The sequence below is a fragment of the Protopterus annectens genome, chromosome 5.part0, assembly GCF_019279795.1.
Source record: "Protopterus annectens isolate FY-2018-M chromosome 5.part0, PAN1.0, whole genome shotgun sequence".
Taxonomy (NCBI): Eukaryota; Metazoa; Chordata; order Ceratodontiformes; family Protopteridae; genus Protopterus; species Protopterus annectens.
Window position 1 is genome coordinate 1847456911 of NC_056735.1, and position 72089 is coordinate 1847528999.

Genomic DNA, 72089 nt, shown 5'->3' on the forward strand with positions numbered 1-72089 from the left:
TAATTTCCTGATTATTTTGCACTATCAGAAAAGTACTTTTATTGACTACATTTTACTTAGGAACAATACTGATAACTGGTATGAAATAGAAATTCATAATCATGCTAATCAGTAAATGCAGAAGCAGTCATATCAATGGGTACTTAACCCACAACTAACAACAAGTATAGTAAGGAAGACTTGATAGATGACATTACTAGGGATTCATATCAACACTTTCACCTTTATGTTATGCTTCCAGTTTCTGATCATTTGCAAAGATAATGCTAGACAAGACGTTGAGAGATCTGGGATTTGTGCAGCTGTAAATGCCACTAACAAAGCCACACTATTCTGCATTTGCCCTTAACCAAATAGCATGCACTCAGCATGCTTCATAAAAAAAGAGAAAAAAGTTTGGCTAAAATGCCACCCATACAGAATATGTTTTAAGCATGTACACTGGTTAACCTCCCAGCGGAAAGAATGGCAAGTGCAGAAGACAGATGTGTAAATGCAGAATATCCAAGCTACTAGAAGGTTGTCACTTTGTAGTTCTTGCTTCACCTGCTCTGGGGTGCTGTGGATAATGAGTTCATGGTTCTAAGTGTGGCTGTATGAAATGAACAGCCTCATCATACCTATTCTAAGATATTATTTGCTTGCTGTATTATGTTAGCTATATTATGATTTTTATCCATGGAATTCTATAGTGGCAACCCCTTTTAATCCTGCAATATATGCCTAAAAATTAGATAGCATAACTGTGCAGCTATGTCTAAAGACAGTTCCAGGACTGTTAAACTAAACTGTTGTCCAAGACGAGAGTGAAAACAAGTGAATGAAAATAGCTGTCTATAGCTGTGTCGAATAATTGACAGAACAAGGCAGATTAATGCATGAGCCAGAACTGAAGCCTTTGGAGACCACAGGTGGTGTACGCAACCAATTGCAACTACAGAGGAAAATGTTCTGTGAGGGTCTGTACAGTCCTGGTTCATATGTAAGTATGAGGTTAGCTCTCCCTGGTAGCCATTTTAAACTTAGTCAATTTCCAAAAGGTGAGAATTAAACCCTGCACTTTGTGTCTGTAATGTAAACACCTTAACCACTATGCCAGCCCCAACCCCCTACCAACTTTACTCTCCCAACCCCCTAAATGTAATGTGTAGTGAGACTGCAGTATGCTTGGAGAGGGAAACATTTGCCTTGGTATTGTATCCAAGACACAAAGCCTCATGTTGTGTTGTAATCTATGCTGGCCCATTTGTGGTGTTTGCTTATGTTCCCATGGAGAGACACATTTCATAAGACAAATGTGTTGATTTTATTGCACTACAGTGCCAAATCTGATACACAGAGTTCTCTGGTTAATGTGGATAATATAGATTCTGATGGCATATAAAGCTGCTTTACTCATTTGGAATTGCCTTCTTTACTAAGTATATGTAGTACCCTAATTCTCATAGATGCTTTTCATATGTTTCTAGTTAATTTTGTTACTCCTGATGTTCCTAAATTATGCAGTAAATATTGTTGCAGCTATCGGAAGAGAGATAACACTACTTTTTAAAATAAATTAATTGCTTCTTCCCACTTAACCCCAAACTCCTGTGATCTTATATCATGATCTCATGGCACAGAAGTCCATTTCTGTATAAAAATGAACAAACAAGGAGCATTTATATACTATATGGCAATAAGAATATCATGTTTGTATAGGTATTTAAAGTATATATGTATGCAATATTACTATGTACTAAGAGATAACAATATAAAAATGTTTTGATGATATATGTGATGATGGAATTGTGGGTTGTGAAATGTTCAATGAAAAGAATTTAACAAAAAAAGGAGAGTCTCCATCATTTATATCATTGAAGTTTTAAAGGTTGCTGGCACACCAACCACTGTTTCTGTCTTTTGTTTTATCTTTCATTTTTTCCTTAGAATGTCTATTTTTCATACAGGGAACTAACTGCTATGTGTTAAACTTTCTTGGACAGTCAAAGAATTGTTTTTGTTTGTAAAGATGTGAGCTCTAAAAATGGATATAATATTGTCTGTAATGTCTTACATGACTGTAGTAAAATCATAATTTCTGTCATTGTTTTGATAACACATCCATTCTTATTATTTCTCTATCCAGCTGTTACAAACTCTTCTCACAGTGTAATACAGTTTGGACACTTTTAGTTCATAATGGATGACAAACATCAGATCTCCTCCTTGTTTTGGATAAAATATTTGCTTCACAGCTGCATATTCTGGGGTTTAGCCCTGATTTTCATGCAGTGTCTTTGTGGTGTTTGCATGTTCTTTACACTTCTTTATCGATTTTTGCTGGGTACTCTGATTTTCTCCAATTTCTGAAAAACACTTTGGTTGATAGCCTTCTTTGTTGTCCATTTATATGACATTAACCCATGCTTTGTTGCACAAGTCATGGCTGAAAGGGGTTTAAGATGGACCAGCTCATTTATCTGGTGAACAAATAAATGAATTAAACTTTTCTCAGTGTTTGTTATATACCGAGGGATGGATTCAGAAAAATTTGCCGCATCATGGTAAGTAAATTAATGAGATGAATGGACAACCACAGAGTGTGTCGAATTCGGAAAAAAACAAGTTCTGCAATCTAACCAGGCAAAGCAGCACAGTTGGGTGTGGTATATGCTAATGGGAATATAATGACATGGTAGTAAGCAACATTAATAAACTGACCCTCTCCGTTTATGCTAATGAGGCAAAGGAAGATGGCAGAGTGATTCAGAAATGAATAAATGCTGTACAACACACCTACACATAAATCTGGCCAAATATTTGTGGTCAAAATTAGGGAATCCCTAAGTAATGTTAGGGGTTGCCTTAACCTCACAATACCCTGATCAGTACACTATCCCTAAACATTTAAAAGAATTCTCCAACTTATGTCATAGTATAATGAACAACTATGGTAGCACTTAAAAGCAGGTATACTTCACAGGTGCAGCTACTGCAGGTTCAAACGTTGCTGCTCTGTGAGTTGTTCTGTAGTGCGATGTGTTTTTCTGTATTCCCAAGTACAAATTCACCTGTCTGGGTGTGATGATTATACTAATTAGATGCAATGCGTTATTGTGTCTGAATTGATCAGGCTGCACAATGGAAAAACCTGCTAAGCCTTGCCCTCATTTGTACTTAATGTTGGGCATACTCGTAGGCCATATTCCTAGATCACTGTGAGTAGCACTGCACATCCATGGTCCAGGCTATGCCTCACAAGGGGAACTATAATTCCACATTTAATCATCTTTAAATGGCGTCATTGTAATGCCTGATTTTTTTACCAGCATACCCTGGGATACAGGGCTGCCACATTTCACACCTTAATGTGCTATTGGGAACTATAATAATACAGTACTATATTATCCTAGCCCAACATCCATTGTACAAATGAAGTGCCTATTGATGCCCATAGATGCATGGCAGATGGGGCATGTGAGATGTTTCTTGGCATCAATTTTCTGGCATTTTTCACTGAGATTCTTTAAGATGAGACATCATAGTTGGAGAAGGAGAGGGGGTGCTCCTTTTAGAGTGCATACATGGTGTGAGATGAAGTCTAACATATTTATGGACTTCCTCCACAAGGACTGCATCCAGATGCTCCTCCAGGATGACTATAAGGGGCCTTGATATAAGACTGAAGTCTGGAATAATTTAGCTGAGTCTGTCATCCTTACAACTGGCATCCCATGCATGGCGGAACAGTGCCATCACCATTAAAGTGACATTCAGCACTGCAATCCTGAACTTCTACACTGATGGGAGGATGAAATTCATAAGCTGTCACTACCTCCATACTGTAAGTATAGCTTATGTTAACTGCACATATAACCTGTGTGCAATCTACAAATGTTACACATTGCTCTTCTTATCTCTGTAGCCTCTGAAGAAATTGAAGTTAATAGGCAGCTGCGCAGGAGCAGACTGGAGCACCTAAGTGAATGCTGGGATGAGTATACTTGCTTCAGACTGTACAGCTTTTAATATTAACAGTAGTAGAGATTCATTCCCAAACAGTGTATCTTTCTGATATCACTGTCAGTTCTGTGATAACTACCATAGGTCAAAGATGATAGTATGACTGTTGAATCTTGTTACTGTGTTTGGGCATACATCCTGTCATGTACTTGGACAGGTGGGCCAGGATATTAAGGCTGTGCACCCATATTGTGAGAATGTCTGTGGTTTCACTCCCACATCCATTTGTGTTATTATGAAATATGTCCATTGAGGTTTCTGTCTCGTTATACTAACTACATCATTAGATGGGGAAATATGTATGAGCAACATTTTTAGTTGGGTGCACATCTGTGTCAATATACAATCTGTGAGTAAAATACATATCTAATCAGTATGGTGTCATTGTATATGAAGATTTGTTTCAGATACCATTTCTGCATCTTGGATTACAGACCCCTGATGGTTTGTTCAAGTAGGTTATCATCCTAATCCTCTGTCAGAATTTAGATAATGATGACTGTTACTTCAGGTCCCTCCTTCACTTGTATATGCTAACAGCTTTATTAAATTGAGAACTGTTTGATCCGTCAGGAGTATGATATTTAAGTGTCATCATCATCATCTTCTTTCGGCTGTTCCCGTTAGGGGTCGCCACAGCAGATCACCTGTTTCCATTTCTTCTTGTCCTCTGCATCTTGCTCTGTCACACCAACCACCTGCATGTCCTCTCTCACTACATCCATAAACCTTATCTTAGGCCTTCCTTTTTTCCTGTTACCTGGTAGCTTCATCCTTAGCATCTTTTTCCCAATATACTCCACATCCCTTCTCAGCACATGTCCAAACCAACGTAATCTTGCCTCTCTGGCTTTGTCTCCAAACCTTCCAACCTAGGCTGACCCTCTAATATACTTATTCCTAATCCTGTCCTGATAGTCAACATATATTAGAGCTTCAGTTTTTCATTCTGTTTGCACTCTCTCTCTCCCCCCACACCCTCTTTCTTGCTTTCCTTTCTATTACATACATATATTATTCTGTTTATCATTCTGTTTACCTGCATTTGCTTTACTGTTGTATGCAGCAGCATCATGACCTGCTCAGATATCTCTGGCAAGGCATGTTGGCTTCACCACAGGTAGCTGCTGCAATGCTCCAACCACCAGCAGTAGCATCCAACACTTCTGGGTCCCAGACTGCTACAGTCACCTCCACACTCCCAACCCTACCTGCACCACCCACCTCAGGTAGCCCTGCACTAAATAATAGGACAGTTATAGCCACTGCTAGCAGTGCCAGTGGAGTTGGACCTTTGTCACTTATTGGGCTGGCAGACATTGTAGGGAAGATTATCACTAGGAGATTAGATGCCCAAGTTGGCTAGATGGAAAACCTCCTCAGGTGACTTGTTGAATTAAGTTCCTGTCCAGCACTGTCTCCATTTGAGTCAGGGCCTAATGGTAACTGAACCCAGGGTGGCAAGTAATCTCCTGTTGCTTCACAACTGACAGAGACTACAGTTGAAAACACCTGCCATATCCCTTATCTTGGAGTTCATCTTCCATTTGTGTTCATGCTCACCCCTGCTGGTTGTTCAGTCCTCCCTTCTGTTTTGTCCAGCGTCTGTTTGCTCTTTCCTTCACCATTGTGTTCCCCCTCCTACTTTAAATTACAACACACCATGCCAGATGTATCAGTCCTTCTCTGCTACCTAACCTAACCCTCTTACCTTCCTGTAACATACCTTACTTCCTTCTCCAACTTACCTTCTCTTTATGCATTAAAAATGGGCACCTGTCCCACAAAAAAAAAATACTGCCCTTTCTCCACCCCACAATCTGCTCATTATTTAATTGTGCACCTTCTTTTCTAACCTCTGCTTCTTTTCCATTTTCAGGTCTTTCTTATATCCCCATTCCCACCCCTTAATCGGGTCAAAAATAAACTCGCTCATGTATGCATATCCAAGGCTTCCAAATCACTTATCTTTTGTGACCATACTATGAGTGACAGGTTGTAAAGAGCACTTTTGATGCCCAGGTACAACTATGAGAACTGGCACTAGTTGTATAGCAAAGAGGTAGGTTGCCATGTTCAATATGCCCAGCTATTAAGCACAACCACTCTTATGCACTACATTTATTGGCCTCAGCCAGCATAAACCATGCAAATGAGATTGGCATCATTATGATACAGTTAGTAAATACACCACAGGTAAAACTGTCAGCATTAGAGTAGTTCCCCTTGCAAAGAGCAACAATGCCGACTATGCTTGTGAATGATAGATTAGACCCAGAAGTTGGAACCCGATGAATCATTGTTAACTCTATTTCTTTAATTCTGTAAGTGTGTAACAATTACTTCTGTGTGGTTCTCTGAAACCATTTGTCTTGCTGCTTCTGCAGCTCATTCTTTAGATGAAATACTTTGCACAGTGTGTGTGTGTGTGTATATATATATATATATATATATATATATATATATATATATATATATATATAAAATTGTGGGCTCAAGTCCCCTCAGAATTATATGCTTTTTGTGTCTTTTATTCTTTCATTCTGTAAGTGTGTCACAACTCATTGTCATATGTTTCTCTATGAAGCCTTTTATATGTTTGCTTCTGTAGCTTAGCCTGTGAGTGAAGTGCTTTACATAGTATGGAGTGGGGTTCATAGATGATTACTACGCTAACAACCCCGGGAGCCATTTAAGCCTAGCCATGCTTCCTAAATGTATCTGATAAGTTTTGATACCACAGGATTATTTCAAGGGGTATACTTAGGGTTGGGCATGGGTGGTCAAGCATTTGCAGGCTGCCTTTGTTTAATAGAACCATAGGTCTCTAATGGGTAGAGGCAGTCTGTAAGTGTTTGACCACCCATGCCCTAACTTACACATACCCCTAAAAGTAACTTCTAGGACATCAAACTTGTTGCATTGTTGGGCTGCATGGCTAGCCTTAAAAAGGCCCTAGTGGTTATTAGCCTAGTATATGTACCTATGAACCATGGGTAAAATTCAGATTCCCCATCCCTTATCCAAACTATGCTTGAATTGGTTTAAAGAAGAACTCTACTTCACATAGATGAAAAGCCTGTTCCAGAGAAGGTTAATCTCTGAGACACATACCTGTCCCTTCAACGTGTTCGTTTTATGTTGCAGACGAGGTTTAGGTCCCAAGATTCTGTAATTCTGATGCTATTTGTTGTGTGGATGTGCAACAGGTCCATCAGATCAGGCTCAGAGGATGCTTTGTAGGCCTGTCATTGATTGCCTCTCAGCAGTCTGTAGGAGACTGAGTATTGGGTTTTGAGACAGGTCCAAGAAGGACATGATGTTTATACCCTATATAAAATTTTTAGTTAATCTTATAAAAATGCAGCCTTTTTTTTGGATGACCATAGCAGGACTCAAACTCGCAATCCATAATCTGAGGTAAGACAGCTCATCCTTTGTTGATTCAAGTCTCTTAAAGGTCTGTAAATGTGTTATGACCAACTGGTGTGTGTTTCCCTGAAGTCTTTTATTTCACAGCTTCCATAGCCCAGCCTGTAAATGAATGCATGTCTTTTGCCTCTTTTAGTCTTACATTCTCCAACTGCTATGTGCTTTATTGATACCCTTTTCTGTCCCCACTTCTGCAACTCAGTAAACAAAGTACTTTACACAGTAAGTTTGCAGTGTTGTGGGTTTCAGGGCCCATTGTGTATTATTTTACATTTTTTTTATCTCCAGTTAGTTTTGTGTGTGTAATGTCCCCTTCTCCATTGTCTGATTGTGCTACCACCTCCTTTTGCACTTTTGGCTATGATGTATATTTGTATGGCCCTGCTATCTACTGTACTCTCTTATGTTCATCATAGTTCCCTTACTACCTTCTGCAAGTTATATTTTCTGCATGAATAACTATATTGTTGCATCAAAATAGATCAGCATATATGCCTCATGACCCTGTGGGGCTGCCATGAGCACTGCTGCTGCTCATAGTTTTCTGTGGATGCGACACTCTCCAACACACAATTCCCACAGTCCGTGCTGCGACCACAGCTAGGATATTAAATGAACTTCTCACTGTGCACACTTCCCTTGGCCACATTCATTGTAATGAACATTGGGGTTTATTTTACAAGCGCAGTAAACAGAGGAGGGCTGACCATATCATGGATGCAATTTTCCTGAAACCCAGGGACTGCCTGTACTTTTATGACTGTATATGTATGTGCTGTATCTTCCCGAGCTGTACCTGCAGTTGGTCATTTATGAGCGTGCTTTTGAAGTAAACAAACATACACACACATACATACAAAAATAAATTACTGTCTGACTATTTTTCATCTAAATTATGTTTTTTTTTTTACTTTTTTCTAGTAAGCAATTCTGTTCTCTTCACTATCACCCTGAGATTTTGTTTGCACTGATGTTCTTCCTTCCCACTCCTTGCAGTTTCTCTGTTTTTGCAGATATTATACTTCACTGTGAAATGCACTTCTATTTTTTTTTCTAGACCGTTCCTTATGTTGTTTGCAAATATAGGACTTCATCTGGTGCTGATACTTGTGGCTGTTGGTGGTGTTCTGTCCTTTTGTTATTATGCTGTCCATCCTGGTCAGAAATTTAGTCCAACAGTATACTGAAATGCTTCCCTGATGAATGATTTAGACATGATCATTAAAATGAACTTCTTAATCACAACAGTTGATTGAGTAAACATCAGATCAGTATTCTGCCTGCTCAAATCAGAAAGATTGTTTTTCTAGGGGCAAGCTCCTATACCAGTGATGTGGGGTGGATGCCCTCCCAGCTCCCCTACTTATGCAGTATATAATAATTCTAGAGCTACACAATACTAAGGAAAGGAGGAACTACCCGAAACAGCACAATGTGGTCTTGCACAAATAGTAGGTTTTGCTAATCCCACTGTGTCTACATATAAATGATCAAAAATATGATAAGAAGCAAATTCAACCATTTATGAAAGGGTAGTTAGAACTCAGTCATCTGGTAGTCAATTACATGTAGGACAATGCACTGCAATCAGGGAAAACATCAGTGTCAATGGCACAAGAGGTAGCACACTTGCCTTTGGCACAGAAGGCTCTGGGTTCTATTCCTACACAAAGTAGATGGATTTCTGATGTTACAGTACAGTAAGGGGTGCTACACTCCTGAATGTACTGTCCTTCAGATGAGATGTTAAACCAAGACCCCATCTACTTGAGTTGGTGGTAGCTCAGGTGGATATTAAAGATCCCATAGCACCTATCGAAAAGAGGAGGGGACGTTTCCTGGTACCCTGATCAAATTTGCACTAGTGGTATAAATACCATAAGGGGGTCTCTCCTGAAAAGTGGCTACTAGCCTAGTGGCACTAACCTGGCCAACAAAGAATAAATAGAACTAGCATTGCAAATCAGGAAGACTTGTTAGATATACAGTGCCTTTTGTCTTATCTGTGTATAGAACAACAACTCTATAATTGTCTATGCCAGCTCCCTTGGCATAGAGAAGATAAAGCCCTGCGTGTTACTCAGGTTGCCTGAGCTGAATTAGTTGCTTAGGCAGCCACTGGAGTTTGCATGATGGGAGAGGAAATAATGAAGCTTAACCTACTCCCCTGTCCTATCTAAAATCAAGTAGGTGCATAATAAATTCTTTATGCACCTTTCAGAGGTGTTATAAGGTAATCTCGCAAAAAGCCTAAAGCATGTACAGCTTCCATCAGAAAACAACACCAGGAAAAATTGGAAAATCTTTTAAAATGATGTAAAAGATTTCTTGCTGCTACACAAAAAGACAGATTGGAGTATTCAACAGCTTTTAAAGCAGTTAGTCAGTTAGGTATCCCAATAGGTAGCTGGGCAGACCAAGGTCAGTAGAGCATATTGTTTAGCACTGCAAATGACCTTTCAGTGGTCCACATGATGTTTGTAAGTGCTATGGAGCATGATCTAGAACTGCGCAGTACTGGAAAAGCAAAACCACTCATTTAGTCAGCCAATATTACCTTATAGGGAGTTTTTGTTTCTATGACCAACTTGCCTTTTCAGCATCCTACAATAGTAAACCAAGCATCCGTTGTACTACAAGGGCAAGTGTTTTTTAGTAATATTGTTACTGCTATGTTTTAGGCAACGTAACAAAAGCACAGTCCCAAACATGTTCAGCATCACCTTAGCATACCTGCATAATGCTGTCTTCCAGATAGCCCTTAGCTGAGAGCACATGGCTAGGTTACCATCTTCCATCAATGGATGTGCCTCTGGAAAGAAGTCTTCAGACCTGAGGAAAATGAGATATACTCTTTGACTTCTCAGTCCATTCTGTACTACTTGACATGGGTTCAGGCGACTAGGCCGTGAGACATTTCTCTGTGGTACATTTGGTTGGGGAGACATGGCTGAAGTGACTTTCAATTGCAAAGAAACATGGCTGTTGCAAATTCCCTGTAGCAAAAGAGAAGAATGTGGTGCAATGCCCACAACTTCAATAACTAAATGCAAGGACAAAAATAATATCCATGGCTCCCACAGTGACATGAGACAGTTGGCAGTATGACATGCATTGGCAGCAGGCTGGCCAATGGACAGGGCAGTTGCAGTAAAAATGCAATACACAATGGGCAGTGCCTTTATAATTGGTGTGTAGAGACCCCTACTCCCTTCACAGTCTCTAGGGAGCATTACCTAAAATGCATACTGGAGCATAAATGTGACTACAGTAGTATGCAGGATTTCCTCCTTGCTGTAGCACACTTCTGTATATGGTGATTACATAAGCATGTACTGTATACTGAGCACAACACTCATTACTTCTTCTGCCTCCAGTCACTTGGTTATTAAAGCCGTGGGCATGGCAATGTGTGCTTCTCTTTTTCCACAGGGAATCCACAACAGCTGTATTTCTCTGCAGCTGAATGTCACATCAGCTATGTCCCAAACAAATGTAACAGAGAGAAATGTTTCATTGCTAGGTGACTGAAACCCATATATATCTTTCTTATGCCAATGTCTTGTGTATTTTGCATCCAGTTCATGTTACCATGACTAATATTTTTGTTTGGCCATAAGACTGACTCAAAAAGTTAAAAAAAACAGGAGAAATGAATAGATTATGGGGAGGGTCACTGCCTGCGTGAACATCCTGCTTGGAAACATTGTCTGTTGTGAAAAAGAGCTTATGTAAAAAGAATTTAAAGTTAGTAACTAAGGTGAAAACCATAGGTCAAAACATTGACCAGTACTGATGTTTCAAAAATAAGTTTATAAGTGTAGTCACACTCCAGATTTCAGGTACTAAAAGCAGGCAGTTCACTGGAATGTAACAAAAATGTGGAGAAAATAGGTGTGCTGTGTATGCAATGTCCCTATAAGTAAGCTTATGAAATAATTGTTATGCCAGTAACTATAAACAGTCTAAACAGCCCCTCATGCTACAATTTCCTGGCTTGCTTGCTAGTTTTGAATAATCCAAAAATAAATATTATCTGTGATGCAATACTACTTATAATTCCTGTCTTTGTTTCCTACACCTGGATGAATAGAGCTTTTGTCTCTAGTTGTGTTATTGAAACTATGGGGTGTGTGTAATCTGAGCACAGACAGAAAAACCTTCAATTGACTTTGATCAGGAATCTAAAAAAATGTACAGATCATAGAATTATGCAAACATATCAGGTACAGCTAGTTTGTTGTACTATTTCAATAGTTTGGAGAGTCTGGCCATCATGAACCTCTTGGAAATCCTAGTAAGACAGTTAAAAAATATCCATTTTTTTTGGCATTACCTTGATTTATAAATGTGATAGTCTGAAATGCCATGTGTGTACTTATGCATAAAATATGAATTTACTGCTAGAGAAGACCTGCTTCCTACTTGTCTGGAGACAATGTTAATAACTGATGTAAATCATGTGCAGTGTCTCGCCGTATGTACTGAGGATCACCACTACTTTCCTTATTATGTTGTGTAGTTAAATGGTGCTCCTGTTGTGCCATCACTGTAAACAATGTTGTTTTCTCAGTTCTTTATTTAGTTGCTGTGCACTAGTTTATGTTACACTTTAGCTGCCATATATATTATCATTCATCCAAAACTTGTCAAATCGATTTTCAGCTTCTAAGCACAACTCTCCATACCTTTCCCAGAACACATCGATGTACAGCAGAAAGATGCTGCCTCTCAGTGTATCTGCACTTGAATAATTTCTAGCAGTATTTAATGTCAGTAAAACCATTTTAAGAACAGTTGGTAGTAACACTCCTTCCCTCCACACTGATTCCTTTCCCTGTTATCTGTATAGGATTCATTTAGACAGCTGTGTACTCAGGCAACTGTATTATGTCTACCTTCATCTATTAATTACGTCTGCCACATTGGTTCATCTACATGGAAATATTTAAGTAGACCATAATAATGGATACATTCTGATGCTGAGTTTTTCTTTCAGTATCCCTTTGTATGTTTGTTTGTTTGTTGGCTTTGTAGACAGGAGTCAATAACCCTTTCCTGTGGAAATTTAGATTGATACATTCACTGAAAAAAGGTACATACAAGATGACATTTCACAGTTACCATTTGAAATAGATATGTACATACATATTTTAGGAACAAGTCCGAATGCAAGATACACATTCTATATAAATGGCTACATAATTACTTTAAGCTAAATGGTACGCAGACAGTTTTAATACATTATGATGGCTCTTTAAATTATTAGTACTTTGTATGAAATGCTAAGATGTATCTTGGTCATGTGGTTCAGTCTTCTGTAAAATGTAGCAGATGCAATAGTAAAGTCTAAGATCTGGCCCCCTATCACCTCAGTTCACATCTTTTTTGCTAATGATAGTCTGAGGCAAGGAGCAGTTATGATCACCAGGGAATTTCTGCCTTGAGGGCAGTTTGTCTAAAAACTGAAAATTGTGAATCTGGAAGTGTAACAAGTTACTGACTGTGAACAAAATAGCTGAGAAGTCTGTGAAGGTATATGTTTTACATTCTAAGATTCAAATATTCAAAGAAAACTTTATTGTTATTTAGGAAGCACAAGTGCAACATAAATGAAATTTCAGGTATCAGCTTGTCATTAGAGTACAGAGGCAATTTAAATATAAAAAGAGTAAGACATAACATATACACAAATATTGTAATGACTAATACACATAAAAAATGTCCCTTATAACCTATTTCTAGTCAGGTAAAACTACCCATACATATAAACCTAAACATATGAACAAATAATACTGTACACAGAAAAGAGAAGAAAGGGCAGTTTGTTAATATTGTTCATGAGGAATTATTGCAATTTTAAGAGAAAGATATAGGTTAGTACTAAGCTAACTGCCCTTGCAAGCCATTTTAAGCCTAGTCAATTATCCCTTGTGAGACTCAAACCCTGCACCTTGAGTTTGTAATGCAAACACCTTAACCATTAGGCCACCCGTCCAACCCTATATCGCACTTCTGTAAGAATATATTAACTATAGTGAATTAAATAATGTATACTTTTCACTAAAATATTACTACTGAGATCAAATTTGGAGGTAGGAGATGTTCAAGTTGATGTCAGAGTTTATGAGCCTTATTACTGTTGGATAGAAGCTGTTCAAGCACCTAGAGGTCCTACAGTGGATATTGCAGTACCTCTTGCCAGATGAGAGTCTAGCAAACCAGTCAAATGCTGCATGTGCTGTGTCTCTAAGTATTTTTATGCCCTCTTTATGCTTCTTTTTGTAAACAGTTCTTGCATGGTTGGAAGATTTGTGCCTATTATCTTCTTCTCAATCCCTTCCTCTTCTCTCTCTCTGCTCTGCTCTGCTGTCTGTACCACACACCACACAGTTGCAGTAAAGTTGCAGGTGACTTTACTCCTTTATAGAAAGTGGAGGAAGGAGGAGAGCTTTGCTCTCTTTCTGCTCTTTTGAAAGTTTTCAGAAAGTGCAGGCATTGGTTATCTATAATGTGCTGGCCTGGACCAAGAGAGGCCTTCTGAGATGTGTACCCCCAGGATTTTGTAGACTGAACTCTCTCTACCACCTCAACATTAATCTCAAGTGGCAAGTGAATGGCTGGCCTTTTTATGAAGTCAATGACAATTTCTTTAGTTTTGTTGACATTCAGATCCAAGTTGTTATTTTCGCACCATTTGATCAGAGAGCTGATTCTATTCTTGTATTCTACATGTTATAGGGAAGAAATGATCAACGTGTACAATACATTTGAGTTTCAAAAGGAAGAAAAGGGTAGCATGACTGTGATAAAAAATGATTTGATGGATTATTGTGAGCTAAAACAATCTGCTGTACAACGCCCATTTGTTCTCCATGAAGGCACAAGGTCCATTATAAAGTATTGATGCCTGTTTTCTTGCTTTGAGTTTCCTTAATCACCCATTTCAGTGATGTGAAATACAACTGTGCATGGCAAACTATATTATTGTGTAAGAGGCATATTCTTATGACAAGCATGTTTGTGGAACAAGCAGAATAATTTGAAATGATGTTAAACAGATACTGGAGGAACTGGCAGTGTTTAAAACTGCATGTGATAAAAAATAAAGGAATTAGGACACCTTGAGAGAGAAGATAAACTTTGAAAAGGAAGTCTCTAAGAAATTTTGCATAAGGTATAACTGTACATATGCTTGGAGAAAATGTCTTGTAGTGGGGCAGATGCATGTAAAATTACTAATTATTGCTACTACTGACTTTAATACATCGACTTTTCCAATTGCTCTTCTCTCTCCTAGGCAATCACATCTTGGAGGTACCACCGATGTGTCCTATCACCAAGTGGGTCTAGTCTCTCGACATGAGAAGAAATCTCATTCATTGGGCAATGAGTGCCCCCTCAACAGGTATAGAGGAGCAGAATAGTCAGGGGCATTACAACATGGCCAGCTGGGGTTTTCAGTTAATCCACGCCTCCTTCTCTTATGCTGGGCTGATGTCACATAGTAAGCACTGAATTGTGGGGTAAGGGGAGTACCCCAACAGCATTGGCTGTAGCACCTGTATCACCACCAGCATTTGTAGCCTTGGGAGGGTGCCCTCAGCACATACCCCCAACCATCCAACCCACAGAAGAGGTGAGCAGTCAGTGCCTTATCATTCCTCTTCCCCTTTTTTGGTGTCTCCAAAGTCCTAGGAGATACTTGAACCTGAGTCATCTTGGTTACTGTCAGGACTTCATCCATCTGTGCCATGCAGCCAAGAGACAAAGTATGCTAAATGCTGAAAATAAGCTGCAGCCAAATAAAATAGATACGGTGGATCAGAAAAGTGAAAAATATTATGCATTTTAAATATGGAAAGAGTGTATATAGAGTGCAGCAGTAAAAAATGAAAATACTTCAATGCAAAATGAATTGTATGAACATTGGCTTTAGCAACTCAGAAACATAATATTATTGTGCTTATGTTAGCACCTGAAGTACAGCTGAACATGCTGTCTCAAGAAACTTTTAAATCACTGAAAAAAATAAGTTGAAACTGTACAAGAATGCCCTCAGTTTTTGTTATTAATTAATTAATCTAACGATTTAATGCTACCAGAATTTAGGCAAATATATTCCTTGGTATTTCACCTCATGTTTTTACTTCTATTCGTCAGACTTAAATATGTAAGTTGTTCACTTATTCAGACCATCAGGTATTGAAGCTGGGTTAGAAATTATTTTGTCATGAATGTAATAAGAAATAAAATATAAATTTTCAAATAACTAGAATAGAAGTTCTTTCAGTATTCGGTCATTTGACTTACTAGAAGCTTGGCATGGTGAAAAGAATTAATGATGTACATGTGAAATGTAATGACTCACAACATCATAATAAAGCCTAATAGCCTAATTTTTTGGTTTGGGATATTTGGCGGGTATTCACCTCATTCAAATTTATCCTAACAAATCTATCAGTCATGCATACATCAGTGAAGATTCCAGCAGAATTAAAACTGTGAGGAACCTTCAGAAAATGGAGAACAACTGAGAGCTTGGGTGTGATAAAGAAAAATACTGTGCCTGTTGACTGGGTGCATGATATTGTTGGTGTGTTTAGATGTGAAAAGTTTCATATATGCATAGATCCATAAGACATGAATAAGACATGAATAAAGAAGCAAAGAGGGAGTATTACAGATTCATAGATCCATAGGAAAGTACCAATACAGACCATTACAAGTCTAGCCAATAAACTGTATACCAATGTTCCTTATATTCTGAAGAAGTATAACAGTACAGACAAGGGGTGAATTTGTGGCTGCCCAAGCAGCTATCTCAGTTTACCTTAAACGTAGCAAGATGCTATTCTGTTTGATATGTAGTGAAAGTATGCTCCAGGTGGAGATATACTAGGCTATGAAGCTATCATGCCAATGTGCCTGTTGATGAAGGTTTCAGTCCTTTAACCAGATATTTGAAGCACCATTAGTTCTGCAAAGGAATAGGAAGTCAAGGAGGGGCTGACCTTTCATGGTTCGGAAAGATAGACATAGATCACCACAAAATAGTCCACAGGAGACCAGCTATGAAAGAGGGCTGCTGGTCTTTCTAGGGAACTAAAGGTCTTAATGCTTTTGATCTTTTAGTTAGGAATCTCTGAACTTTCAAGTTGAATGATATGTTTAGACAAATACATACCAAATGTAGTGTTATATTCAATAATGGGTCTGCTGATAGATGAGTAAAGTGGAATTAAGACTTCTATGGATCTAGAGGAGATGCCTCTGGAAATTAGATGAGCCAGATATTAAGCTTTCTGAACTACTGTGGAGACATAATGGTCAAAAGATCAGGAATTATCAACAAGAGTGCTTAGGTCCATTGCAAGAGTGCCTGACTGGAGAAGTGTAATGCTTATGTGGCACTTTGTGGAAATATTTTGTTTGCCAAAATAAGCTTTTTTTTCACATTTAGTTTGAAACTATTGTTCTTGAACCAGCTGTTAGCATAATAAAACTAATGTTGGAATAAATGTGAGTCAGTGGAGGAATAAATAACAGTACCCAATTTATAGTCATCTGCAAAGTAAAAAAAAAACATAGGCCAGCAGTGTTGGCTCAAATATCTGGCAAATAGATGCCAAACAGGAGAGGGACCAGCACTGAGCTGTACTGTACCTGTACTTTATTAGGGCTGTTTTTCTTTTCATATCTGGTATCTAGATTTTAACCACAAGTGTTAAGTCAGTCAAGTACTTAGCATTCCATTAAATGGCATTTGGATTTATATTTATATTTAGAAGTCTGTCAATAATGCTTGCATTGAAATTATTTTTCAAAGATCTTGGCCAGATTCAGATATGCTTCATATACCATATAATCACTATCCAATGCTTTGGTGACTTTAACAAGTCTGAAGAAGCAAGATGTCTTCAATGAAACCAAATTGATGAGGGTACAAGATTAAGAGATTTTCAATGTCCAGATTAATGAGTTCTGTGATAATATGTTTCAATGCTTTACATATAACTGTAGCGAGACTAATAAGTCTATAGTTACCTGGGTTTGTGGTTGGGCCACTAGTGTGTGACAACATTATGATGGCCATTTTCCAGGCCTCATAAATATAACCAGCAGCGACACTTAGTACTAAATCTGGCCTATCTGAATTCTTACTTTAAGTTTCAGTCAGTCTAGTATATCAGGGTCCACAGATGAGCTGTTCTTGGTTTTTGAGTGGGCTGGAAGTAACTGCTTTACAGTCAACAACCAAAAGCAATCCAGAACCTCCAGCAAAAACCAACAATAAAAGAAAACAACAGGAAAAATAGCCAAGAATCACGGAGTAACTGTTTTAGTGTAAACAACGGTTTATTTTCTGCTTTCATCAATAGACTTCTTCAGAAAACACAAGACAAACTGCCTACCAACAATGAGTTTAAATACCTCTATCAACCAATAGAAAACTTTTAATCAATTCCATCACACAATATCAAAAAACATTGTTAAAAAACATTATTTAAAAATGCATTCACTAAAACCCTTATATATGCTACGTCTGTAAATACACTCTATGATTCTTTAAAAAGCATTTAATGTTAACATCATTTAATCCAGGTTCACTGTCAGAATTTAACCTTATCTGCCATAGGGCTTCCTTCTGTTCTAACTCTGTTTTGAAATCTCCACCCCTCATATCATGAATGCCCTGTTCCAAAATGGAAAACAGGAACTTATTGTAATGCGTGCATTTCAAAGTGTGCTTGTAAAAAGCATTCTTATTATCTTTCTAATACTATAATAATGTTCCCTAATTCTGACACATACAGCCCGTGTAGTCATCCCTATATAAAATGCGGTGCAAAAAGAACAAACCCCTATGTAAACCAAGCCTTTGTTCTTGCAGTTGAAATGACCAGGTATTTTTATAGTGTGTGGTAAGTGTGTCAAATTGACAAATGGCCCCTCTAAAATGAATCTTCATAATTACAGTTACCACACTTGTACATACCAGGGGCTCTATTGGAATTAATGTTCGGTTCCTTGTATATAGCGTTATCTCTCTCAAATAGCAACTTTAAATTATAATGATTCTTGTACACGAACTGTGGACAAGGGCCAGCCAACGTGTAATTCTTGGTTGCCCTCTAATATTTTCCAGTTATTTTGTATAATACCTCTTATATGCCCACTGCCCACTGTCATAGTCAGACTGCAATAAACACTATTATCCAACCCTGAGTTTCTATTGGTGTTGTTTTTACAACTATTAAATGGAACTTTCAATATGGGTGGATAATGTGTCATTCTTTTATTCAGAACCGTTGTTGCTATTTTCCTTAACTGTTCTTGTTTGCATCCCCTTTCTAGGAATAAGGATGTAATAAATTCAGTTTCATCCAAAAAATGATGTTGTTCACATGGTTTTCTTTTAACTGTTCCACAGTAATTACAGGGAGGTGGTACGGACTATGGAATCTGTGGAATACTTGTAATTGTGAAGAGAGTAAAGTCTGCTCTAAATTTATTAGCTAGGTTATTGGCCATTTTCTTTGGGTTATGGTGGGCAGTATTATTATGAACTAGCTTTGAATATTTCTGGATGTTAGTTAATAACTCTCTGGCATACTTAAAAAATGTATTTAGATATTTTGGTTTTAATGGCTATTGTAAGTTCATATTCAGCTTTGAGCTTCCTAATGGTAAACATCAGTTCTTTGCTGATTTATTTAAATTCATTAGCATTTTTCCTTGTTATATAGTTTATTTTCTTGGGTATTCCACCCTAGGGGCTTGATTTTAAATTTCTGTTTATATATGGTGCAGATAGAGACTGCCTTGACACAGTTATTTAAGTGGTTGCAGAGCAATGGGATCTACTGGAAGAGCATTACAGTAGAATTTATTTAAGTCATCAAGTAATTGAAGAAGTTTTATTTTTGAGAAGTCCCTAAACATAGAGGTATTTGCAGGGGAACTATCACCACTTTTATAGGAAAATATCACTGATTTATGGCCTGATTTAATGAAGGAAGATGTTGCCTACAGACTGGTGTGTAGGAACTATCCATACTTGTGAGGACATGATTGTTAGAAACTCAGGAAATAGAAGACACAAAGTCAGCTGTTTTCCATTTGAAGAAGTCAGGCCTTTAGTCTGAAACAGCCTGACTCAGTGGCAACATGTACATTTAATGCAAACTAGAAAACATCTCAAAATCTCTTATTAGACTGTCCAGCTTTCAATACACTCTTCTTTTTATACATATAGGCAAAACTACTTATTCTACACAGTAGTATATTTACTCACAGTCATGGTCAAAATGTCTCGTAGTATTCATTGTCTCAGTCATAGGATCATAAGATCATAGGAAGTTACTAGGATATTGGCCCTGAGGCCCTTATAAGCCTAGCCAAGAGTTTAACTCATGTTTAGACAAGTCAGCACCTGATGCCCCTGTCCAGCAGAGACACGGGTGGAATAGAATTGTTTCTGCCCAGTTTAGAACTGGGGACCTTTCAAGTGTAAGGCAAACATGATAACCACTACACTACTGAAACCTTGGGTATAGATGCATTTCTTTAGTTCATTATTTTCAAGGTTCAGTTCCTCATCATAAATGATTCTAACCCTGAAACCAGTCTGTACTTGTTCATGCTTGGTACAGCACCTTCATTCATTTTTCCTGCTCGAATTAGAACTTGTCTATTATATTTCTGATTCTACATGAGGTACAATGCATGCTTTTACACTGACTTAGGTAAAGCACATTCAAATACTGTTTTTTTTAGGTAAAACACATTCAAAGACTGTTTTTTTACATGAACAGATGCAGCCTGCTAACCAGAGAAAGTTATTTCTGAGACCTGCTGATTTTACAGACAAGTTTGTAATGACTTAGCCTGGAATATAATTGATGAGACAGAACTTTTAGTAAAACACATTTGTTACTGCATTCTAATACCTGATTTTCTATGGACACTTAATCTAAGTGTAACAATTCTTTTATGTCCTAAAAATGCACATACTAAGGAAAAATGTGATGTAAGCTGAGCATTAACAGTGGCATACACATCCTTCACAGATTAAGGATGTTTGTGCCCCAAGTAGGATTTGTATGACAAAGCTAGCATTTATAATGTCAAGGAAGCACTAGGCAAGTTAACCATCTGGGTGTAGTCAGCTAGTTTATTGACAGATACTCCCTGTATATATATATATATATATATATATATATATATATATATATATATATATATATATATATATATATAGTATATCTTATAGCCAGCTATGTTGGGTCTGAAATAAACAGTTGTGAATTGTCATTGGGTTTGAAGACATGACAGACACTAAGCCTAGCAATAGGAGAGTATGTTTCAGTGCTTTGAGACCATGTCTTGGTAACTTCACATATGTGAATGTGTTCAAGTTGCAGGAAGTTCTCAAATATAAACATTTTTTGGTAAGGCTCCTAGCATTGAGTAGAACCATCTTAATGTGTTCTGAATTAGATTTTTTTCTGGATTGAAATGTCCAGTAGATATAATGTGCCTAAAAAGGTAATATGGAGAAAAGCAGGAAAGCTTGCCAGGGAACTTCTCCTAAGTTGGTATATAATGGCTCCCTCTAGAATGACACCAGCTAGACAGATACAGTGGATATAAAAAGTGTACACACCCTAGTTAAAATGCCAGGTTTTTATGATATAAAAAAATGAGACCACAATAAATCATTTCAAAACTTTTCCCACCTTTAATGTGACCTATAACTTGTACAATGCAATTGAAAAACAAATCTGTTGGGGAAAAATATAAAAAAAGTTAAACAATGTACAATAAGCTGGTTGCATAAGTGTGCAGACCCTTAAACTAATACTTTGTTGAAGGACCTTTTGATTTAATTACAAGATTCAGTCTTCTTGGGTACACACTTGCCATCATTTAAAGAGACTCTGATTAACCCCAAATAAATTTCAGCTGTCCTAGTAGGATTTTCCTGACATTTACTCAGTTGCCTGCTACAGCAAAAGCCATGGTTCGCAGAGAACTTACAAAGCATCAAAGGGATCTCATTGTTGAAAGGTATCAGTCAGGAGAAGGGTACAAAAAATGTTCACAGCATTGGATATACCATAGAACACAGTGAAGACAGTCATCAAAAAGTGGAGAAAATATGGGACAACAGTGACGTTGCAAAGAACTGGATGCCCCTCCAAAACTGATGAAAAGACAAGATGAAAACTGGTCAGAGAGGCTGCCAAGAAACCTACAGCAGCACTGAAGGAGCTGCAGGAATTTCTGGCAAGTACTGGTTGTGTACTGCTTGAGACACAATCTCTCATATTCTCCATATGTCTGGACTATGGGGGATTGCAAGACGGAAGCCTTTTCTTAAACAGAAAAACATCCAGGCCCGGCTAAAATTTACAAAACAATACATCATGTCTAGTCTCCCTAAAGCATATGGGAAAATGTGTTATGGTCTGATGAGACCAAGGTTGAACTTTTTGGCCACATTTCCAAAAGGTACATTTGGTGCAAAAACAATACTTTGCATCACCAAAAGAACACCATCCCCATGGTGAAGCATGGTGGTGGCAGTATCATACTTTGGGGTTGCTTTTCTTCATCTGGAACTGGGGCTTTAATCAAGGTGGAGGGAATTATGAGCAGTTTCAAATACCAGTCACTTTTGGCCCAAAACCTTCAGGTGTCTGCTAGAAAGCTGAGGATGAAGAGGAATTTCACCTTTCAACATGACAATGACTCCAAGCATACATCTAAATCAACAAAAAATGGCTTCACCAGAAGAAAATTAAAGTTTTGGAATGGTCCAGCCAGAGCCCAGACCTAAATCCAATAGAAAATCTGTGGGGTGACCTGAAGAGGGCTGTGCACAAGAGATGCTCTCAGAATCTGACAGATTTGAAGTGCTTTTGCAAAAGAAGAGTGGGCAAATATTGCTAAGTCAAGATGTGCCATGCTAATAGACTACCCAAGAAGTCTGAATGATGTAATTAAATCAAAAGGTGCTTCAACAAAGTATTAGTTTAAGGGTGTGCACACTTATGCAACCAGCTTATTGTATGTTTTTTATTTTTTATATTTTTCATCCAAACAGATTTGTTTGTTTTTCAACTGAATTGTACAGGTTATAGGTCACATTAAAGGTGTGAAAAGTTTTGAAATGATTTATTGTGGTCTCATTTATTTATATCACAAAAACCTGGCATTTTGATAGGGGTGTGTACACTTTTTATACCCACTGCAATTATTAATGACATTTGCTATGTCCTTGAATCTCTGCATCATTCTATATGATAGACAAATGCCACTCAAGACCAATACATTCCTGCCTCAGAAGCATGCATGGCAAGATCAGTTATATCCTTTTGCACGTCCCCCTAGTAAGAGCACCTAAGGTCATTCACCTCCCCACACACACGAATCACTACCAGGTCATAATTGTATTTGTCAGGATGGAAAGATCTAATAGCCCTTGTTGCATCATGGATCCTAACTCCAAAAAGACTGCTAACCATTATTCTATACCTATCTATCCAGGGGAGGGTGTTATCAGTATACCTAACAATAGTGTAACCTATTGCTAAACCGTTACTGTGAGTTGAGGTGGTCTCACTGGACCTTAAAGGCTTTAATTCTGAACAATTGCGACCCTTAGAGATATATATGCTGTGCCATGTACAATATATTGTTACTTGTTTACAAAATGAAAAATATTTGTCTGTTCTAGATGCTAAGTTTTTTTTTATTCTTCTTCTTGACCCATAAACACTGACCATCAAGCCTTCTTTGTGACCCTATCCATTCAGTTTCCATCTACATGGTAAAAGCCATTGACAGAGTGGCTGTTATCCAGGTTATCATAGGAGATTTTTCATAGTGTCTTCCACCACTGGCTGACATATTCCAGTCCTATGTGTGATCCATGTAGCCGCTACTGCATGCATGCAATCTGGCAGAGTTAAACACACAACTTGATAGTGATAAGCATGTGTTCCTGCCCCATATGCTAGATGTTGTGTGCTTCTTTATCCAGTTGCTGCCAACAGTGCAGTGAGTTGGCATGGGCCCTTCACTTCCCACTCTCCCTCATTAGCTGCTGTAGTAGCTGACTTACTAGTCAATACTGGGTCATCTGAGTGACAGTAACGGCCCTGTCCATCTTTGCCATGGAGCCAACTAGTACTAGTTAAGGATTTTGGCAAATTTAAGTCAGGTAAAGGAAGCTTCAAGCATTGTATGTTTAATATGCCAACTGGATGAGAGAGAGAGAGAGAGAGAGTGCTCTGCTCTTAAATTACCATTTGGCATTTTATCAGCATTAAATGTGCCATAAAGCTTTAGTACAGATGATAGAAGGCCAGATGGTCTTGCTAACACCATTCATGATATTCTGGTGTGCGCTGTAGTAACTGTAGGGGAGAATGCATGACAGGAGATTGACTCAGTCTAACAGAGTGAAAGAGCATAACCTCAAGAGGAATAAAAGTAAATGTAAGATCATAAGTACAGAGTTAATATATATTGGACACATTCTAACTTTCAGAATGGTTGCACAGTTACTGCCATCAGAAGATAAAACAGGTGCTTAGAAGACTTCTAGATAAGTCTTTTGAAATTTATTCTCAGTCTAAGATTAGTGTGCCATTTTGGAAGTTATTCTAATAAAATCTGACATGGCTCTTGAATGTAGAATAAGAAAAGAGCTTTAAATTGTTGATGGATATCCAGTTACACTCTCTGTTTATATCACTGCTAATGGCATGGGGGCAATGATTTTACAAGAGCAAAGTCATGTTGAATATTTTCTAGAGAATTCATTGACTCTTAGAAAAGATATGCTCAGATATGTATATACTTGCAATTGTTTATGGTTTTTAAAAATTTCTCCCATATTTTTATGGCAAATAGGTTCAAATCAAAAATTACCAAAAACTATTGCAGTGTTCAAGATGTTGCATAAGGTATTATTAAGAGTGCGAATAATATTGTTACATTTGCAAAAGTATAATCTGCAAGTTATTTACAAACCAGGAGACAAAATCTGTATTGAAAATATGCTGCGGGATTGATATCTACAGGAGAAAACTGGAGATATCTTGGAAGATAAACTAGAAGTTAACTGGGCTATACCTTAATTACCCATGATAATAGAGATAGCTAGAATTTCAAAGGTGTACCAAGTAAGATCCATAGATAAGAATGTTGAAAGAAGTTTCCACGTAGGGTTGGTCAAAACAGAGCAGTGCTATTCTGATAGAAATTCAGCTTTTTTCATTCAGAGAAGATATTACTTTCAGTTAGGCACATTTTTCAAAGCAGATAAATTGTGTGGTCTACATCAACTGAAAGAAGAATTGCTGAATAACATGCAGTAATTGCAGTTAGGAATAGCTAAGTGAAAAGAAAGAGACTGCAATGTATTGTTTCAGCTAACCAAGTCAATGCAGGCAAACAGCATTACAATGTGCTGTGTGTAACCTCTAACAAAATAACAGTTGCCATGGTTGTGCTTAGCCCACTAATGATTGGCAGTTTTATGTGTGGTCACTAATATGAGAATAAGCAAATTTGCATGTCAGGATTACGATTATGGTATTCTAAAAATATATTTTTTCCTCTGAGATACAGTAATCTCAGAGTTGATATATATATAAGTGGCAGGGATGTGGGGGTGTAGGTACTTTTCTGAGTGGTTTCTTACTTTGACTGTTCTCACTTTCTAGTGATTGAAATTAGGGAGCTCAATCTAATAGAGCTAACAGCATCATATTGAGTTCCAAGGATAGTACAGTTTTTTTACAGTATCAGGGCAGTGTCTGCCTGACATGTAATACTTACTGACTGAGGTTCCCAGAGACTGTTAAACTAATTCATGCTATGAATCAATGTGCCATTAATGCATGGAACACTGCCTTTACAAAGTATGGTATTCCTCATGTTGTCATTTCAGAAAGTAGTTCTCAATATGCAGGTGATGAATTTCAGCTTTTTCAGAGAAAGGAAAGCTACTGCATAATGAATCATGAACAAGTTATGCACAGTCTCATGGTTACATTGAAAGGATTGTTTGATAGTTAAGTACTTGAAGTAGATACAAAGCAGCAGCAGCATCATATTACTTTGTTGGAATACAGAAATACTCCACTGCTCAGTGTTAGACTTGTACCTACAAAGGTATTTATGGGTATAGGATAAAATCCAGTGTTATCTCCAAATAATAAGGCTGATGTACAAGAAAGACTGAAGCAGGATCAGTTAAGGCAGAAATATAATGATGCTAGACAAACCAGAATTTGTTCTTAGTTGAAGAATGTCAGAATTCACCAGGGTTTATATTGCTAATTAAGAATTGTCATTTTGAAGCATGAGCAGCGTAAATCATTTGTGCCAAAGGCATTGCATGGTAAAGTGCTCAGAAGGAACCAAAAATATTTGCTTAAGTGGAGTAAAAATTCTTCCTGGGAAAATGTTTGGCAAGAAGAAATTTTCACTTATCTGTGACACTCCACCCAGTCTAGTCTCATTAGCTTATTCTACCTAATACAGGAAAAAAATAGCACTTTATTCATCTGCTGAATCTAGCTTTGTTTGTCTAACTTGAGCACTGATCCAGGCCATCATTTTTGGAGAAGGTTCCCCTGCACCCTAGTGGCAGGAGTGTGCAGTTAGAACTCATCTGATTAAAGACTGCTGGAACAGGGCTCAGTTTTGAGCTTTTTACTGGTTAATTGGGTCATTTGTTTAAATCACTTTGCTCGTATTCTATTGTTATATAGAAAATAAATTGCACTTTATTCATCTGCATTTACTGTATTTGTGTTTCTTCCTACTTTATTACTTTATTTTGCTTTTGTTGCCTTTTCTTAAAAGTACTTAATTGCTGCCTTTTCTTAAAAGTACTTAATTCTGCCTCATTTTTACTGCTTGTTAGAAGCCTGATTAAATTGTAACTGTTATTCTAAGCTTTTGTTTTACGCACTTGGGCTTCAGACCAGTTTTACATTAAGAAGGTTGTGGTTTGCACTGTTGTGGCAGGACAGGTAGCTTACATCCTTCTAAGTTGGGAGTTGCTGATTGAAGGCTTAGTGTCTGTTATTCTAAAAGTGTATTAGTTCTGGTTTAAGCACTTGGGCTTTGGGCCAGTTATTTTACATTAAGAAGGTGTGATCTGCGCTCTTGTGAGAGGAGAGGGTAGAGTCTGCCCTTCTGAGCTGGGAGGTTCTGGTTAGAGGCTTATTGTGCCTGCTTATTTGAACTGTTTCTTTCTGAAAATGGTAAGCCTTGTTTGCTGTAGCATAAACTAAATTCAGACCTGCTGAATCTAGCTTTGTTTGAATAACTTGAGCTCTAATCCAGGCCATCTTTTTTTGGAGAAGGTTCCCCTGAACCCTAGTGGCAGGAATGTGCAGTTAGAACTTGTCTGATCGAAGACTGCAGGAATGGGACACAGTTTTTAGCTCTTACTGGTTAATTGGTTAATTTGTTTAAATCAGTTTGCTCATTTGCTACTGTTATAAAAAAATATACTTTATGTATCGCCACTTAGTTAGGGTTAAACTATTCCCGGCGCCATAAAATCTGCTCTTCAAATTTTCCCTTAGAACTAGTCAGTTTTTTTAGTTTTAGCATTAAAATCTGTTTCTTTGAACTCAGCACTTGTTCAGAACTCATTGTAAACACTAAATAAGCTACTAATTACCACAGCACTCAACTTTCCTCACTTATCTAGAGGAAAACAGTTTTTAGTACTTAATAAATAAGCACCTATCCAGGCATGTCTAAGGGTCAGCTCCCGGTGTTTTCTCCCATCTACCTGATGAATCTGGGCATCTTCGGGCAATGCAGCAATTGCCTCATATACACAGACAACCCACTCCTCTTACCACCCAACACTACAACCTGTGAGAGATGCACAAACTGGAAGCAAAGCTCTCTTCACCCAAGAATGGACTAGACAGTCAAGAGGAGAAGGTAAACACTTGCACCACACCACACTAATAACATAATCCCTCAAAACCTACACCACCAAAACACACACACAGAAACACAAAACACACTCCTGCATTCACGGAGGCTCTCAATAAAAATCTGCCCAAACAACAGAGCCCTCCAAAGCAGAAACGCACAAAATCTCCACCCCCCCAACACAACCAAAATAACACATCGCCCACAAACTCAGTGTGCCAATCAACCACAGCCCATAAGGCATAACAATGTACCCAACACTCTAGTCATAGGTGACTCTATAGTCAGGAATACTGATGTTCCACTCACCAGGCTAAACAAGGAGAAAGTTACTGTCAGCTGCCTGTCAGGTGCCAGGATCCACCACATAATGCACGCACTCAGGTCACTCCACTGCAAGTACAAATATGACTCTATCACTGTCCATGTTGGTGTAAATGACCTGAGATATACCTCCCTGGACTACATGAAAAGAGACATAGAGTAGCTCTCCGATCTTGTAGCTCAGGCAGGTATGACTAGCCCTGAGTAGCATCCTGTCATCACCCAGAATGGTACCACAGTACAAGGACAAAATGACTGACTTCAACAATTGGCTAAGCTTCTGGTGTCATTCTAAGGGGATCCAGTATCTGTCTCCCTGAGATGACATGATCGACAGACCACGATGCTTTGCCAGAGATGGCCTGCACCTGTCACCCTTGGGATTCTGGATACTGGCTAAGGCTCTTGCCACCCCTATAGTGCCTTTTTTAGGCAAGGTTCAAATGACAAATTCACCACCGTAACAAAGTACAAGCAAGCAAAATCTGCGGGTAATGCTACTTAATGCTAGAAGTCTAAACCTCAAAATGTACTCACTCGAGGCACTCCTTAAAATGGAGAACATCAACATTTGTGCAATGTCAGAGATCTGGTTCAAGGGTCTGGAGAGCACCCCTGCATTACCAGGCTATAATTCATACCACACCTTTTGGCCACCTAACCTGGACTGAAACACTAAAGGCAGAGGCATGCCCATATTTATTAGGGATACCCACACCTCCAGGCTAGTTGCTCAGCATAATGCATCTGAGATTATCTAAGTGCAACTAACTCTGGGCAAGACTGCAATCCAGATTGTAGCTTGCTACAGATCCCCCACCATGCCCCAGGATTCCCACTTCTCATTTCTAGATACACTGGAATATATTAGGGTACAACCCAACACCCTAATAATGGGCAATTTCAACTACCCCACCATTTACTGGGAAAACTACTCATGTACCAACTCTTTTGCTCAATGTTTTCTGGAATTCATAAATTCCACTGTCTTGGATCAACTTATCCACACCCCCACCAGGGCCAGCAATATCCTATACCTGGTCATTACCAACATGGGTGACCGGTGTTCCACACCAAAGGTCAATTCCTCATTGGTCAGATCCGACCACAAGCTAATCACCCTAGACATTCACATCCCGTCCCCACCCCCCATTAGGGAAACTACCATAAAAAATTTATCCAAAGCCAACTTCAAGCTTCTTAAGACAGAAGTGGCAAACTTCATGACACCCATGCAGACGGACAATAGAGACTTGACTGCTGAATCCTACACAATTGCACTTTATAAGCACTTACATGAGTGCATGGATCATGCTATCCCTAACAGAACTAAGATGCTATCCTCCAAAGAAATGAAGCCAATTTGGTGGTCCTCTGCCATAAACAAACTCTGCAACAGAAGAAAGAAACTGTTGCAAAAAAGAGTAAAATCCCATGATTGGAGGAACTCCCTGGTCAGCCTCAGTAAGAAGCTGCGATCCCTCATAAAATCCTCCAAAGCTAGTTACGAAAATAAAATTGCTACTGATTCTAAAGACAACCACAAAGCATTTTATAGCTATGTCAAGAATCTCAATGGCAACACTCAGATCTGCTCTGAGTTACAGCACAATGGCACTAAATATACAGAACCAACTGATATTGCCAACATCCTGGCAGATAGGTTCAGTGCTAACTTTACCCCCCTCTCACCCCCTAAAGGGCCCATCTCTATACTAGAAGAATGCAAAGTTCCTGTAATCACAGCTTTACAGGTATAAACCACACTCTCCAAAGCCAAGAACACAGCATCCATGGGACCAGACAACATCCCGGGCTGCGTTCTATACAAACTACAGAGTGAACTGGCACCCCACCTAAGTACCATGTTCAATAATATCCTCACATCAGGCTTTGTGCCCACTGAATGGCACACAGCAATGGTTACCCCACTCCACAAATGGGGAGCCACCACGGACCCCAGGAACTACCTCCCCATTAGCCTGACGAGCCTGGTCTGCAAGGCCATGGAACGTATCATCATGGAACTTATAAACAAAGACACTGGTAATCTCCAAACACTGGACCCCGCCCAGTTCAGGTTTGTAAAAGGCAGATCATGTCTCCTAAACCTGATAGACTTCTTTGAAGCAGTCACCAAAGCTGTAAACGAGGGTAAGGTGGTTTACACACCCTATCTAGATCTTGCCAAGGCTTTCAACACCATTCCCCACTTTGGAATTATAGATAAACTCACTAAACTAGGTATAAATCCCTATGTCACAAGATGGGTTGCCAACTGGCTCACTGACAGAACCCACACTGTGAAAGTAGCAGACTCCAAATCCGACTTCAGACCAGTGACAAGTGGAATACCACAGGGTTCAGTCCTGGGTCCTCTACTGTTTGGTATCTACTTCTCTGAAGTAGAGGCTAACACAGATGTTCTTTGGCTAACGAAGTTTGCAGATGACTGCAAACTAGGAGTCATAATCAAAACTCCTAACAATGTGGACATCCTACAAAAGGGCCTCACTGAGACAGATGCCTGGTGTCAAAGCCATGGCCTCATGCTCAGTGCCAAAAAGTGCATTGTCATCCCCTTTGGTAAAAACTCTGTACCCATGAACTACCACATAGGCGGTAGCAAACTTAACACTGAAAGTGTGATAAGAGACCTTGGGACACAGGTGGACAGTAGTCTCTCCTTTGATAATCACATCACCACAGTAGTCAGGAAATCCTTCTACATGGCACACCTCATCACAAAAGGTTTCTCATCCAGGAAAAAAGAGGTCATTGTTCCCCTCTACTCATCACTCATTAGACCCATTATAGAGTACAACACTCCTTTTGGTATGTACCTCACAAGACATCTACAACAACTGGAAAGACCGCAGAAATACCTCACAAAGAGGATTACTGCCCTCAAACAGATGCCCTATGCAGACCGTCTCAAACATCTTCAGCTTTACTCCATCGCATATCGCCTACTCAGAGGCGATCTCTGCTTAACATAGAAAGCTATGTCAATCCCAGAGCTGTTGGACATATTCCACTTAAAGAAATCCCAATCCCTCCAAGCTACATGCTCTAGGGACCTAAACCTTGTCACCACAATACACAGAACATGCTGGAGGGATAGATTCCTGTCCCAGAGACTTACCATACTCTGGAACAAACTACCTATCTACATCAAACAAAACTCCTCATTAGCACTCTTCAAGAAAAATCTTGATGATTGGATGGGAAATAGGAAATTCACTTCTGTGGCTCTGCTTGACAGTGGCACAGGAAAATAATTTTCTTGGGTGGTGAAATCCAGGGTACCTTTTTGGCTAGGCTTATATTGGCCCAAGGGCCAATAGTCTAGTACCTACCTATGAACCTAAGATACTGAAGTGTCCAGACAAATCTCCACAGTGCTGTATGAGATTGTTGAAGAACTGTCATCAGATATTGATGTTCTAGGTCCATCTTCAGGTGTTGGCACTGTTGATGTGACTGCTTTTCCCAATATCAAATGGTCTAGATATGAAAAAAATCTATTAATGTGTTTGTTATAGTGAGTGTTCTTGAGTTATGATTTTAATAAATTAATTTCTGAATGTCTGCAAAGTAAAATACATGTTTTATGTGTAATCAGGCAGAAACTGTATGAATAAAAATCCAGATGCTACCAAATGAAATAGTCTGACAAATGCTTTGTACTATGTCATAATGTATAATGTTAACTGTACCTACCTCAAAATGCAAAGGAAATTATCAATCTATAAAAAAAGAAGGTCCTTTCTTTAAATTATTTTTACTTTGTATGTAATACCAAGATTCTACTTGGTCATGCGGTATGATTTCCTCTACTGTGCTATAGTTACAATAGTAAAATTTATGAGCTCCCATCACATCACCTCATATCAGCCTCTTTATTATTCGGCATAAGAATCCTAGCGTTACAACAACCATCAGGCAATATAGAAAATGAAAAATAACTTTATGTTAACAAAGTAACTTTAGAGATTCATGTGCATTGTCCTGCTCAAGAGAAAAGGAAGGCCAGTGATTTATGGATGACAATGGACACTAAAGCTAAGTTAGGCTGAAGAAAAGGTGGAGTATGATATATAATTAGAAGGAAAACAAAGTAATTTAATTTTCTCTACATTATTTTTCGTCTGTGCTTGTCAGCCAGTAACCCACTCCTCCTGTAAGTTTCAAACCCATCCATTCTCAGTGCAGGGGGTCCTTCCTACACTGAGTGATGGGACAATGAGAGAGGCCATCATCCAAGCAGCCAAAAGGGGAGCTTGTGTCACTGCATTATCCCATATACCAGCCCATCATTGAGGGGGAGTGCCTTCATCCAAACAGCTGAGGGTCTGGATTCACCCTCTAGATTGGGGCCATTTGAGGCTCAGGATGGACTCTAATTGTTTCGCATCTGGGAATCTATACAGCATTCTCTGCTTAATTTCCTAATTCAGATTTGTTGAAAGCTATAGGAGCATTTTGGCTGCTTAACAGTGCTGAGTCCATGTACTTAGTCCTGTCTGCTTGATGCTGCATAAGCCTCCACTCACATAGTGGTGAGGAGCCAACCAAGTTAATCTCTCCTTCCTATATGATGGTAGGGTGGCAACTGCCTCTCATACCTATCCTTCACTGTCTGGCTCTTTCAATACTTGAGCTGCTATTCAAACTCAAGTTTCCACAAATCTGGACACAAACAATGATTTAATTTAAAAAATAATGGATGTTGCTGGTGATTAGATAGTAAGAGATTGCTGAAGCAATGGATCAGTTGTGATGGAACATGTCAATAAATGTGATCTGCAATGTAGAGGGATAAAGCCCTGACTATGACACAGATAACGCAAGTTCAAATACTGGCACAGGAACTGGAACAAGTGGATAGGGGAGGATGAAAAAGTGAGAGATTGATGCCAGATTACCCATTCTGTAGGAGGAGAGAAGAGTGGCTTCAAGTTGGTCAATTTCCATCATGCAAATGGAGGCCTATGAAGTCCCAAAATGGCCAGGTCTGATGATATAGTCTTGGCTATCCCAAACTGGAGATGGTATCTCTAGTTAGCATGTGGACCAGTGTATGCATATGTATGGGGTGTAGGACACTCCATGATAATGTGGGTGCTTATATCAACTACCAGGGCAGAAGTTAGGGCCTTTCTTGGACACCATCCTTATTTCCAGGATACCAGTAAAGGTACAAACCATCTCCATAGCTGCCTATATGATGGTTCCTCCAGTCCTGCCTCTCTCTCTCTCATGCTGGGAACTCCCTATTGGTGAGGGAATTAATGAGCTCAGGACCATTAGGGAGAGGTTTGATGGTATGCAGGTAAGGAGACAAAAAGACCTTAGAAAAAATGTAATGAGTAAGAAAGTAGAGGCAGAAGAAAAGAGGTCTAAGGAGAAGAATGGCTAATGCTGGAAATTATGTGACAGATGAAAATTAAAGAGCTGCATGAAAATGCAGGCTGTGGGTGTGTGACTGCTGTGCTCTTCTGGAAGATGAATAGCGATGATTGTAAGACTGGCATGAGAAGATGCCAGAAAAGGTTTCTATGACTAATGGGACAAAGGCGGAGAGGGGTAAAGAGGAAAACATGAGGAGAAGTAGGTGACTTGGCATGATAGCAATAGAATGACAATGATCTAGCTAGACTGAACTTAGTGTAGCTATTTAGTCAGCAGTGGTTGTTAGGCAGCAAAAAAACAGGTTTATATTACAACAAATCACTGGCATTTGCTCACAGGTAAAGGATGTATTGTGACAGACTCATAGACTCGCGGCACATTATACCAAGTGGGAGTGTGTTCTACAATCCTGGGTAGGCATTGTAGAGTGTCAACAGATGGCTTGTGGGACCTAGAAACATGTATCTTAAATTATTGCATTGTTCCTATTGGTCTAGTAAGTTTGTATCAGGAGTCAAGGCCTGTGAGGTGCCTGCAGGGGTGGAAATGTTGCATGGTAGCTGTGCTGAACTGATTGCAATATTCTCAATTAAGGTTAGCACAGACACACAGTGATTAGTGTGACTACCTCTCATCTCAGAGACTGGATTTGAGTCTGGTTTCCATGTGCTGTGTGGGAGCAGTTTGTATGCTTTTTTTCTTCATATGTCTCTGAATATTCTCCAAATAATCTTATTTCTTGATTGTCTGCTTGACAAAATGACTTTATGTTTGTGTCTTTGACACTTTTCTTAGTTGCATTTCTGTTATTTGTCTCACTAACTACCACATTGGCCAATTTTTTCAAAGTCTGTATGTCTACCTGCAACTGAAGCAAGTTTAAAAAGTTACCTTTAAAAAAATAACCAGCCTATTTTGAAATCAGTCTTTGGAATTTACAAGTGTAAACATATACTTCAGACATCTAATTCTCTTATACTTTAAAGATTTAAAAATCATTATATTGACACAATCTACCAGTGTCTCACAAACACAGTCCATTAGGCAAAACAATAAACCAACACAGCCCATAAGGCATAACAATAAACCAAACATAGTAGTCATTGGTGACTCGATAGTGAGACACACCGATGTCCCCCTCACCAGGCTCAACAAGGAGAAGGTCACAGTAAGCTGTTTGTCAGACGCTAGAATCTGCCACATCACACACGCACTTAAGTCTTTCCACAATAGGTACAAGTATGACTCTGTCATTGTCCATGTTGGAGTGAATGACCTGAGATGTATCACTCTGGACTATATGAAGAGAGACATGCTTGAGCTCTCGGACTATGTACTCCAGGCAGGTATGACTCTAGCCTTAAGCAGCATCGTACCTTCACCAAGAATGATACCACAATGCCAACAAAAAATGTTTGACTTCAACAATTGACTTAGTTTCTGATGTCTTTCTAAGGGGATCCTGTATCTATCTGCCTGGGATGACATGGTTGACAGGCCACGATTCTTTGCCAGAGATGGCCTCCACTTGTCAACCCTAGGGTTCTGTATCTTGGCCAAAGCTCTTGCCCCCCCCATTGTGCCTTTTTTAGGCCATGTCCTAAAGACAAATCTTCCAACATAAAAATCTGTCAAAAAGCAAATTGAAGGTCATGCTGCTCAATGATAGGAGCATTAACCTGAAAATATACTCACTGGAGGCTCTCCTCACACTGGAAGATGCCAGTGTCTGTGCAGTCACGGAAACTTGGTTCAGGGCTGCAGAGAGCACCCCTGCCTTACCAGGCTATACCTCATTCCACACTTTCCAACCCCAAAATGAGGTTGGAAAGACTAAGGGTGGTGGCATCTTTATCTTCATTAAGGACAGGCACACCTCCAGACTGGTTTACCAACATGAAGCACTGCAATTACTCCAGGTGCAACAGACAGTTGGCAAGACACCCATTCAAGTTATAGTCAGCTACAGACCCTCCTCCATGTCTCAGGAAACCCACACCTCCTACCTGGACCTACTTGACTCCATCAAGGTGCCCCCTAACACCCTGCTCCTTGGTGACTTTCACTACTCCACCATAGACTGGGTGAACTATTCCTGCACTAATGCACTCACCCAATGATTCCTTATCTTCATCAGTTCTAATGCACTAGCTCAACTGGTCTTATCCCCCACAAGGGGAGATAACATACTGGGCCTGGCTCTCACCAGCATGGACGACTGCTGCGCCTCTCCCATAGTATGTTCTTCCCTGGTGAGATTAGATCATCGGTTTGTCTCATTCAAAGTTTCTATACCATCCAACCCCTCCCCAGCCATAACCAGGCTAAAAAAACTTATCAAAAGCTGACTACAACCTCCTAAGGGAGGTTATCAGCAGCTTCACCCCCCCCCAGATGATGCAGACAACTATGCTGAACAGTATGCCAGTGCAGTATACAAACACCTGTACAAGTGCATGGACTCAGCCATACCCAACAGAACTAAAATCTGCTCTTCAAGGAAACACAAACCTGTTTGGTGGACATCCTCTATCAACAGGCTTTACAACAAAAGGAAGAAACTGTTGTCCAGTGGTAAAAAGGAACAAATTCCAAATCAGAAAAACTCCTTCCTCTGCCTCAACAAACAAATTAGATCACTAGTGAAAACCTCAAGTTGAAACTAGTCTCCAAAACAAAGGGAAACCACAAGTCCTTCTTCAGTCACATTAGGAACATCCATGGCAAAGCCCAAGTTTGTTCCAAACTAGTACTTAATGATACCACTTACACTGATCCTGCTGACTTAGCCAACCTGCTGGCTGATAGGTTCAGCGCAAACTTCACCCCCTTATCACCCCCAAAAGGCCCAGTTGACATCCCCGATACTTGTTTCACACCTCACTTCTCTGTAGATCAAGTGTTAAAGACCCTATTCAAGGGAAAGAACACAGCTTCTGTGGAACCTGATAGTATCCCAGGCTGTATTCTGCACCATCTCCAGCAAGAACTAGCCTCTCCATTGGGCACCCTATTCAACCACAGCCTAACTACAGGCTTCATTCCAGCAGAGTAGGGAACTGCCATCCCTTTGCACAAAGGTGGTACCACTACTGATCTGGGAAACTATCGTCCCATCAGCTTGACAAGTCTGATCTGTAAAGTCATGGAGTGTTTTATTATGGATCTCATAAACAAGGACATAGGCAATCTCCAAGCACTTGACCCCACCCAATTCAGATTTGTCAGGGAAGATCTTGCCTATTGAACCTAGTTGACTTCTTTGAGACTGTCACCAAGGCCTTGGATGAGGGAAAGTCAGTACATATAGCTTACCTTGACCTGGCCAAGGCCTTTGACACAATACCCTACTCAAGCATCATTGAAAAGCTAACACAACTTGGTGTTAATCCCTATCTAGTCAGATGAGTGGCTATCTGGCTCACAGATAGGACCCACAAGGTCAAAATAGGTGCTGCCACCTCTGACAGCAGACCTGTCACTAGTGTTCCCTAGGGATCTGTCCTGGGGCCCCTACTGTTTGGCGTATACTTCTCAGAGCTCCAGGCAAAGATAAAAGGCCTGTGGCTGACCAAGTTTGCAGATGACTGTAAGTTGGGTGCTATCATTGACCTCACAATTTATGTTAACATACTGCAAGAGGGTCTCACAGCTACAAATAACTGGTGCCAAAGTCATGGCCTTAAGTTAAATGCAAAAAATGTATTATCATACCATTCGGCAAAAACATGGCCCCTACTGATTACCACATCAATGGCAACCCCCTAAGCACACAACCTGTGGTGAGAGACATGGGTACTAAGGTTGACAACAATCTCTCATTCGACCATCATGTGGTGGCTGTGGTCAGAAAAGCCTTTTACTTGGTTCATCTTATAAGTAAAGGGATTGCATCCAGAAAAACAGGAGGTTATTACCTCTCTGTACTGTAAATTTGTCCCAGGAGTTCCACCTTTGTCCCTCATTGACAGGGGTGACAGGTGCTGACTGAGGTTTCTTTTTTGGGGATAAACTCTTGGATAGGCTTGTAAGGGCACCAGGGCCATTAGCCTAGTAACCTCCTATGATCCTATGTACTTATTTTATATTAGCTAATTATGAAACAATATTCCACTGACTATTCAGAGGTTTTCAGACAAACCCCTATTTATAAACTAGTTATATATCAATTATTCATTGCCTAATTATGCCCTTTTGGTATAAAATAAGTTAAATATAACCCTAAAGTCTCCTCTTATGTGTCTAATCATAAAACCTATGCTATGCCACTGTGGTAAAACTCACATCCTTAACTTACTCTTTTACTTATGCAGTTTCACCCCCCCCCCCCATAACCAACCCATATAGTTTACTTCTTTAATAATAACTATTGAATATCTTTTCCTCACAAAGTCAGTGTCCTTAACTTACTTCTGACATTTTTGTTCCCCAAACATCTGTTTTGTTTCATTAAGAACCTATTCCATGAAGACCATTCATTTCAGTCAAGATGATGGAACAGAACATTTGTTCTGTTCTGTTTCTTCAAAGTGTTTCATGTATATGGATAACGTGCACTCTGTTTAACTCCAAAATTGAGACTCCTTGTAGTAAGTCATTCTAAAATAATGTGGAACGTTCTTTTTTTAAATGGCTGATCCCAACCAAGTAATGTCTAGGAATTAATTCTCAACAGACCAACTGAATACCACCCCTGCTAGCACCTAATTTGTTCCTACTATTACCAGTTCATTAGACCGTAACTGGGATGCTCAGAAGAGAAGAACTGAAAGTGTGACTCTGTGGAATACTTACTAAATTCATGGTTGCATTATCTTATAGTATTCCCCTACTTCAAACTATAGAAATATCAGAGTTAACTTATGTAAGTAGGAGGGGTGTGCAAGAATATTACCTCCACTAGAGGTTGCAAGGGAAGAAAAGCCTCTTGTAAAGGCACCTAAATTTATAATGGGGAGTTTTAGAATTCACTTTTTTTGCCTGACTCACAGTTTGTTGTGCTTGTAGTGTTGGGACTCACAGGATCACATCTAACACTTCTGATGGACCTTGGCCTGTCTATTTGCCACACATACTTGTAAACTTTCCCTTCCTTGTCTTTACAGATCTTCTACATATCCATAAAATACTTTGGCCAGCTATCTCATTTTACTGTTAAAATGCTACCACAGAAATTGCATACCTGAAATTAATATTCTTCTTGACAGACTTCCCTCTAACAGTATTACTGACTACTTTTCTCCTTTACCCACTCCTACCTAGTCTCTCTAGTCTAATTACATTTTTCCTGTCATTTTCTCCTAAAACCCTGGATAACCGCTTCCTTTCCTTACCAAGTCTTCAACAGGCCCTATTTTTTAAACCTTTATTCCAGCAAGTGCTGGAATATCCACATACCTGGTGTATTTGGCAAAAAAAACAATATTTATACCTCATATGCTATAAATGGTTCTTCTCGCCTCTCAGAAACTAGGAGACTTTGGTACTTGTGTGCACAAACTCTGTTGTCATCATGTTTCCACCAAGAAATTATTCTATCTGTCCCAATTAATTTCAAAAGAATCTATTCAAGATCCAAAGAAGCCATCCAACCACTGTTTCTTCCCTTAGACCCATCATTAAATACAGTGTTCCAAAGGTGCCAAAGATTTCTAAGTAAGAACATTAAAGGCCTTAAATCCTTCAGCTATTCCAATAGATTATCGAGACTCAACTCAGTAGCCTAGTGGGTGCTCAGAGGTGATCTGTCTCTTGTTTTTTGATCCATTAAAGACTCTGTCCTATCTGACCTGATATTTCTTCACAAAACTAGTGCCTCTGTAAACAACCTCAATAGGAGCCTAAATCTACACCAACAAATAAACAAGACTCATTGGAGGGATAGGTGTCCAACTCAAACTATTCCAGGCCTATGGAATAAGTCACCACCACAGGTTAAACAAAGTATTTCTTTGGCTACTTTTAAGGCCAGTCTTGATGACTGAATGGGTACGCACCAATTTATGCCGTGGTTATCATGTACAGTCTCTCATGAATATTTTCTCACTTCTTCCCAACGTTAACATCTCTAATCTTTTCATTTCTCAGGGCTGTTCATATGTGCATAGCATTGCAGTATATGTATGCAGTTAATTTACTCACAGTTATAGCAAAACCAAAAAGTTTCAATCACTAATACACCGTGGAGGCACGAAAGCAGGTAAAATTCCAAGTAAAATATTCCACAAGACCTTTATTACAAAGGTGAGCGCTTTTGTAACCTATCCCAGTTGCTTCTTCAGACCAAAATTAATTTATTCTTAGAAAACACACCCATTTTTAAAAAGAACACGTCATAAAATCATCCAATCAATATAAAAAAAGGTGTGCAAGCACTTAAAAATTTTAAGGAACAAGCCATTTAAAATGTAGGTAACCATATTGCCATGAACCCATGTAAAAACTATTAAAAACATGTAACAAAGTATCAAAAAGAAAGTAACAGATATTATTCATGTTACTTTCTTCCTAAGTTTCCTGCTTTTTAATACCGGTTTCAGTGTTACATAATCATTCAGTCCCGGTGGTTTATGTGCAGCTAACATTATAATCCATCTAAGTTCTTTTTGTTCTGTCTTGTTTGTTAAGTCCCCACCTCTCATATTATCTATTAGATTATCTATAATGGAAAAACTAAAAAAGTGATTCTCCCCTTTCTGAATCATATGTTTGGCTAACACACTGTGTTCCTGCCTTCTCCTATAGCAATAGAGATGGTCTCGAATACATTCTCTCAAGCGTCTGTTGCTCTTGGCAACATAGAATGCTTCACAGCATACACAGTGGGCCAAATATACCACATCCTTAGTTTGACAATCCCTCATTGCTTTAAACTTATATGGTTTCCGTGTTTTTGGATGGATAAAAAGTCTGTTTCAATATATTGGCAGAATGCACAATCATTGCACCTCATTGTTCCATAAGTCACTAATGGAACCTGGTTCATCCTTTCTGTAAAACAGTATGTCCTTAAGGGACCTTTTATTCTTATATACAAACTTTGGTCTACTACCCACAATTCTATTAACCTGATCATCTGTGCCTAAGATATGCCAATTCATATATAGTATGTCCTTAACTAAGTTAGTGTCTACCGAATGTGTCATATTATATTTCAAGGTTTGTACAATGCCAGTTCTTTTCTTAAGGGTTGGGCCACCTCCAACGGGACTAGAGAAATATGGTTTCCCTTTATCACCTCTCATGACCTTAGCTGTGGAACAGGCCTCCTCTATCTCTTTCACAGGATAACCTCTATTAGCAAACTCCTTGCTCAGGGTTACCAAGCTACTTTCAAAGTCCTGGTCCCTTGCATGCAATCTAGACATTCGTACAGCCTGATTTTTCACAACGTTCTTAAAAATGTGGGGTGGGTGCATGCTTGTATGGTGGACATAACTATTTTGATAGCACTCTTTTCTATATAGTCTGGTGTATATCTTTCTTGATGCCACTTCCTTTATTATATTCACGCCCAAGAATTTAATGTTAGTCCTTGAACTATTTCCCGTAAACATCAGAAACTCTGTACTGTTATTTAAATATTCACCAAATTCATTTAACTTATCTTCAGTACCATTCCATAAAAAAGAACAGGTCATCTACAAAACGTCAACAGAACAATAAATTCCCATGAAAAGCATTATTGTTCATCATATGACACTATTCCCACTGTGCCATTACTAAATTAGCATAGATATTAGCCATTGGGGTCCCCATGGCCACTCCTGATGTTTGTAGATAATATTTAGTATCAAAAGTAAACACACTGAATTCTAATATCAACTCAAGTAAAAAGAACATTCAATCAATTTTCTCCATGGTAAATGCAGCTTCTTTTTTCATCGGGACTGAATGATTATTAAAAAGCAGGAAACTTAGGAAAAAAGTAACATGAACTATATCTGTTAATTTCTTTTTGATACTTTGTCACATGTTTTTAGTTGTTTTTAAGTAGGTTCATGGCAATATGGTTACCTGCATTTTAAATGGTTTGTTCCTTAAAATTTTTAAGTGCTTGCAAAACTTTTTTATGTTGATTGGATGATTTTATGATGTGTTCTTTTCAAAAATGGGTGTTTTTTCTAAGAATAAATTAATTTTGGTCTGCAGAAGCAACCGGGATAGGTTGCGAAAGTGCTCACCTTTGTAATAAAGCTCTTGTGGAATATTTTACTTGGAATTTTACCTGCTTTCGTGCCTCCATGGTGTATTAGTGATTGTAACTTTTTGTTTTCGCTTCAACTGTTTGTGGTATTTGTTCCAACACTTTAACAGTAGGGCTTTTTCTCTTTTATTATTACTCACAGTTATGATGAATGAATGAAGAAGTATTAAGCATAAGGACTTTCACAAAGAAGTCATGTGGCACACAAAAACAGCTACTGGTAACTCCCATTTAAAGACACAGCTGCTGCATCCTTTAATCATACACATATAAACACATATGCTGCCTCTCCTTACTTAAAAAAAGAATAATGCAATCAATACACTGAACTTTAAATTTAAATGTATTAATTGCAATTATACAATGACCCCCCATTAATATTCCAAAACGTGCATGCTGATTGGTCAGCATGCACGTTGTAAATCAGACTTATCCTAATGGAAAAAGGTGCAGTCGCCCGGACTTTTTCCATTAGTATACGTCTTTTTTTTTTTTTTTTTTACAGCAACGGAGAACGAAAGATCTCCATTGTTTTTAGAAACTGTCTCGCTATGTTAAAAGAGTTTAACATAGCGAGACAGCTTTAAAAAAAGTAACGGAGATCTTGCTTTCTCCATTGCTTTCACCCACAGCTCTGATGTACTGCATAAACATATGCATGCGCAGTACATCAGAACTGACATAGAATACCAGACAGCTGCGGAAGGGCAGCACGGAAGCATTATACAATGCCATTATTTAAGAAAAGTAAGTATTTTTTTCTTAAATAATGTCATTGTATAATAGCAATAACTCACTTCTGGGTATGGGTAATGCAGGATTTACCCACGGTTGTCTTTGTTTGGCCACTTGGGCTTCACCCTCGTGACCAAACCACACCTACCATGGGTAAAATCCAGCATTACCCACACCCAAGCGTGGGTTATTGCTTAAATATACTATGTAGACTGTGCGCCACACATTGTTCACTATACAATTCAATGGCCTGAAATTTCAGCTTTGATACCGAATTCAAAAAATATAACCACTTTTAACATTTACAGAGTTCACTTTTAGTACGGTAGCATTGTTGCCTCACAGCAAGAGGTTCTCCCATTCGATTCTCGGCTGGAGCGCCTTCTGTGTGGAGTCTGCATGTCTTCCCTGCAGTCGAGTGGCGTTCGAAAGACATGCATAGAATGGGCGTGCCTTCGTTGAAGGCTGGGCGTTGAGCTGGCACCTTGGCACCCATAAAAAAATCTACTGCCAATCATTACAGGACCGGAGTTCCGCTGTGGTGACCCCTAACCGGGAAAAGCCGAAAGAAGAACGACTTTTAGTATGTATAGGCACTATAATGAATTGGTTTCTTGATCAGTTTGCCAGGCATTGACGATTGACATGAAGGAGATTGAATTCAACACAGCAATTTGTTGTAACAATTTCAGAGGAGACAGGATCATTTTTGGATAATGTCATTACTTTCAGAGTCTTTATGTTGAGTTTCAGTGACACTTGTTGAAACACTCTCACACTGGAAAGGTGGTAGTGCTTTATCTTACTCAGTACTTGCAGCACTTATGAAGTAGAAAATTGTAAAGTAAAAAACTTTAACATCTGAATTTCTTCAAATACATTCTGTTGCTTATTAAAGTGATTTATATTCTTACTATCTGTCTTATATATTTATTGAAATGTACTTAAATGCTTAAACCTAAGCCTTGTACGTTAAGAAAATAAATAATAACAAATATTATAATTATCGGTACCAAACCATGAATTAGCACAGCAAGCAAATAATTAAAATTAACTAAAATAAAATGTCCTTTAAACATTAAGAATCCTAATGCTGAGTAACTACCCCTGCTAGGGTTATGGTGCACTTTCTTAAAAAGATTATATCTCAAGGACTTCCCGAAGGAAGATTGTGCTTTGCATATCTAGATCAAGTAATGTAGCTGATTCCAAAAGGAATAGGTCAAAACACACAAAATAATTTCTTCCAGAAATCTCAAGCTAGGCCATTGGAACACCTAACAGCTCCTTACGTGATGATCTGAGTTGCCTAGTAGGAATAAAAGGCCTCAGCAGGTTTTTCAGGTAAACAGGACGCAGACCATATAGGGCTGTAAGGTGAAAAGAAGAATCTTAAAGCCACATCTGTTAACAGCAGAGATCCTACAGCATTGCCATACTATGACACATTCTAAGAGTACCTGTCAAAAGCCTCACAACAGAATTCTGTATCTGCTGTAAGTGGGCAGATCCAGATCACCGTCTGAAAGCTGGAAGTTAAAGGTACTGCAGTAATCATGGCAAGACAAAACCAGATCATTTATCACTGTCTCAAGGTCTAACGTTCAACTACAGTATCAGACCTGGGGTATGTTCTTCAGATGGAAATAACATGTTGATATGACTGTTAACAGGTGGTCCTTCAGTGACAACCTATCATCGAGAAGAAAAGCCCAGATCTTAAATGTGACAACTGATTTCTTTCATAGGTGATCAATGGAGAGAGACAAGGAATGTTTGATGGCTGGACAGAAGAAAGCAATAGAATTCCTTTGGCATTGGATTAGCTGAATTTTAAATGATCACACGTTATCCAGTCAAGGATAGAATCCAAGCAGTCTTCTTGGGCTGAACAATCTGGGATGCTGTCCTGAAGGTAGGAGAAGTACAACTATATCTTATCCATAAATAACTGGTAATAAATAGTCCTCCCAACAACAACCTCCCTTAGCAGTAACATGTAGCCAGTGAATAACAAAGGAGCCAAAATCAAGCTGTGAAGTTTACCACAATTCAGCAGGTAGGAGCCTGTTGAATTACAACCAGACACCACATATGGAGTACATCCTGATAGGTAAGAGACTTACCACTTGAGAACAGTAGCAGATGATCCAGAGCAGACTTTTAGGCACTTCATAAGGATCCTATAAGCTGGCATATCAAAGGCCAGAGAGGGAAAGAGCAGCAAACACTGAATATTATTAGTGATCTTGTGCCATCAGGAGGCCATTAATCGTGGTAATTAGTGCATGTTTTAAAATGGAAGGAAAGAATCCAGAACTCAATGAGATGTGAAGTATTTAAGAAGTAAATGAACCTAATGATTCAAAGCAAGTTTTTACCAGTCTCATAAGCCCATGGTACAAGGTATAATTAGGTGAACATATAACTGAAACAATATTCATAAACCTGTTGTAATCAACATTAGCTAATTTTGTTTAACACCAAATCACCCACCTCTGGAAATCAGCTATTCTGAATGGAGAAACCATGGGGTAAAAGACTGATTTATCTTGGAAATCTTTTCAGTAGAAGAATGTACAGCTTCCTCACAGTCATCAAAGGAAAAAGCTGTCTGAGCCATGAGAGAGACTCAGTTGCACAATCGGAAAGTGTGAATTTTCATGAATTATTGATGCAGAGATCTCTTTGTACACACAAACACACACACACACACACACACACACACACACACACACACACACACACACACACACACACACACACATGCGCACACACAAAAACTTCTTTTATGAAGTTGCTGTATAGTCACAGGACATAATGCTGGTCTTAAACATATTTATCCTTACAAAAACATTTCCAAATTCATCTGCATTACAATGTCCACAATAGCCTGCAAATTGACTTCAGTTCATGGTCAAACAATGTCTCATGTTGGACAACTGCTGTGCAATACACACTCAGTGGGGTGACTAGGTAAAGAACCAATAACAACAGTAATATATGCCACCACTAGTGCATCTTAGTATAGGCATTGACCCACCATTAAAGAACTGTTTAACATTAGGTGTATAATGTCTGAATCAGCTACCCTAAGATTTCTAAATTTGACCAGTTTCCATGTCAGAATACTGGGATGGAGGTAGGCTAAATATTGATCAGACCAAGAGAGAGGGTCCACAACAGAATCAGTGGCTTCAACACCATGCTAGAAATTTATATCTAATTAATCTTCAAACTTATGGTTACAAAAGAAGCTACCTGAGTGAGTCTGACGCACTCCGTTACTTTTGGAAGCTCTTTATTGAGCCCACATATCACATCATCAACCAAAGCAGTGCAATTTCCCAGAATTTCCCATCAAGACTAGTGCTATGGGATAGAGGAATAAAGCCCTGAATACAGGATACCGTGGTTTGATTAGTGGCTTGGGTGTCTGAGGTGTTGGCAGGGAAGGATGGGTATGCTATCGGGGGGGGGAGTGCACACTTGGACACATCTCATGATTGATTTCATGAGGAGCCCAGAGATGAGCAGGGGTTTGCCCTTAAGAAGAATAGGCAGGGAACACTGGCTAAGCCAGAGCTGAGACAAGGCAATACACTAAATCATCCCTATTGCACATTCACCCCCGGACATCCAATGAGTGTGTGAGGGAAGGGGAAGTAAGGGCATAACAAAAATCCAATCCCCAGCAGCAGTATGATACTGACTAGGATCCTCAGTCTTCTTACTGACTCTAGATGTGTGCTGGGTAGAGTCTGGGGTAGGCTAAGTTAATTCAGGTCCAGTAGACCTGGTGAACAAGGAGAGAAGAGGAACTGGGGAAGCTGATAGCCAGCTTCAGGAAGCCATGAAAAATAGAACTATTAGGGGAATTTATAACTTAGATCAATGAGGACATCTCAGAACTCTTGCAGAAATTCTAAAATGTAACCTGATGGTGGTATACCTGGAGGAAACCCCTACACATATTCAAAGTAGCTGGATTCTCCAGCCTCTACCTTCATCAACTTCAAGCCCAGTGATAAGCGTGATTATATCACATCATCGAATGTTTAAAAGTTCGAATCACTTAACATCAAACTTAAGTGATCGAACCATTAAAACACTGAAATGATGTGAATGTCAGTTTCCAATGGGGACATGAAACATTAAGGGAGTAGGTGGGGGGGCAAGCCCTCCTGCACCCCGCACACCCTCTGCTACTTAAATATGCCAACTCCGAGATCATGCTACAGTGTAGGAAACGGAAATCCTCCATTTCCTCACTGTAGTGCACTGAAGTGCAATCTCAGAAGTGGTATATTTAAGTGGCAGGGGGTGTAGGGGGTGCAGGGGGTCTTGCCCCACTGCATGGAGCAATTTGTTTTTGATCTACATTTCACATGTTTTTTTTTTTTCTTTTCAATTTCGAGGTATTACGGTTCGATCATTGTTATGTGATTGGAACATGTCAGACTTCGAGATTATGATATGCACCATGATAAGCAAATAGTTACTACACTTCCAGAGTGTCTTTGCCTAAGACTTTGGGTCACAATGTCACTTAGTAGGATGCAAAAATTCAGACAAGGTCCAGAGCACTTGCTCATCTTGGTCTCCATGAAAAATGCCAAGTTGACTGTGGAGACCAAGTGAAATATAATGTCCAGCTGGTTCCGAAACAACCTAGCATTATATAACACAACTCTTGACAAAGTGTTGGGACAGGTCCTATTTATTGATCAGAGATGGTAAGCTGATGCCTGGGGTGCTGAAATAGGTTCATAGGTAATCATTGGGTGAGCTGTGGGCCATTTTATGCTTAGCCAATTCCCCTTTTGTGCTTGAATTAACCTTTCCCATTTGGTATTAGATTGGCCTTACCCTTTTCATGGTCAATAATTATATATTTCCCCTAGTGATCATAATTGGGATCATACCATAAATAACTTGAAGGGACACACTCTGTATTTAGGAGCTGTGTCTGTCCATTAGTAGTACAAAGGCAGTGCTGAGGTAAAATTTCTATTTCCTATCCATAGATCAAAATTACACTTGAATCAGATCTTTAGTGACAAATCTAGAGGGGGGGAGTGTCTGTATATATGTCAATAACAGATGGTATACCATCTGTGAGGTTATTATCACTCATTGCTCAGAAAACTCGGGTTCATGACACTAAGATGTAGACCCTTCTACTTGCCAATGGAGTTTAAAGGTGTGAGCTGTTTATATTCCTCCCAGTGCCAACACCAATGAGGCACTGCCCACACTTCACCAGACAATCAATGAATTGCAGAATCATAATCCAAAATTTCCTCATATAATAGCTGGTGATGTCAACCAACAAACAATCAGTTCAACCTAACTATCACCAACATGTCGCCTTCACCACGAGGGGATACAACACACTGGACAGGGTATATATCAATGTCAATCTGGCTTATAAGGTGGTAGCACACCCACACTTGGGAAACTCAGACCATCTGGCCATCATGTTAATCCCTGTGTATAAACCACTATTAATAAGAGATATGCCACCTAAGAAGCAAACAAGAATATGACCAGAGGGAGTGGACCCAGCACTCCAGGACTGCTTTTAGAACACGGACTGGAACATGTTTAAGGTCGCAGCTATGGGGAACCAACTCATCTGTCTAGACGAGTATACAGACTCTGTGATGGCATACATATCAAAATGTGTGGACAATGTGACAACCATCAAAACCATCATCATAAGGGCCAACCAAAAACCCTGGTTAACAACCGAAGTATATGAGCTCCTAAGAGCACACAATGCTGCCTTTAAGAAGGGAGACAAGAATGCCTCAGGCAGACCAGATCAAACACAAATAGATGAATAAAGAAGGCCAAGCACACCTATGGCCAAAAAATCCCGAGTCACTTATCAGACCTAAGAGATTCCAGACATCTGTGGCAGGGGTACAATCCTTGACAGACTACAGGCCTGTATCCACTAAATGTGATGATAGCATCAAATTTCTAAATGAGATCAACACCTACTTCAGCAGGTTTGATGAAGGGAATGACACAAAGTCTATGAAATTCTCCACCAGGCAAAAGGAGGTAGCACTCTGTTTGAACTTAGCCGATGTTCAGAGAACTCTAAGCTGGGTAAACCCAAGGAAAGCGGCGGGATCTGACAACATTCTGGGATGAGTGCTCACAGACTGTTTTGTCCAACTAACCATGGTTCTTACTGATATATTTAACACATCTCTATGTCAGGCCATAGTATCCGAGTACTTCAAGAACACAACAATCATAGCACTACCCGAAAAATCTCAGCCAGCGAACATGAATGACTACCACCAAGTAGCTCTCACCTCTACAGTAATGAAGTATTTTGAAAGACAGGTCAAAGACTATTTAACAACATATCCCGCAGAACTGGACCCATTCCAATTTGCTTATTGGCCCAACTGCTCCACTGCAGATACCATCTTGATGGCACTCCACACATCCTTGGCTCATCTGGAAAACAAGAACTGTTACATCTGACTGCTATTCATGGACTTCGGCTTTGCCTTTAACACAGTCATACCACAACATCTGAAAGAGAAACTGATTCACTTGGGGGTCAATACTGCTATGTGTAACTGGATTTTGGACTTCCTTATTGACAGACCACAAAGACTAAGAGTTGGCAATAATACCTTGAAGAGCCTTACACTGAGCATGGGAGTCCCTTAATGATGTGTTCTCAGTCCTCTGCTATTTACCATGCTGACCCACAACTGCACAGCCAGGTTCAGATCAAATCATATCATCAAATTCGTGGATGCTACTACAGTCATAGGCAAGAGCATACAGGGAGGAGGTGAAACATCTGATTGTCTGGTGTGACAACAATAACCTGGCTCTGACCGTATACAAAACCAAAGAAGTAACTCTAGACTTCAGGACAAAATGTCTGACAGCTCCCTCTCACAGTCAAGAGAGAAGCAGTGGAAAGGGTGAAGAGTACTAAATTCCTAGGGGTGTACATCGCAGAAGACTTGACATGGTCCATCAATACTAATCACATGGTCAAGAAAGCACAACAAAGACTCCACTTCCTATTCAGGTTGAGGAGAGCGAGCCTGCTATCTTCAGTGCTCACAACTTTCTACAGAGGCACCATTGAGAGCTTCTTGACAAGCAATATCACAGTATGGTATGGAAACTGCAAGGACATGGATCGTAAGGCCATCCAAAGGGTGGTGAAAGTGGCAGAGAGAATAACAAAGTCCACGGTAACATCTATACAGGTTCTGCACTCTGCATGGTGTCTCAGAAGAGCCACAAAGATTGTAAAAGACTGCCCACTTGGCTCAGGGACTGTTTTCCTGCTTGTCTTCAGGCAAGTGCTACAGAAGCATATATTGCAAAATGACTAGATTCAGAAACACCTTCTTTCCTCAGGCTATTAGACTATTAAACTTGAGTAGCAAGGCAAGCCAACAGGCTACCTAGTCAGTGACCATGCAAACTGAAGGACATATCTTTTTCTTAAAGTGCAACAACTCATTACTTGGTTCTCTCACTTGTGCGATAGCTCACTGAATGCTTATTAGTTTTGTGCAATAACTTGAAATACAAGCTACGTTCCATGTGAAGGACAGAATACAAACTACAGAAGCATGCATTGTAAACCGACTAGATTTAGAAGCAGCTTCTTTCCTCAGACTGTCAGACTATTAAACATGAGTAGCAAGGCAAGACAACAGGTCACCTACTCAGTGACCACACAGGCTGAAGGAAATATCTTTTTCTTAACATGCAATAACTCATTACTAGATCCTCTCACTTGTGCAATAGCTCACTGAATGCTTATTACTTTTGTGCAATAACTTGAAATACAAGCTACAATCTGTGCAATGGACAAAATGTTCTGTAGTCTACCACTTTTTAAGCCTCTTAGTGCAATATCTACTGTGCAATACTAAGTGCTGCTACAGACAGACATACAAAAATTATAATTATGTCCTAGTGTCGTGTCAGTGTTAATGTCATATATAGAGCCTGTAGTTCTGTATTATATTTATATTGTTATAGTTTTTATATGTTTCTTATCTGCACATTGAGCTTGAAGCAATGACATTTCATTTAGCCTGCACTCATGTCTGGGTCTAACTGACAATAAAGTTTACTTTGACTTTGACTTTGAATGGATAGGGATGATCTTTGTTCTTTTTGGAAGAGGAGTCTGTTCCAGAGCAGTATTATCCTCTTTGAGATAAACCCATCCCTCCAAATCATTCTGTTGATGTTATGGAAGAGGTTTAAATCCCTTGACTGAGATTTCAGATGCCATTTGACTTAATGATGTACAGTGAATCCATCAATACTGGGGTGGAGGATGCCTAATATGTCAGACACAGGTCACCTGTGGGATCCAAGGAGAGTGACAAGGCTTTGAGGTAGTCCATGTAGGGCATACTGTTTAGTATTTGTATCCTTTTGGTAAAGTATCCCTGTGGGCACACCAGTTGTTGCATTTGTCTGGACAGATATATACCATACTGGGCATTATACTCAATGATTGGCCTAATGAGGGTTGAGTAAAGCACAATGACATCCCTAGATATGCGCAATCCCTTTGTTTATAAGCTGTGCAGTATAGAAGTGCTTTATTATGCCAATGGGCACATGATAGTCAAAAGTTAGGGCACTGTCCACATAAGTTCTCAAATCTCAAATAAAAGAGTCAACTCTTAGGGGCATATTGACAATGTGTCAGATCCCCAGGGCAGATGACTTCCAACAAGAACAATTTGGGCAGCATATCTAAGCTTTGTACCTTATATAATCTCTTTTGTTCCAAGGAAGGTAAATTACTTTTCTCTGCATTGATTTCAAAATCCATAGTCATCCTCACGCTTTCCCCTTTCTACAGCTTTGAATGAGTTTTTGTCAACCTGTTATTGTATAACTTTTGTCTATAATGCCTTTCGATCAACACATGTATGGCAGTTCTTTGATTTTTCTAGGAATACAGGTGAGTAAGGTGACCACTTTGTTTTGAGACATTTTCCATCAGCACATATACTGGTGAATGTCTCACAGATTGTAGTCTGAATTTCTAGAATTGTCACATTTTCTCAGGAGATTGTTTAGCATTTGGACCATACCTTGTACTTGGGTTCATTACCTTGCAGATATCTTGGACATAATAAGGTATATTTAAACTCCTGTTATGGTTGTAAAAGTAAACTGTGGGTCATAATCTAAGATTACTTCATCTGGTGTACTATATCTAGTAAAAATAATTTTCTGCATCAAAGTGGTATTATGACTGTGGTAGTTTTACACAGTTGCAATGCTTCCAGATAGTCAACAAAGGAAAAAAAATAAAATCTTTATATAGAAGGGAATCTAAATCTGTCATCCAAGGAAGATCTTACTTTTCATGTGGTAACATTTCTTCTCTCTGCTTCTGATTCTGGAAAGATTTTAAGATTTTACATCTTTAAACAAACTACTTAGCCTGCTTTGTCATTTTAGGCCTATATAGAATATCATGTTTTTTTTTTTTTGCATTTAGTTATTCCTGTCACTTTAAACATTAAATTTTGTGTACCTGAAAGCTCATCCTAGTATGGGAAATATTCTCTAATGTCTTGATGCATTGAATTGACACTATCTGGGGAACATTTAATGGTAGTATCTTGTAACAGCTGCATTTCACTCTCCAGTCTTGTACAGATTCTTAGGTGTTCATTTTCATCTGAGTCAGAAAACAGTGAAATAATCTTGAACTTATAAATCTTGTTCTAGGAAATCTTTTTTTAACAGTATTAAAAATAAGTTCTGCAAGTCTGTTAGATATAGTCATCAATTTACGTGATGTTTACTGAAGTTGTAAGACATACTTCACTCTTGTTCCAACTTCCTGCAGAAATATTGCTCTAAGCTCTTATCCACTTATAGATTTACTTATTGTGACACATTATACAACTTCGAAGTAGGTGGCTCAGTAACTGTAGATCAGAGTGCATGTGCTATGTACTGTACCTTTAAGAAGCATCTCAAAGATGCAGCATGCATATATAAAAGGCAACGCGTGCCATTACTAGTGTCATTTTGAGAGTGCAGCCAGAGAGTAAGCATGTATGATTGCAGCAGTTAGTTTTTATGTAAGTTACGTAAGTTAAAGCTGCTTGAACAGAACCCATGAAGACTATTCTATTGTGTCCAAAGTAGGAGAGAGACATGGTGTCAGAACCGGGATCCCAGAGATTGATATTCGGAGCCATGAGGTGCAGAGATGACAGTGAAGGTAAACTAAAAGAAATGAGCATGAAATAGAGCCAGAAAAGAATCCAAGGTAATGAGAACTTGTACAAGTTATTTATTGTATAAAAAGGACGAAACCGAGCATTACAGGGGCACAAACTGCATTAGTAAGCAAGCGGAAGGCACAACACATTTACTAGCTAAGAGAAATGGTTAAAATAAGATGTTTGACAAAAATGACCATGTTTAGAGCAAAATGAGCATGTCTGAAGTAAAAATTAATATGTTTAAAGCAGAAACGGGCATGTTTAAGGCAGAATGCGCATGTTTAGAGTAAACCGAGCACAAGGAAAGTACAGTGGGCATGAAAAGAGGTTAAACAAATATAATAAAAGAAGAAAAAGGGCACATTAAGCATAAATAAAGCAAGGTGACTGCATGTGTTTTGGCAAAGTGCTGTGTTTTGGCATATATAGTACTTTGTGTCGGATCAAGGGCATAACTAAAGCTATACATAGTATCTCAAAGTGTGTAAAGGTGCTTACAGTGTGTGCTTATTACTGTGCATGTATTTTGAAGAGTTTATTTGTGTGCAAAGTGAAGTACAGTCAAAGTATAGCCTTTTCGAAAAGTTTCTTGTGCTGGGTGTGTCTAGTTGCAAAGTGCCACCATTACAGAGTGTTTCTTGTACTGTAAAGAGTTGCCCAGCAAGTTACTGCCAATTTTGGGGAAATTTCAGTGTGCTATGTACAGTTTATTCGCAAAGTGCAATCACTTTGAAATGTTATTGACTCTGAGCTTCTCTTGCTGAGTTCATTTGCATCATGAAGTCCCTCCAGAACACCCACTATTACATAAAAACACAAACCACACACCCACCTTCGTGGAGACTCTCAGTAGAAATTTGCCCAAACAGCAGAGACCTCCAAGACAGAAACGCACTCGAACACCACAACACAGCACAAACCACAGGACACTTAGCTCACCTCCACAGTGTGCCCTTCAACCTAAGCCCCCAAGGCTAAACACCTTGCCCAATACACTAATCATTGGAGACTCAATACTGAGGCACACAGATGTCCCATTCACTAGGTTGAATAAGGAGAAGGTAACAGTCAGCTGTCTATCAGATGCCAGAATCCGACACATAACACATGCACTCAGGTCACTCCACAACAAGTACAAGTATGACTCTGCCATTGTCTATGTGGGTGTGAATGACCTGAGATGCACCTCCCTGGACTACATGAAAAGAGACATGGTGGTGCTCTTGGATTATGTGGCCCTGGCAGGTATGACACTAACCCTGAGCAGTATCCTACCGTCACCCAGAATGATACTGCAGTACAAACAAAAAATGATTGACTTCAACAATTGGATAAGTTTCTGGTGTTATTCTAAGGGGATCCAGTATCTGTCTGCTTGGGATGACATGATTGACAGACCTCGATGCTTTGCCAGAGATGGCCTGCATCTGTCACCTCTGGGTTTCCGGGTACTGGCTAAGGCTCTTGCCACCCCTATAGTGCCTTTTTTAGGCAGTCTTCCAAAGACCAAATTACCACTATAACAGCTATAAATAAATGCAATCTGAGGGTCATGCTGCTCACCACTAGAAGTCTAAATCTCAAGATGAACTCACTCAAAGCACTTCTCAAAATGGAGAACATCGACATTTGTGCTGTAACGGAGACCTGGTTTAAAGCGGCAGAAAGCACCCCTGCACTACTAGGCTATAACTCACTCCACACCTTTCGGCCCCAAAACATGGACCAAAGCTCCAAATGCAGTGGTGTCACCATATTCATAAAGGATATGCACACCTCCAGACTAGTAGCCCAGCATAACGGATCTGAGATACATCAGGTACAACTAACATTGGGTACGATGGCAATCCAGGTTATAGCCTGCTACAGGGCTCCAACTATGTGCCTTGACTCTCACTCCATGTTCCTAAGCACCCTGGAATCTATCAAGGTCCAACCCAACACTCTCATACTAGGAGACTTCTACTACCTCTCTATCAACTGGGAAAACTACTCACCAATACAGTGGCCCAACGCTTCCTGGAATTCATCAGTTCCAATACCCTGGACCAGCTCATTCTGACCTGCACTAGAGGAAGCAATATCCTTGACCTGGTTATTACTAACATGGGTGACTGTATCTCTACATCAATAGTCAATCCTTTCCTGGTCAGATCCAACCATAAACTAATCACCATGGAAATCCACATCTCACCCCCACTCCCTGCAAAGGTAACTGCCTTGAAAAACTTCTCCAAAGCTGACTTTGGACTCCTAAAAACAGGTGGCTAACTTCACGGCACCCATGCCAATGGAAAATAGCTGCATGACTGCCAAATCATACCCCAATGCACTGTACGAACATGTACATAAATGCATGGAACTAGCCATACCCAACAGAACCAAGACGCTCTCCTCCAAAAAAAGGAAGGCAATCTGGCGGTCCCCAGCCATTAATAAACTTTACAACAGAAGGAAGAAACTGATGCAGAAAAAGGTGAAGTCCCAGGACTAGAAAAACTCTCTTATTAGGCTCAACAAAAAGTTGAGATCCCTCATCAAATCCTCTAAAGCCAGCTATGAAAGCAGAATCACAGCAGACACTAAAAACAATCACAATTCCTTCTATAGTTATATCAAGAACCTCCACACCAATACCGAGATTTGCTCTGAGTTACTACACAATGGTACCTCCTATACTGAGCCAACAGATACTGCCAACATACTGGCCGACAGATTCAGTGCCAAATTTACCCCTCCCCTCCAAAGGACCAAGCACAATACTGGCAGAATGCCAGGCACCCAGCATTACTGCAACAGAGGTTAAAACTGCATTGTCTAAAGGCAAAAATTCAGCTTCCATGGGACCCAATAATATCCCTGGCTGTGATCTACATGAACTACAAAGTGAACTTGCACTACATCTGTGTGCCCTGTTCATTCACAGCCTCACCTCAGGCTTTGTCCCTACCGAATAGCACACTGCTACAGTCATCCCTCTCCATAAAGGTGGAGCATCTATAGACCCTGGGAATTATCTCCCCATTAACCTGACAAGTCTGATATGTAAGGCTATGGAGCACATCATCATGGACCTGATTAACAAAGATATACGAAATCTCCAAACTCTGGACCCCATGCAGTTTGGCTTTGTGAAAGAGAGATCATGCCAGCTCAACCTGGTTGACTTCTCTGAGTCAGTCACCAGGGATGTGGGTGAAGGTAAGGCAGTGCATACAGCCTACCTCAGTCTGGCCAAGGCCTTTGATACCATTCCTCACTCAGGAATTATTGATAAACTCACCAAACTAGGTATCAACCCCTATATCACATAGTTGGGTTGCAAATTGGCTCACAGATAGAACACACAGTGTGAAAGTAGCAAACTCCAAGTCAGACTGGTGACCAGTCATGAGTGGAGTCCCACAGGGATCGGTCCTGGGTCCTCTCCTGTTCGGCATCTACTTCTCAGAAGTCCAGGCCAACAGAAAGGGACTCTGGCTGACCAAGTTCACAGATGACTGCATGCTGGGAGCCATTATTAACTCCCCAAGTGATGCCGACATCCTACAGAAAGGCCTCACTGAGACTAATGACTGGTGCCGAAACCATGGCCTTAAGCTTAACACCAAAAAATGTGTTGTCATCCTCTTCAGTAAAAACTCAGTTCTCACTAATTACCACATCGATGAGAGCCCACTGAACACTGAAAGTGTTATAAGAGATCTGGGGATGCAGGTTGACAGCAACCTCTCCTTCAACCACCACATTGCCACTGTGGTCAGAAAGCCCTTCTATGTGGCACATCTCATTACCAAGGGTTTTGTATCCAGGAAGAAAGAGGCCATCATCTCTCTCTACTCTTCCCTCATTAGACCAGTCATTGAGTATAATGACTGGTCTAATGAGGGAAGAGTAGAGACCAGTCATTGAGTATAATGCCCCATTTGGCATGTACCTCACTAGACACCTGCAACAGCTGGAGAGATTACAGAAGTACCTCACAAAGGGGATCCTAGGCATTAAACACAAATCCTACATGGACAGACACAAAAGACTCCAGCTATTCTCTGTCTCATATTGCCTACTTAGAGGCAATCTCTGCTTGACTTACAAAGTCATGTCTGACCCAGCTCTGTTAGAAATGGTACATCTAAAGAAATCCCAAGCCCTCCGCACCACATGCTCCAGAGACCTCAACCTCATTACCACAATCAACAGAACATGTTGGAGGGACAAGTTCCTCACCCAGAGACTGCCTATGCTCTGGAGTAGACTTCCCATACATGTCAAGCAGAGCACCTTGCTGTCCCTCTTCAAGAGAAATCTTAATGAGTTAATGGGTAATAGAAAGTTCACCCCGGGGATCACTCCAGTGGCTCTACTTGATAGAGGCACTGGGAACTAATGTCGTGCGCCTCAATGCCAGGGCACTTCTATGGGCTAGGCTTGTAAAGACTCCAGGGTCATTAGCCTAGTACACACCTATGAACCTATGATATGTCTCTTATACTGATAAGAGGTGATTTCTTGCAATATAATGAATTCAAAGGTGTTACAGTGCCCAAGAGAGTTATTTTGCAGATTATGCTTAACAACATAGTCCCAAAAAGCCCATGAGCATAATTTCAGAAGCACAAAGCATAAGGGCAAAGTATAAGTACTGGCATAAATTTCTGGCATATGTGGATGTGTAGGTCTTCGTGCTTACTTGCAAAAAACCCTCACTGCTATGTGTTAATATGGCAGATGGATTTTGAAAGCCCTTGCCACTTGTTTTTGATCAGAATATTGCAGAAAATTGGAGAATATTTCAGCAAGAGTACAATATTTTTATACAAGCAGCTTACTCAGACAATGATGAATGCACCAAGGCATTAATTTTGTTAAACTTAGCTGAGTCAGAGACCATAGAAATTGAGCGTTCAGTTATACAGGCTGAGTCAAGAGAAGACCCTGAGTGTTTGAAGCGCAAGGTCAGAGAAATGTGTAATCCTCAGACAAATATTACATTAGAAAGGCATTGGTTTTATATGAGAGATCAGAAACCAGGGGAAACTTTTGCAGCTTTTATAACTGACCTGAGAAACAAAGCTAAAACGTGTCAGTTTGGTGACTTGAAAGATGAGTTAGTCAAGGACAGGCTCATGTGTGGTATTAGTAGTAATGCTATGAGATAGATCTTGCTTCATGATAGTGATTTAATATTGAGCAAAGCCGTAGAGATTTGTCAAATCCACGAGTTGACAGCGAAACACACAAGTATGCTTGTGAGTGACAAGAGCATGGTTTCAGCAGGCTCCACAGCAAGTGTAGATAGTATGCAACAGGTGGCAAATATAAATAGGCCTACTAAGCACATGGCAGCCACAGCCCCTGCTGGCTCACCAGGTAAACCACTTAGCTCTCCAGTAAGTTCTAAGGTTAGCTCCTCAGTGCAATACAAGCATGAATCAGCAAAACCCAAGTCCAGCTTTATTGTTAACTGTCGCATTTGTGGGGCAAATCATGAGTCTGAAAGAGAAATGCTTAGCTTTTGGTCAGCAATATCACAAATGTAAAAAATGGAACCATTTTCAAAAGTGTTGCAAATTAAGTAAACCTCACACAGTTGCAAAGAAAGATCACACAAAAAAGCAAGTTGATCAAGTAGAAATGCAACAGTCAGCTTTCTATGTGGATGGTGTATTAGTAGTTGGTGAAAGAGTTGATGCAGTGAATTTATTGGCAAAGAGTGAAGTGTTTTGTACAGTCCAAATCAATGGTAAATCCACAGAGCTTAAAGCAGACACTGGTTCAAAGTGTAATGTTATATTGGCAGACACATTTGCTACAGTGAGAGCTAATGAATAACTCAGTGTGACCAGTTGCACGAAACTTGTTGCTTATGGAGGTGAAGAAATTCAAACCGAAGGTTCAGTGATGCTTTCATGTTATGTGGCCAAGAGCTGTTACAATTTATTGTTCTATGTGGTACGAAGACCAGTAGAGTCCTTGTTGGATCTCAAAGATAGCTTGAGAATGAATCTGCTTTCTTTTACTAATAAAGTTCATCACATAAGTGCATCTCCTAGTTCTAATTATCTGAAGCCATTTTCTCAGAGTATGCTGATGTTTTCTAAGACAAGTTGGACAAACTTCCAGTTGTGTATTCCATGAAGTCAGACACAGAGGTCACTCCAGTAGTTAGGCCAGCAAGAAGAGTTCCGATAGCTATGCAGGACAAAGTAAAGGCTCAGATGGATAAAATGGTGCAGCAAGGTTTGATTTGTCCAGTTACAGAACCAACTGAGTAGGTGTTGTCTGTGGTAGCAACTCACAAAAAAGGCTTAGACAAAATAAGAATATGTATTGACCCAAGAGATTTGAACAAAGTGTTGAAGACACCATATCATCCAATGTACACAGTTGAAGAGGTTGCAGCCCTAATACCAAATGCCACTGGATTTTTTTCTGTTTTGGATGCAAAGAGTTCATTTTGGCAAGTGATGCTTGATCGCAAATCCTCATTCCTAATCACTTTTGGTACCCCATTTGCCAGATAAAGATTCCTAAGGATACCATTTGGAATAAATTCTGCATGTGAAGTCTTCCAGCGTGCAATGGAGAAATTTTTTTTTCAGGATATCCTTGTGCCATAATAGTAGATGATTTATTGGTTGGAGGAAGTAGTGAAGCAGAGCATGACAGAAACCTAAAGAGAGTTCTAGACAGAGCACATGAAGTAACCTTGAAGCTCAGTCCTCTGAAGTACAAATTCAGGCTACCAGAGTTACATATGTAGGTCATTTATTTACCAGTACTGGCTTGAGACCAGACCCAACCAAGCAATCAGCTATCCTTGAAATGTCAGCACCAGACACTGTGCAAGCTCTACAATGTTTTCTAGGCATGGCAAAATATTTAGGCAAGTTTATACCAGACTTCAGTGAGTTGACAGTATCTTTAAGAGAACTAATGTGCAAAAATGTTGCATGGTCATGGTTAGAACATCACAAGAAGGCATTTGAAAACCTTAAGCAGAAAATTGCCACCCCACCTACATTAAGATATTATGATGTGAATAAGCCAGTCACTCTTTCCTGTGATGCTTCAAAATTTGGTCTTGGTGCAGTTATAATTCAAGACGGTAGACCAGTAGCCTATGCATCTAGAACACTTACCCAAACTGAGATGCAGTATGTGCAAATTGAGAAATAACTTTTGGCAATAGTATTTGCTTGTTCCAAGTTTCATGATTATATTTATGATTGAGCTATTCAGATTGAAGCTGACCATCAACCTCTAGTTACTCTTCTAAATAAGCCTACGTACTCAGTTCCAGTGAGATTACAAAGAATGATGCTCAGATTGCAAAAGTACAATTTCAAAATTATCTATATGAAAGGCAAAGTACTCTATCTGGCTGATACCTTATCCAGATCACCCAGAAATACAATGGAACAGCTTGACGCAGAGATTTTTGACTTTGACGTGATGTCAGTGCATAATTTTTCTACCACTATGCCTGATGAGTTATGAGATCACACTAAGACTAATCCAATTTTGCAAAAGCTCAAGTCACTATATTAATGTTGGATGGCTGTCAAAGCAATCCAGTGTACCACCTGAAGTGCAAAGATATTTTCCTTACAGAGATGAAATGTTGATGGAAGATATTACTTTCAGAGGTCCTAAAGTTGTTGTTCCAGCTTCCTTGCAACAAGAATATATCCAGATTTTGCATCGTGGTCACCCAGGTTCCGCATCTGCTAAGAGAAGAGTGACAGAATTAGTATTTTGGCCTTCATTACTGAAAGAGATTGATAAAGTACTTTCTTCTTATTCAGTCTGCAATAGCACTAGAGTGCAGAGTGCAAAGCAATTACTTGAAAGGTCAAAGCATGACAATAATGATGTCTGTCTGAATTTACTTAATCTCAGAAACATACCCCATGATGATATTCTTGTCTCACCTGCTCAAAGACTTCTATCAAGGCAAACCAGAATGACTCTACCTATTAGTTCCAGTTTATTGAAGCCTAAAGCTAAGAACAACAGATCCATAAAGGCTCAACTATTCAAGAAGCGTTTGATCCAAAAGTCCAGTTATGATAAATTGAGCATATTTCTTCATCCATTGAAGAAAGGAGAGACAGTGCGAATACAAATGGCGAAAGGTTTGACCAGATTGGTCAAGTTACTAGAATTTGTGCCAAGCCTAGATCCTACCTTATAGAATCCAAAGGTATAGAGTACAGGAGAAATCACAGACATCTACTACCTGTACCAGAATCATCATCACAACATTGTTCTAGTGACACAGACTGTAAATCTCAGAGCGAACCAGTTCCATTCCAGAGTGTGTTCCTACCTCTGATTCCATTCCTAAAGATGTTCCAGATAATTCCAGACTCGAACATTGTACAGATACAGTTCCAGTTGCTAAATCTAATTTCCAATTTTACGTCACATGTTATGGATGAGTATCCAGGCCCAGTGTGAAATGCGCAGCCACTTGAACTTAACCATGTATATATGTATTTTATCTTGTACAAATGCATGAGAGAAACTGTCTGTGATATCTGCATGCCACAGTGATTCATAACATTACATATTTATTTTTCAAGAGGGAGGATGTACATCAGAGTGCATGTGCTGTGTACTGTACCTTTAAGAAGCATCTCAAGGACACAGTGTGCATACATAACACGTGTCATTACTAGTACCATTTTGAGAGTGCAGCCTGAAAGTAAGCATGTATAATTCCAGCAGTAGTTTGTACATAAGTTACTTAAATTAAAGCCAGTTTAACCTTTATCGTGATGTGTTTGTATAAAATAAAGCTGCTTGAAAAGAACCCACAAAGACTCTTCTATTGTGTCCAAAGTAGGAGAGAGACAGTAACCTTCCAGAATTTTTGTCTTCTTTCTGTGATCTGACCCAAGTTATATAATGCTCTAGTGACTTCCTGAAGTGCATTGTTATTTCCATCATGAGCAGAATGAACTTGGAAATATATTGCATCACACAAAGGAACTACACACCAAAAGAATTGTCATGGGGTTTTCCAAGTAAGGATGCCCACAAGCACAAGGCAGCCATAAGGCTTTCTTTTAGCTGTGTATGTAAAATCCATAATAACACCTTGCCATGCTCCACACTCACTCTCCCTGCTCTACCTATCTATATCAAACAAACCTCCTCATTAGCACTCTTCAAGAAAAATCTTGATGATTGGATAGGAGATAGGAAATTCACCCCAGGGATCACTTCTGTGGCTCTGCTTGGCAGGGGCACAGGAAAATCATTTTCTTGGGTGGTAAAAGCCAGGGTACCATTTGGCTAAGCTTATATAGGCCCTAGGGCCAATAGCCTAGTACTTATCTATGAACCTATGATCCTTCCCTTGGTCTCCCCATTAACAGTTCAGGCCAACATCCCCATCATCATTACTGACTGCATTTTAACACACCAGGCTACTTACTGGTAAATGTAAAGCATCATCTAGCCAAAACTCTCCTAAGCAACTTCAATCTAAATCTGTCCTTAGACTATAGACCTGAAGAATAGAGAAAAAAACATAATCATCTGCCTCTGTAAGGGTGACCCCTCTAATGATACTCATAACCCTAGGTCTACTGGTGTCACTAGCCTTATCTCCAGACCTGTGGAATGTATTATTGTAGAACTAATCGGTAAGGTCAAAGACATGCAGGCTCTAGACCCTTCACAGTTTTGTTTTCCAAGGATGGATCATGCTTTCTTAATTTTATTAATTTCTCTGAAAAAGTCATAAAATCCCTAGATGAAGGACTTCCCATCCACACTGCTTATCTGGACTTAGCCAAAGCATTTGACACCATTCCCTACCTTGATAACATAAATACGCTAACTCTTTGTAGTTTGCTGGATTGCTTACTGGCTAACAAACAGAATGCTCTTGATCAGAATAAATGGAACCATTTCCATAAAGCAAAATATAACTTGCAGCATCCCTCGGGGTTCTGTTCTAGGCACCCTATTCTTTGGAATCTATTTCTCTAAAGTCAAACCAAATGCTAATAACCTTCGGCTAATCAAACTTTCAGATGGCTTTAAGTTAGGAATCACCTGAAACTTCCCCTCATGTTCACTAACACTCCTGTCTTTGTAGAATTTGCATGTCCTCCCCTCTTTTGTATGGATTCTTGTTGGGTACTCTGGTTTTCTCCTGTTTCTATAAAACACCCTGGCTGATTATCTGCTATGCTGTGTATTGATATTGCACTAACTCATTGCATTGCTGCCAAAGTCATGGCTAAAAAGGATCAGAGAAGTACCAGCTCACTTATCTGGTTAACAAATCAATTAAACTTTTCTTTGGTGTTTGCTATTGTATACTGTCTGTGTTTCTATAATTGTATATATCTATTATTATGTTTACATAGGCTAGTCTGCAAATGGCTTTTTGTGATCATTGCACTACTTTAGTAAACAAACAAGCAAACAAATAAGTAAATAAGTATATTTTGACTGGATTTTTCTATCTAAAATACACGACTTTCACTTCTGTCTAGTAACAAATTATGTTCTCTTCACTACCCACACTGGGATTTTTTTGCATCTGTATTCTTCTTTCTTCAAACCTCTTGCAATTTCTGTACTTTTGCAGATATACTTATCTGCAAAATGCTGTCTTTTATTTTCTACCTTTTCCATATGTTGCTAACAGAGTCCCAAAAAGGACTTCATCTGCTGCTGATGTTTGCGGCTGAAGAAGTGGTGTTCAGTCCTTTTAATATAAGCTTATAACATGAGTTCTCTGGTTAGCTCGTTCAAGATGTCTGCCTTAAACATTGTTAGTACGCTGTCCACCCTAGTTACAAATTTAGTTTGCTGAGCAATCCAATATTACATTGAACTGGTTCCCCTGTGAATGATCTAGACGATCATTAAAAAAAGACTTGTGAATCACAGCTGATAGAGTATGCAATAGATCTGTAGCCTACTGCTTATACAAATAACAAAGATTGTTTTTGTAGGGGAAAGACTCCTGCATCACTGATGTGGGGTGCAGCCCCCATGCTTTGCTACTTATATGTTCTAACTCCAGAGATGCACAATACTAGGGAAAGGAGGAACTCCATAAAGCAACACAATGTGGTCTTGCACAAACAACAGTCTGCTAATCCCACTGTTCCTACATATATGTGATCAAAATATGATAAGAAGGAAAGTCAACCATTTGTGAATGGGTAGTTAGAACCCAGTCATCTGGTAGTCAATTACACACAGAGCAATACACTGAAACCAATGGAAATGACTTCTAGTATTCCTAAACTATTTTTCTACTACCAGATCATTAAGATATGTTCGATACATTGTGCCTTTTGTCTCATGAACATAAAACAACAGTTATTTAATTGTCTCTGACAGCTCCCTTAGCAAAGAGGAATAAAGCCTTGTCTACAACTTAGGTTACCTGACTTCAGTTAGTGGCAGGAGCACACATGGAGCTCATATGGTGAGAGAGAAATAATGTGGCTTAGGGTTCTTATCTCTTTTTGGGAAAAGGGTGTGGAAGCATGTTGTTGGCATGAATCCTAGGTATGGGAATGCTTGTGGTAATATTGAAGCCATCTCATCTCTGTACTGGCATGTGTTGTGGCAGTCACATTGAGGGGGTTATTATTATGTAGGTGGGTCATGCCCCTTGTATTGCCATTGCATACCCACTGCAATGTCAGAAATGATAGAGAGGGTAGGGCTTAATAGAAAAACCCTGGTTCAAGAGGCGTAAGTGACGTTACAGGTCACAGATCCATACAAAGAAGGCCCTTTCTGGGGGAGATGAGTAGTACTCTGAGTGGGGGACAGAGCAATCTACCTCCCTCATTATAGTGCCACTTTCAAGTACCTCTTTAGGGCAGATCTGTCCTCGGATAGTACTGGGTGTAGAGTGGAAGATGGGGTATTGAAGGAATACCTAGCATCTGATGGTAAAGCTGTAGTGCCAAAGGAACAAAAAAACCTCTTTATGTACTGTGATGTTTAAATCAGGCATTATTTTATATCAGAATGGAATAAGGCAGGCTAAAATACTATTTTATTTATGCATTTGTTTGTTTCTTAACTGGATAGGAAGACTAGTTTGGGGATCTTTTCAGCCACAAACTGGGTCCAGATAGTGCAATATAATTAAACACAAATGAAAGTTCAATACCAACCTTTAGTTCATATGCAAATAAAAATATACAAAGATTTACCAAGCAGAGGTGAGCAAAAGATTGTTAATTTAACCTTGACTCTCACACTTGTGCATGTTTACACACACACACACTCACACACACACACACACACACACACACACACACACACACACACACACACACACACACACACACACATTAAACATGAATAATATGATGTCTTTTATTTTCCAGATTTGTGTTGCAAAGAACAACAGACTATGTGAAAAGGTTCATTATACAGAAGACCTAAAAGTTTATATAAGCAGGTGAAACCAATACAGCTGAAAGTCTGCAGCAGTGAATGAATAAGGCTTATGAAACACAAAAAACTTGACCAGGTACATAGATTCTGCCTCTTTCAGCAAAATGCAAGATAAATATAACCATGGTCAATAAAACATTTACATTTATATTAATTTGCTAACTAGTCTGACATTTTGACTCTGAATTTCCAAAAGTCCTTCCCATTTCTTATTTGGGTGGGAACTTGGTTCCAGGTGGAAGGTGGGTGGGGGCATTTTGCTAAAACCTTTCTCATCTGCCATGGTCCCAAATGCCTTTTTTTTTAATTAGGGGTTCCAACGTTTTGGCACCTTTCTGGTTAACAAAGACTGGCAATTTTAAACCTATGATGTGTGCTCGTGTGTGTGTGTGTGTTTGTGTGTGTGTGTGTGAAACCAAATATTTATTTTGTTTATGACAGAGAGGATAGGGCTTAAAAGCAAACCGCTGGTGCAAGAGGCATAAGTGAAGTTGCAGGTCACAGATCAATGCAAAGATGGTGACATTTACTTACTGTATAGTGCATTGATCAAAGTGGACCATTTACAAGCAGAGCCCAGGTGAGACAATGAGTGCAATGAAGAGATAAAGTTCTACACAGTGTAATACAGAGATACATAGCTATAAAACTGTGAGATTTAGGTAGACTTTACACATGAGAAACTGAAAGACAAGTTACAAACAAAATGGATAAAGAAGCAAGTAATGCATAGGTTATCACTTTAGATTCTGCCCAAGTCTGTTGCTTTATACCAGCCTAAACTAGTAGGAGAGCAGGGAGAGAAGAGGAAAAATGAGACGGAGGTAAAGGAGAGTACGGAGTGACTGATTGGTCACATTGGCATGAAGCTTGTATAAGGTGGTGTGTTCTGAGTTCTGCTCTAAACTCTGTGTATGGAGAATTTTCATAGGTAGGTAAGTAGTGATTCCCCGATTTTAGAGATAAGTGAGGAGAAAGTATGGTTGGTGCAGTGTAGCTTAGTTGTAAGTGTGTCCTGATTAGGAGTGGATTGTGAAAAATGTCTTATGTTGTATGATGAGGTTTTAGAAATGAGTTTATGTGTCAAAGGTGAGAATGAGTCAGGCATAAGGGTTTTGTAGAGGGGAGAGGCTAGCAGGAGGTCAGATCTTTGCTTGATAGGCAGCCGTCTGTCTTCAGAGAGAGCTGTACAGTGGTGTTCTTGGCAAGATAAGTTTGTGATGAAATGATAAATTTTATTGGAGATGATTTGTAGGGTGGTTGTATTTTTCTTTGTTGCTGTGGCAATAACGAGCAGTCTGTGCTCTAGCTGGGCCAGTGGAATTTTTTTGTCTATGGCTGCCCTTCTGGATGCTGTCATATAGGTGGAAAATGTACTGGCCCGAAAAATAGCAACTTAAATTTCTTGCATATTTTTTCAATGTTGTCCTGGAAATTAAGCCAGATTCACAAGTATTTAAATGAGGTGGTTGTTTCTGTGGGAAAATTGTTTATATCTGTGATACAGAGAGGCTTGACAAGAGCTTGTGCTGTAAAAGCTACTGCTTGAGTGAATATAAATTAGTCTAGAGTTGAATTTGTATCATTGTGTGACTGCTTGAATCTGAAGATGACATGTCATTTGTACATATGACTGGCACATGTGGTCCATCATAAGGGAGTTTATTAATGAATATGGAAAAAAGAAAATGTGCAAAGATGATCCTTGAGGGACAGCTTTAAAGAATAGTGCTGGCCCAGAAAAATAGCAAGTTAAATTTCTTGCATGTTTTTTTCAATGTGGTCCTGGAAATTAAGAGTGAAATCAAGCCAGAGAAGTTCCTAATTTCACTTTAAAGGATCTCCAAAAGAGTAAAAAAACAACAGCACTGCTGGGATGAAGTTGTCACCAGTACACCACAGTACACAAAGAACAGAACCAGAATAAAAACTGGATGACAACAAACACGGCTAAGTAAAATAAACCAAAAATTTTTATTATAACTTAGTAAGCACTTTTGTGTTGTCCTCAAGATAGACTTAAAAAAACAGAACATCTGTTTCCTTCTTAAGATAGGTTTAATACTGACAGCCATAATAAGTCCAGGTGTGTGGACTGCCTCTAAATGTAAAATCCATTCATACTCACACACCTGAAGAGTATTATTCAAGTCACCTCCCCTTCTATTTTTATATCTATCACTCTAAAAAGAGATTTGTGCTCAGTGTCTTTTTCTACTACATGCTTGGCAAGTGCATTGCTAATTACCTCCCTCTGTATCTCTGATTTATACTCTGCTATGCTCTTTGAGCTTTATAGTACATTTGCCTATGTAAAAAGCAGGACATTTCACAAAATTAGCCATATAAACAATTTTGGCGGTATTACACATGGTATAACATTTAAACAAGTACTTTCTCTTAGCCACTGGATGTATAAATTCATTAACTTTCATGATATCATTACAGCATTTACAGTGATAGGAGGGAAATGTACCCATTTTCCTTATTCTTTGTGGGTAATTAACAGACTTTAATAATAATAACTTGTAATAACTTTATAACGTAATTGCTGTTTTAGATTGGGACTTTTTTATATGCAAAACATAGTTTCTCTCCTATTATTCTACTAATCTCAGGCATTGCTCATAGAATATTCCAATTTTTTGTTAATATAGTCTTAATCCCAACAAATCTCCTACTATAGGTAGCAATGTATCGCATATAATTATGCCCCATATTACTTCTAATGTTGTCTGTTTCCCTGTTGTAAATTGTAAAATAGGGTCTTGCAATTGAGTGTCTATTCACCAAAACATCCCCCAGGATTCATGAAGCCCTGCACGTTGTGGAGGAATAGTGCTGGAGCTGCTGCACGCAATATGTCTGCCAAGCAATCCAGCAAAGGGCTCCTGGGACGTGCATGAGCGCTCCTACACTATTCCTGAACAGACACCACTGCCTTATGCTAATTATCTCATTTTCTGGTGAAAACCATGCAAATGAGGTGAATTAGCGATTCAGCAAGCAGGCAGGTGTTCGTGCAGGAATAGTGTAACCTACAGGAATGTATTCAGTTACTAGCTAAATACATTTCTGTAAATAAGAAAATGGAGGAATGACAGCCTCAAATAAAGAATGTATTCCATATATTAGGCATGCCAATGGCCAAATATATGGCCATTGGCATGAAAAATTGTTTATTTAAAAAAAAAAACATAGGGGATAGCAGAACTGTTGACATTTGAGCACTAGGAATGCATGGCGCGCATCAGGGCTTAAACGGGGAGGAAATGGGAAAAGGAAACTGCAATCAAGGAGAAAAGGCATAGCTGACAGGTGGAATGTATCAGAATCAGCCAATTACACAGGCAGCAGCCCAGCACACTACTATAAACTATGCAAACACCTTTCAGTCTGTTTTGTCCGACAAACTCTACACCACTGGTGTACACATTCGGGAGAATTTTAAACTGACAAATTTAACAAAACATGTTTAGGGGCTGCTGTTGTTCTGATCTATCAGCATGTGGTAGAGACTGAGGGTGGTGAGGAGGAAAATGCTGATGGACAACTCAGACTGAGGAGAAGGAGAAGAGTGTTCAGACCCAACGTAACCTACCAGGGGCTACATGATCTGGAGATAGTAGAGCACTACAGGGTGGACAGGGACATAGTTCAGCAACTTGTTGAGCTGTGCCGGCCTCGCCTCAGAGCCAGAACCAACAGAGGGGAACCCATCTCAGTGGATACCAAGGTATGTGTAGCCTTAAGAATACTAGCTGCAGGTACTTTTCAAAGACCAACTGGGGATATCATGGGGGTCTCACAGGCATCTGCGTCCAGGATACTCCACCAGTTCCTGAATGCCTTGCGAACACATGTCGCTGAGCACATTCACTTCCCCAACACCCATGACGAGAAGACCCGCAATATGCTTCTCTTCCACCATGTAGCAGACTACCCAGAAGTACTGGGTGCTATAGACTGCATGCACATCCACATCAAAGCACCACCTGGTGAACGGGGTAGGGTCTACATAAACTGCAAGGGCTTCCCCTCCAGTATCTGCCAGGTCATGTGCAATGCCCAGGGCATTATTGTGAACGTGTGTGCTAGCAGCCTTGGAAGCTATCACGACTCCCACATGTGGCATTTGTCACAGCTGTACCAGGCATTTGCCAGTGGGGACATCTCATATGGCCAGCTGGTGGGGGATGCCGGCTACGCACTGGAGCTGCAGATGATGACATCCATCAGAAATGCACACACACCCACACAAGAATGCTATAATGAGGCACACACACAAATCAGGATCATTATATAGTGTGTGTTTGGGATGCTCAAGTCACAGTTCCACTGCCTTGACATATCCGGTGGAGCCTTGCAGTACTCACCAGCCACATGTGCACACATGTTCATATTATGTGCCATGCTACACAATATGATCCTCTGGAAACAGCTGCAGCAGGGACAAAATAGGGAAGGGCCACATAGCCCCCACCATTGCCAAGGCCTGCACAGGCACAGAGTGACTCAGAGAAGGAACATCCTGAGCCTGCCCCTGTAGGTAGACGGAGGCGCGCCCAGTATGCCCTGGCCTTGGTAAAGAGACAATGCATAGCACATACACTGACACTGTAAGTCCCCAGGGACTGATCTCTCTCTCTCTGACTTGCACACACAGTAAAATGGATGCCAAACATCACACCACCTATACCTGACCATGTATCGGCAATGTATTGCGTGCATCCGACATAGTCAGCCCTCAAGCACCACCCTCACAACAGCTGCAGACACAAGGTAAGCCAGTCTCTGTAACAAAATAAATGAATGTAGTGGAATTTTCTGATAGCATATCTATGTTATTGATCAAGCATGTAAGGGAATGGGGTGGCTTAACTGGGATAGCAGCAGACAGCTGACAGCTCTGTGGGATAGCAGGACGTGTATCCCCAGTATTGCCCTACCCACACCATGCAGTACCACCCTAGTTGACAAATACCACTGTGGTATATGTGGTAAGCCAAATAACTGGGGGGGGGGTCATAGGTCACATGCACGGATGTCAAAGTGGGGGTCCCATACCCATGACCACCCCAAACAGCAAATCAGCTGTAGAAAACCATACAGAAATGCCTGGCAAAGGCCCCCACATGGCGACATTAATGAAATCCCCACCCACAGACTATTACACAGTGATATCACAGCAGGTCTGGCAGTGGCACTATGGCTTTGAAAGGTAAGAAGTCTGAAACTACAAATGTCTATGCAGAACAATCTGACATGTGGTCGATACTGTAATGCCTGTAGTCTGAAAGATAGGACACACCACTATGCTAAATGGGACCAAAATGTTAAGCAAATATCAGCACAGGCTGTGCAGATGTGTACTGTGTACAATTGTGTCACCCCCCCCCCCATAGTCCCATAGAAATGCAGTAACATGTTCTTAGCCTTAAGCAGCATCCAGCTGTCACCCAGAGTGATAGCGCAATAGTAACAGAAAGCAACTGTCAGTAACACCTATAGTCAACTTATTGGTGCCATCCCAGGGGTGTCTACTGCCGGCAGCCTGGGAACATATAATCATCAGAATGCACTGCCTTGCTGCAGATGGCCTGCATCTGTCACAGCTGGCCTACAGGCCTCTGGCAAATGCCTATGCCTCACCCACAGTGCCTTGTTAGGGAGTGTCATGGGGTCCATAACATCAACATAACACAGCCCACAAAATGCAAAGAAAGGCCATGCTGATAACTGCTAGGAGCAAATCTGCCAACCTCAGGGAGCCAGAAATCTGGACAAAGCCATGAATAATGGGGTAATGAAGGTCCAAAGAGAAGGACACCTGTAAAATACTGCTTTAATAATTTTATAAAGTTGATGGAATGATTTGTATTAGCCTGGAATGTTTGATGGGTATGAAGTCTGAAACTGCAGTGTCAACTTTCTGTAATATCCGACTTCAACCCTGAGTGACTTCCAAAACACTTTTGCTTGAAAACCACACTTGTTTGGGTAACCAACAAGATATATGAGTGATGGATGTGGGCATTCTGTGATACTCTGTACAGTCGACAGTCAGGGCCAGGAGTTATAAACATGGGAGTGCAATCACTGCAGGCAGGCCTAACCGTGGAAGAAGGTGACATGTCTGCACCCACAGAACTCTGACCCACAGCCATGGGGAGTAACACACCCTTCCCTGATCACTCATCCTATGCAACATCCTGACCCCAAAATGTGGCCATCCAAGCAAAATGAGGTGGGCTATACATATATGTGAGACACAAACACCTCCAGACTAGTCAAACAGTCTGACACACACACAAGACCCTCCAAGTGCAGTTAACCTTTGAGAAGACCGCTATGCAAAGTGTTAGTAGCTATAGACAAACCTATCTGACCCAGGACACCCCCGACATGTCATATCCCATACAAATCTATGGAGTCTGCCTGTCACCCTGATCCTGTCTGACTTATATTACTCAACTGTGGACTGGAAATCAGACCAGGCCAGAACATAAATACACATAGATTCCACCATTGTAATATATCACCAAGATGCTGGACCATTTCCACAGCACCAGCAGTCAATTGCCTGTAGGCACACCTCTCAACAGGCTGGATTGTGCAAGAATGCATAGCATTTGGTCCATAAACCTTGTGTGTGCATCATCCATCCTGTATTCCTCTAGTAAATCACTGTGATGATCTGAGGAGGTATGTCATGAGGTACTGCAACAATATATGACAGTGTCAAATGGCATATATGACAGATGTCTGCTAAAACAAGCCCTGTAACCCTAGCAACCCATACATTCTGAGATAAATTGTCACAATCACTGTATGGTCCATTGTCCCCACAATTTGATAGCATATCTCCAGATATCCTGCACCAACATTTGAGAGGCATGGTGTAGCACAAAACAAATCAGACTGGAGTACAACAATTCCTGGAATGGAGTCCCACATGTACTATAGAAAGACACACTGGGCATGCTCATACACTTAAATGTCAGTAGGATCTAGGAATGAATAGGCCTTCCCCACCCACTGCACCTCACATTGCCCCACCGTAGCAGTCCTGAAGATGGCTGTCACCATAGAAGTCACTTTTGTCAGGCCTAGCCCCATAAGCTCTGTGGCGTGTGTGATATGTGCATAACACTATAGTACAAATGACTAGCTAGGTAGCAGTTCTAATCTTAGTCCTGGCAAATGTGAAAGTGTGTGTGTTCACAACTAAAAGCTTTTGGGTCCATTCAAACCTAGTATACATC